The 72,089-nt window shown below is 39.5% G+C and overlaps 2 protein-coding genes across 2 annotated transcripts in view; both read right to left on the bottom strand.

Moving 5' to 3' along the window:
* Positions 1–71,159: 71,159 nt before the first annotated feature.
* LOC105533071 (retinol dehydrogenase 14) overlaps positions 71,160–72,089 on the bottom strand; it is a 1,183-nt gene continuing 253 nt past the window's right edge. Inside the window, exon 1 of the mRNA XM_011971424.1 lies at positions 71,160–72,089. This exon is cut by the window's right edge and continues 253 nt beyond it. Coding sequence (XP_011826814.1) covers positions 71,628–72,089 — 462 coding nt within the window. The 3' untranslated portion in view covers positions 71,160–71,627.
* Positions 71,166–72,089, bottom strand: part of LOC105533091 (cytosolic 5'-nucleotidase 1B-like) — a 46,734-nt gene continuing 45,810 nt past the window's right edge. Inside the window, exon 10 of the mRNA XM_011971449.1 lies at positions 71,166–72,089. This exon is cut by the window's right edge and continues 156 nt beyond it. The gene's annotated coding sequence lies outside the window, so the exon portion shown is untranslated.

Raw genomic sequence — 72,089 nt, 5'->3', positions numbered from 1 at the left:
AATAGCCGCTAGGGTGTTGATGGTGGTACTTGCTAAAGTGATAGAATAGTAATGATTCCATTTGCTTATTTTGACAGCTTCACTGACTGGGAAACCTGCTATTCTCCACACACCTCCATATTCCCATGATGAAGCTATGTCTCTGTCTTTTTTTTATCGTACCTGGAATAATGTTGCCCATGCTATGCCTCCAGGCAGACAAAATCTTCCTTGCCCTTTCTACCATCCCATCCAAGGCCCATGAAGCCTTTCTAGATGCTCCCTGTCTGGATTTATCAGCCACCTGCATTGTTCCTGTGGTTCTTTGTCAAGCCACTTTCTGCATCTATTTTACTCTCCCTAAGGTTATACTACGTTGCTTACGGAACTGTGATGTGGCAGAGAGAAAATGTGTTTGAATCAGGACTCCCAGATTTAAAGTCCAAACTGTACCCTCTCTTAACTGTTGAATTTTAGGGAAGTTACAGAGTCCTTATAGGCTCCATGTATTTCAGACACTTGTAATAATACCAATTCAGATGAGTTTATGGAGTTGCTGTAAGAAAATATGTATGAAAAATGCTTTCAGACAGTAATGCTGACATGTGTGCATGTATGAGACAGTCACTGCAAAATGTGAAACAAGAGCTGAAGTTTTATTCATAGACTTATTGGATGACCTTGAAGTTTTATTCACAGACTTATTGGATGACTTTGAACAAGCCTTCCCCTCTCTGGGCCTTGGTTTCTGAACCTAGACCAAGGGTTCCTAGCCTGGGATCCTCAGAAGGGCTTCGGGAGAGTCACAAAACCCCTGAGATTGCATCCACCGTTATGCCTGCTGGTGCCTTTTTCTAGGTTCAGCAGTCACCGCTTTCATCCAATTCTCAAAGAGATCTGAAATTCAAGCGAAGTTAGGAAACTTGAGCCAGATGCTCATGAGGTCCCCCACCCCATCCAGGTCTGACAGTTTATGTCTCTGGAAACTTTAGTCCAACATGTTCTTGCAACAGGCACAGAAACACATTTTGCAAGACCAGAAAGGGACTATCACAGATGAGGAAACTGAATCCTGGAAGAGTGAGGTCAGGTGCCAGATGTTAGGAGTTGGCAGAGACTCTGCAAACCTACCAGAGCTCCAGTGAGAGGGGTAATCACAGAGTCACGGGTCATTTCCTCCTTAGATTTTAAAATCAGGGTGGGGTGGTCAATAGAAAACCCAGAAAAAAAGTCCTGTTTTGTAAATAGAAATCATTTAATTTAAAAAAAAACTGGATTTGGTTTATAATTTTGTAATGTCCTGCCTACAGGCACTGTGCTAGAAGCCAAGGGCTCAGAGACACAAAGGCTGTAAAGGGCCCCCATGCTTCACTAATAAGGGAGACACCCTTGCTGTCAACTGACTATAAAATCAGTGGGAATTTAGAGGACCAAGAGTCAGATTTGGCTGGATATTCTATTTGATTATTAAGTGTTGAACTTAATGGATTGAGGAAGGCCTGCAGATGTCTTTTGCATATCATCATGGCATGCAGGTAGGGTCCATGATAGCAGACCCCATGCTAGGTTGTATATATGATTCTATTTAATTCTTATAATATTCTTGCAAAGTAGGTTTGTAATCCCTATTTAAAGTTGAGGAACTGGTGGCTCAGAGTAGAGTAACCTGCTTTCCATTACACAGAGAGGGAAATATATCTCAGTGGTTTTGCTTCTCCTCACTGGCCTGATGCCTCAAGGGCCTCCTTCCTTATCCATCCTGCTCTCTTCCTGTTGCCCAACACAACTTCCCTGTGATTCCATCCTGGGACAGCCATTGGGGCTCAAGTCTCTCCAGCTCCTGATAACATTGAACACTGATACTACTCTAGAAATAGACTTCAGGAAAAAGAAAAAAAAAAAAGTGCCAGCCTATTCTGGGCGTGAGCCAGCCTGATAATGTCTGTACCTGGGTTCACATTTGCAGCTGATTTTTAGATGAGGAAAGAAAAATACCTGCAGAGTTACAGAAGCAAATGAAGGCAGGGATGTCCCCTGGTCATCTCACCTGCTTCTTGGCCGGAGTAGCCATCTTGGTGCAAGTCCTTGCTCCCTAATGAAACCATGGAGCTCAGCTTACACTGCAGCACAGGCCTGGGGCTGGGCTGTCCTACAGCAGCCCTATCTGAAAGCAAAAGAGTGGATTCTCCACCCCATGTCCACCTCAGCCTTGTCTGAGGCCTGGAGATGGGGGGGAAAGAACAGGCCTCTGACTTCAAAGATCCCACTCTCTAGATGAAGAGACAGAGATGTCAACATGTAAATGTGAAGTCATATAAATGCCTTGACTGCCCAGTGAAGACAATGGAAAACCCAAACTCCCTCACTGGGCATTCAACACTTTCTACAATCTGGCTTCCCAGATTTTTCAACCCACTTTTTTAACCCAGTCACTTGTTCTTTCCTTCACATACAACCTGCTATACCTGGCTGAACTGCTTGCCATCCCTGAGCAAACTGCGCCTTTGCTCATGTGCCATTCTCTCCTCTGTCGTAGCTCTGTTCCCATTCCCTTCCATCTCTCATTTGTAAATCACCGCACAGAATCAGCTTTTTACAAGGGGTTGCCAGAGCCACACAGAGAACCTCACACTGAGCCCTTCTTCCTTAGGTTTCCCTGAGACAGACCAAGAGACAGCCCAAGGCTGCAGACCCATGTCCTCTTGCTGCCTTATGGATTGGCTGAGCATGAAGGCTGAGGCTCAGTGTCACCTACAAAGTCTGCTCGCTGAACCATGACAGAACTGCCTGGAGCAGATAGGAGAGGGATCCAGGTCAGCAGTAGAGCTGGGAAGAGGTGCCAACTGCCAGTGCGGGGCTCTATCCCCTTCCGTTGATGCTCTGATTTTGGGAATTAGATTAGTTTCTCTTGCTAATCAGTGATCTTCTTTGCCAGAACTGACAGAACATTCCATTTGGGTTGACTCAAATTGTTGTTAAAAGCTCTATGGAATGCTTCAAATGCTCTTTAGGTCTCTGGATAGAAGTAATGCTAGGCCTGGCTGGAACTAGAGCACAGCTTCCCAGCTCTCTCGCAGAGTCTGTCTTGAAGCAGCAGACAAAGCAGTATAGAGGCTGTCAAAGGGTGTAGCTAAGAAGGTACCATCTTTCTACCCCTCACATTTACCCTTTGTTCTGCTGCTTTTGAGTAATTTTGCCTCAGTATCCCCAAATCTCTGAATCAGGGTACAGAATTGCATTAGACACGTTGTAAATCCTTAAATACCCTTGTAACCTGAAATGGAAACTATGAGAAGTAATTAGTTCTTCTGACATCAATATTCCAATGTCTAATTTTCTCATTAAAACCAGAGAATGGACAATTTTAAAGAGAGTATTTCCCCCAAAAGATAGTAATCTGCAGTTTAATGTTACACTATCATTTCTTGAAGTCAGTGGTTACAGCAGCTGCTCAGAGAAGTTATTAATTTCCTGCAGTAGGCTATGATTGGGAACTCACTGGCCCAAATGTAATTTTTTTTTTTAAAGTGTACATTCTGCACAGACCTATTGCCTAGAAATTCAAGCACGTTGTAAATGGTAGTGCTTTGTGACAGGCGATGTTGAAGAGGAGTGATTTAGTAGAGCTAGATTTTCTTGTGTTGCAGAAACACAGGGAAATTGATCAGAGGTCAAGTTGAGGTGCACACAGTAAAATGCATAATGCATTCTAGGTTCAGTATGAGCCTGGTCTCCTTCTTTGCTAACTTTGTTCTATTACACCTGGAAGGTGATAGACATGAGAGTTAGGGGCACATTGAGTCTGCATCCTACTAATCTACTCCAAGGGTAGCCCCTATGTTTTGGTCTCAGTGAGGCAGGATAATTTAGCCTTGGCAATATTGATATTTGGGGACAGACTATATTTTGTTATGGAGGGCTGTTCTGTGCGGTCACATGCTTAGCAGCATCCCTGGCCTCTATTTGCTAAATGACACTAGCATATTCTGATTGTGACAACCAAAAATATCCCCAGACTTTACTGAATATTCCCTGGGGGCTGGGGGGTAGGGTCAAAATTGCCCCTCTCTGAGAACAGCTGCAGTACGGCAGACCTGTATCCATTTAACCAGAGCTCCTTCCAGGGACAGGGGATGGCCCAGTGACTTCCCACCTGTGTTCCAGCTCTAACATCCAAAGTGACTAAAGTACATGCATTTCACTGTTTATTCATTATAGTTCCAAGTTGATTTCCAAATAAAAAAATGAAAAATTGCCTATGCTTTTCCTTTTGGCAATTTACACTGAGTAATGGACAATTTGTAAACTTCCTAATAACTTATGGGAATAAGAGTATGTACAAAACTTCATTCCTACAGAGTGACTCTTTGGCCTTAATAGGATAATGTTTAATAATCTCCCTGACAATGTGCTGTTAAGTAGTGAAACAGATACTGGTACACAATTACCTTTGACATGGCTATAAAATAAGCCATTGAAGCCATTTTCTCTGGATACCTTTACCCTGATATTTAATTCTTCCATCCCTTCCAACTCCACACAGTACCCCCCAAGCCTGGAAAATAAAAAAAGTTCAATCCAAAGCCATTCCCTCAACAGAAAAGCATCTAGGTATTCCCTCACCATGACCTTAACCATGATTCTCTTTTGCCTCCCACTGAGCTCCAAATGAACTGTCTGAATATGAGCTTCAGATTTGGACAGACCCAGTTTCTAGTATAACAACTCTGCCATTCACAAGGTGTGTGTCTTTCAGCAAGACACTGCTAGGTCTCAGTTTCCTTCTCCCTAAATTGAGTTGGCAATGCCTACTTCCCAGAGGAATTAATAAAATGATAAATGAAGGAACACCAAACATGTGCCTGGTACATACACACACTCTCAATGTTTGTCTTATTCAAGGGGTGGTCAGACCAGTATAGTATAGACCATGTCTATGGGGCCTTTCCTTCAGTGTGTCTAGCCAAGTTTTTTGGAATGCTAGTGCCCACCTTTTTACCACACTACTTTACTTAGTCTATGCTTAGACACTTTCACCCCAAGGCTTCATTTAGAAGAACAAGATTGTCTACTTGGGTCCCCCTTGAGGTAACCCCAAATAGGTGGAGGAAGTGTTCTGGGCCATGTGGGGCCTTACCTGCCCGGTGACCGGAGATTTAGAGGCGAGTGTTTATTTTGTGGACAATGTTAGTGCTTAGGAAGCTAAGGCCAAAAGCTTCCCTATGTGAAAATGGCCAAAATGTTGCTCACTTTTAGCCTCCTTTGCCATATAATGGCCTTTAACATCTCCATAAATATTTTCACAAGGTGATGCAGTTTAGGAGAAAGCCTACTGTGTTAGGAGCCTAAAGATTCATTCCAGTCCCTTACCAGCTATGTGTTCCTGAGCGAGTGACTTAATCTCAATGATTCTAAGCTTCTCTATCATTCTGTTCTGATGAAAGACAAATTATTTTCTTTCCTGCTCACCCTGTGGGTATCATTAGAACAGAAATAGCTACTGCACAAAGAAAGTGCTTTAAAAATTACAAATTAATAGATATAAGTATAGTTGTTTTTATGAACATAGCACATAGATAAACTGAATAAATTCAGTGGTTAAATGTGTTCAAAGTTATATCGAATTTGAATTTTATAAATCTCCCAGAAAAGGAAAAAGAGGTTTTAAATACCAATCTTCCAAGAATTCACAAAACAAAATATCCTATGCTTTTTCCAAAAATAGAAAAAATAAACTTCCCTCCCTGTTTAATCTGTTTTTAAAAGCAGATTCAAAAGAAAATGAAAAAAAAAAAAAAATCCATACATGCTGCCCTAGAGGCAGAACAAGACTGCAGGTTCAAGGAGAAAATTTAAGTCTTTTTCTCTATAGAGATGAAACTTCACCATACCAATAGAATATCCAGTTTTACTCCATCTGTTCCTTCAAGGACCAAAATAATAATCTATCAGCATAGGAAGTTAAGGATTCTTCATAGAAATCTTTGTGCTCATTCCTGGGCTAGGCTATGCTGTAAGCCACACTCTGGATGAGACAACCAAGAGCCCATAATCTATGGGTTGATGGAGAGCAGGGACTATTTCAAGTGCATCCCAAGATGCAACAAGAGATGGCTACTTAGGCCAAATAAACCCTAACCAGAGGAAGAAAAAAAACTGGGGAGACAAGTAACAAGCCGAAAATGAAAACGTTTAATAGATGACGAAGGTGTTCAGGTCTGGGGGTTGCAGGACCTATAAAAGGTCCTTCCCCACATTCTAGTTGCTGGGAAAGGCTCAGGACGCATCTGTCTTACAGCCTTTAGGAGATTCAAGAGAGACCACATTCATAATGGCACTCCGTAAGCTTCTTTAAAAATGTCATTTGTTATTTTATTTTTCATATAAACTGCATTTTAAATGATTAATTAGGCAAAGTATAGTTAGGCTTGAAAGTCATTCTCAAGCACATAAGCATTTTTCAGGTATTCTCCGTGCAGTATGTGGAGTATACCCAGGAAGGCCACGCCACACGCTTCCTGTGCTCACTCCCATCTTAGCCTGTAGTGACCCCGTACATGAGGATGCACTCGGAAATCCACTGTTAGATCGAAGTAAATGGCCCAGTTGATCGGTTTATGGGCTGCCAACCCTTGCTACCAGAACCTAACTGAATAGTTAACTAGCTTCCCTTGGCCTAGTATTCATCTAGAGGAGAATCAGAAGAGCCTTTTTTTTTTTTTTTTTTTTTTGAGATGTGAGTCTCCGGGCTGGAGTGCAGTGGCGCGATCTCGGCTCACTGCAAGCTCCGCCTCCCGGGTTCACACCATTCTCCTGCCTCAGCCTCCCGAGTAGCTGGGACTACAGGGGCCGCCACCACGCCCGGCTATATTTTTTTGTATTTTTAGTAGAGAGGGGGTTTCACCGTGTTAGCCAGGATGGTCTCCATCTCCTGACCTCGTGATCCACCTGCCTCGGCCTCCCAAAGTGCTGGGATTACAGGCGTGAGCCACGGCGCCCAGCCACCAGCAGAGACTTTCAACTTGGGACACTATAAAGACGACAAAAGCACTGAGAAGAACTGAACCCTCGTCCTACGTGAGACTGGGCATAACTCAGAAATTTGAATGATCATGATACACGCACTCGATTTCAAGTAAAACACGAGGAATTTTAATACAAGGTTTGAAATCCTGCTTATTTTAATTCTTGAGGGAGTCCCTAGCTAGAGTCAGAGGTACTAGAACTTGTCTGTTTTGGATTTCCCTTACTTATCTAGGTTCTGTTCTCCGTCCGTCATCTTACTTTATTATTTCCTTGTTATTATACGCAGAGAATCTTAAACTGTTACCCATGGAATTACCTTTCTCCCCTGAGAACTGTCTTTATTGATTGATTTACGTTAGAGATGTGCTTCTTTCAAATAGTTCTATACAAAGTCACCATTCTTTTTTTCCAGTTAGCCTCAGAATGGCTTATTTTTATTTACATAGTTCTGCAACTTCCCCTCAAAGCTCAGCAGTTCGCCCCATAACGTGGGACTTTCTCTCTGTCTCTCTCTTCTACTCCTTACTCTTTCTTTATTAAATGTGGTGAACAGTTTTAAGATGCAGAAAATATCATCCAAGTATTCAGGAATCAGACTTAATCAGTGTTAATCCTATAATTGCTTTTGAGATTTTTTTAATAAAAGAAAAATAGTAAGTTACATGAAAACTTAAATTTATACTTTTCTAACCAACTCTAAAATTAATATCTCATTGTCTTCCCAAATAAGACAAGAACCCTAGAAAGCTTTAATTTCCCTCTCAATTTCCTCCTTTCGTCCTCTGTGTTTTGATTGCCTTGTAATTAAATCACACTCTGACGTTAACTTCCCCAAATATTTTTGATATTTGTGGTTGATATGATTTTGACATATCACCATATTTTACCGTCATCTTCTATCATATTACTTCTTGTTGGATCTCATTCCTTCTGGGTTTATTTTTCTTCTTGTGTTAAGTACATGATTTAGTATTCCTTTCAGAAAAAAATCGTTAGTAGTAAACTTGGTCTTTATTTCAGGGGTTCCTGTTTAACCATTTAACTCCTTTTCACTTTCATGTGTGTGAGGTCAGCTCACAGGCCTGGCCCCAGCACAGTCTGGGCACATTTCTGAGTGCTTTTTTGTGAGTCCCAAAGTTGGAATAGTACTCATTGAAGATCATTAATGACTAACTATCCCTCTGGCTACTTTAAATTTTGTCTTAAGGATTTATTGCTTAGTTAGAATTAGATCTTCTTTGATTCCAATAACAGGTTAGGCAATATATTTAAAAAGGAATAAAATCACATTATATTATAGAAAGAGCCCCAATAAGTGTCGAAGTATCTCAGTGAGGTTCTCAAATCTCTCCTGAGTTTCTGCCCCTGAAAGGCTAGCCCAGGACATTCTGCTCCTCCTGCATGTCCACTGCCCTCCTCTCTCTCACTCCTGTTACCGCTCGCTTCTGGACAACTCCCTGTCCCGAGGGATGCTGATCATTTGGGTTAGTTTGTCTCTTCCTTCTGCTGTCCTTGGAAAGCCTCTTCCCTCTGCTAGAAGTTGCAGGGATCAATTGTTCTTTGGCAGAGAAAGAGACTTGATGACAATGAAGAGAGTTTCCATTTCTTCTTCCTGCAGCTGTTGACCTGGGTGAGCAAGCCAGACTGTGCACTGCCTTACAGGAGAGGAAGGAGCCTGTAAGCCCTGGAAACTCAACAGAATAACTCCCCCAATCACCTGAGCCAAAAAAGACAGAGACCAGGGATGCCTTCTTCTGAGAGGGTCCACCTGATGGGAAAAGACAAAGTGTCTTCCCACATGTATGGATGTTATACAGCACAATTCTATATGTCTAGACATGAGTGTGGAGATGTTAGCCCATTTACTAATAAGCCAATCAATCTGTAAATGTTCCAGGGAGAACTGATGGCATGTAGAGGAAAAAGTAACTCTTAATTAAAACTTCAGTAAATTTGAAAGGAAGAAAATATAAGCTGTTTATTAATTTTATTGCCAACAATTTTGTTTTCCTATTTATCAATATATTTCACATGTTTCCCCCAAGAATTTAATAAGAAATTGAAGAGTGTTGCAAGATGTCTTCTTTCTTAGGTACTTTGTTGATTGTTCTTTCTTTCAAACAGTAACGATAGTCTCAGCTGAGGCAAATTAAAATGACATTTTCAGGACATGTGCTGTGACAGACAAGAAATTCAGTTAGAGTGAGCCTCCTGTGAAGGGAGAGGTTGTCACGTCACCTCTTTCTTGATTCCCAAGTACTTCTGCCTCTTCTCTTCTCACTGTGTTTTTTTCCAGAACATTCTGGATAAAAGGTGTGGGAGAGTATGTGACCCAGTGTACTTTCAACTAAGTGGTGAAGTACAAACAATGAGAGGGGCCTCCAAGAGCTCCCTGGACTCCTTCTCCCCAAGGGGAAAAGGCGGATAAGACTAATCCTGAAAACTGGAAAGGAAAGAAAATCTTAAACAAAAATATCACTTCTCAGTTGCAGTTAATTTACCTTTTCCCACTTCTCTCTCATAAACACATGCATATTCACTTAAAGCCGTCTTAGATTTCAGAAGCGAAGATTTTTTTTTAAGAAGCAAAAGCTTAAAAAATGTAAAATTCAGTTACCTCTGTCCTCACTTCTGTGCAGCTATGGGTGAGTCATTGTTCTAAAAAATAAAAAAAAAAGAGGGTACGAATCTCAATGATTAATGAAATATTTCAAGACTGGCAGGTGGCCTTACCCAGATGCTAATAAAATTTTCCACCTACGTCTTCGTTTTAGAATGAAAACAGTAGACAAAGATGAAAAAATGCAAGTGCATGCAGATTTTTTAAAGCTCACTGCTTTTGAACATATTAGGAGTCTATGTAGTCATTATGCTGATTGCCATTGTTTATTTTACTGTTTTTCAATTACTAAATCAAACTTTTCTTTGTGAACTTGGATTTGACTTCTTTACTCACTGACTCACTTACTCCTAAATCACAAACCACCACTGCCCTTGGAAATATCCTGCTTCTGCAACTGGACCTCTCTCATGGGCTCCAGGCATGGCAAGGTTCTCTAGATCATAGTTACAACTTCAATTTCTTATTGTGAGGGAGATACCAAATTACATAGACCTTATAGAGGAGGAGTTGCCTTCACTCTGTGGCAATAAGAATCCTAGAGACTATGCTTACCTCCCAGCTGGTGATCAGACGTTTGAACAAGGTGGCAGAGATGGACTTTCCAACCATCTCACTTTCTCTTTTGGTCCCCTACTCCTATCTTCCTACTATACCCATCCTAACCCCCAGACAACATGTTCCTGTTTCTTATTTTCCTGGGGAAACCAATGCTTATCTACCAATCAACCAATTCACTTTTGCCTTTAACAGAAATGTGCTTATTGTGATAAAGACAACTATCTGTACAATAAAAATCTACTCTTCCATTTTTCCTGAGCAGGGAACTAGTTCAGTTACATCTCTCATGTTCCCTTGTGTTAGATGTGACCATGTGATTAAGCCCCAGCCAATAAAATTATGAGTACCACTTCCAGCTGTGGCCCATTAAAACCTCTCATTTTTCTTCCTCCATGCCTTTTAATCTTTAAAGCTAACTGGAGTCACGACACCCGCCCCACCATGGTAACTTTGTAAGCACCACATTGACGGTTGCAGAGCTGCTATCATCCTAAAGTTTTTGAATGACCCCATGGAGCAGAGTCACTTTCCTCACCACTCACATACCTGGAACCATCCTGGCCATTAACTTACTTAGAAATAAACTCCTATCATATTTAATGTTACATATATAAACTTTCTTGTTACTTTAGCCTAGTCTACATAAAAAGATTTATATATGCTTTAGAGCTTCCTTCAGATAAATGTGTTTATTATTATTATTTCATCTGAAAGCCTTTCAGATACCCTAAAGCTAATACTAGTTGTCTAGTGGTAGGCTCTGATAATTGGTTTAAAGGAGACCCTGGGCTTGACAGCTTGTGCCCATCAAGAAACAAGTAAAATACCGACCACACAGATAGCACATCTACTGTTCAATTCACAGCAACTCATAACTTCCCTTCATGATTGAATCAGCTGAAAATTAGGAGAGTTCGCTAATTTGCTTCAACTGAGCCATCAGTATGGCATATGGCAGTGGTTTTTCAATGGCTAGTTATTGAATTCTAAAGGAATATTCCAGAGGAAGTATTAACTGAAAACCCAATATCCAAATCATTTATCGTGGATCAGTTCTTGCTGAAGCATTGAGAGGAATTCTGCAGCTTTTCTAGGGCAAGTGTCCCTGAAAACCCACCAAAACACCCCCAGAGAGACCTGGGGGTGGAACCTTTTGGGAACAGCCTTGTCATAGAGAAGGAATCTAAGTTTTAAAACCAGACAAATGTTGCTTCACTCGTGCTATCAGTCAGTTAGTGAAAGGCGTCATGATTAACCTTGACATAAGCAGAAGGAGAATTCACTGACTTCTGCAAATGCTGTTGGCTTCAGGTGCGGCTTGATACAGCAATGTACTGCCAGCGTTTTGTAGGTCTTACCTGGTGAGGAGCCTTATTTGAAAACATCATTCTCTAATTCCCTTTCTGAGGGGCAGGGTTCATGGTTCTGGTGTCCAAGAACCTGGGCACAGCACCAGTGTGTGCCCTTATGCCCAGAGATATAAGAGAGGCACCTGTGATGGTGTTTTCTGCCAGATTACAGACACAGTATCCAGAACTGGATCACCACATTCAAATGGGGACGATGAAATATAAGTGCCAATACAGCTGGGCAAATAAGCAAGGAATTGAGGGGAGCTCATGAGGAGACCAAGAGAGCTGGGTGGGAAGGTAAAGTCAAGAAGGATGAGGTTCCTGAGGGTGCAAAGCCAGGTCCTGGGAAATTGCTGCAGAACTAGAGTTTGTTTTATGCTTTCTCATAGAGAGATAACTTTTTAAAAGTAGTAAACACTTGCCTGACAAACTTCATTGGATTGAAGAATTTCATTTTATTGTTAGTCCAGGATCAAATTTGATCAAGTCACCTCTTCCTTCCTCCCTTTCCCCTTTCTCTTTCTCTCCTTCCCTCCTTTCCTTTCTTTTTGCCCCTCTTTTATTTCCTTCTTTCCTTCCTTCCTTCCTTCCACCCTCCCTCCTTTATTCCTTTCTTTCATTTTTAACCCCTTCCTTCCTTCCATTCTCCTTCCCTCCCCCTCCCTTTTTTCTTTCCCCTCTTTTCTCCTTCTTTCCCTCCTTCCCTCCCTCCCTCCTTCTTTCTTTCCTTCCTTCCTTCCTTCCTTCCTTCTTTCCTTCCTTCCTTCCTTCTTTCCTTCCTTCCTTCCTTCTTTCCTTCCTTCCTTCCACCCCTCCCCTTGCCTCCTTTATTGAGCTCAAACTATATAATAGGCATTACATGCAATGTGCTGTGGTTAAAAAATAAATAAGACTCACTCCCTGTCCCCAAGGGGTTCACAATATCATGGCGAAGAGGACATGAAAGTAGACAGACAATAATACAGTGTGGTAAGTTGTGAAGAACAGGGTGGGCAGGAAGGAAAGAGAAAAGATATCTAAATCCAACTTCAGGCAAGTCTTTCTAGATTCTTTACTCATGTCTCTCCATTTTCAACATCAGCCCCCCTCTGGCTCTGTGTGTTCTGTAACTCCGACATGGATCAGAAAAAAAAAAAAAAACTTTAAAGAATCCAGCCCCTGAAATGTTTTGCCCTAGAACCCGAACCCCTGCTCAGCTTCTTGGAGGAGGGTGGCTCTCCCACTTAGAATCGTGTCTGTTTGAGTTTGGTAACACAGAGCCAAGGTCAGTCTGGTGTTTCTCACTTTACAAATTCTCATCTGTCAAGAGATGCTGAAGGCACCACTCAAACTCAATTGTACCCTAAGGCCATCAACATTTAAAAGCTAGCCATTGTTTACCAAGTTCTGTCAACCAGAATGGGGTATTTCTTGCATTTATTTGTTTGAAGAAAAAGTTATTTTGCTCTCTCTAGCCACCTACCCAGGAAAAAAAGGAGAAAGTGTTTAAACAAACACATTTAGCAAAATAGTCCTGTTCCTTTGGTTGAAGGAGGGCATACTCTCTACATCATGGTACATAAAATTGAGTTTGTCAATAGAATGAATAAACTATAAACATGGATAGCTGCTTTAGCCTAACATATATGCTTTAAAACCGTCTTTGCAAATAGTCTATAAGGACTTTAACCTGTTTGAGTAATGCTTTGTAAATTATAAGATAATTTCTGTAAGATATTTTATCTTCCATAATCCTTACCACAACCCTGTGAGGTGAATATAATTATTTGCATTTTACTGGTAATAAGTATGGTGTTCAGAGGTTTTTAAAAACTGTCCATGGTTACATACTGAGAAAATCAATTGAATGAGATTGAATTTAAGGTAGTTTAACTCCATGCATTTTATATTAATCCAGTCCTTTAGCTACAATCTCTTTTTCCCCGACATTTAGACAGACAGGGACATCTGGAGAGGCAGTAAGAGTGTAAGGACAGAAGGGTCAAATGCAGATGGGGGACACATGGAGTCTCAGCTTTCCTCCATGCTCACTCACATGTGGCCTTTGGAACTGAGTTGTCCAAAAAAAAGATACGCTTTGATTACAATTGCAGTGCGCAGCATAGTCTGCATATAACTGTATTAGTCCCCTTTCACACTACTATAAAGAATTACCTGAGACTAGGTAATTTAGGAAGAAAAGAGGTTTAATTGACTCATAGTTCCCTAAGGCTGGGAGGCCTCAGGAAACTTACAATCATGGCGGAAGGTGATGGGGAAGCAAGGCTCGTCTTTTGTGACAGCAGGAGAGAGAGACAGAGCCTGAGGGGGGAACTGCCAAACACTTTTAAACCATCAAATCTTGTGAGAACTCATTGTCATGAGAACAGCAAGGGGGAAACTCCCCCCATGATCCATTCACCTCTCACCAGGTCTCTCCTTCAACATGTGGGGATTACAATTCAATATGAAATTTGGGTGGGGACACAGAGAGAAATCTTATCAATAACCAGTGCAAGTATCACCACAAAGAAGAAAACCGAACCATCAGAAACACAGGAAGGACAGCACAGCAAAGACCAGCTTTGATTTCTAAAGATGTTGAGGGCACACTGTTAGGTGCCAGCTTCCAAAGGGCTCCAGCCAGTTTCTCCTGCATATTCCATAGAACCTAGGAAGATTTTTTTTTTTTTTTTTTTTGCTATTTGGAATACAGACACCCTTCATGGAAGCCCCCAAACCTCCACCCTCCAACTCTCTGCATGCAGTTCTGTGTTTTAAAATAAAAACAAAATGTTAAAACCTCAACAGATGATTTTAATTTGGGTTTCTGAAACTCATCACTATTGACATTTGGGGACTGGATAATTCTTTGTTGTGGAGCCTGACCTGCTGACCTGTGCATTGTAGGATGTTTGGCATCCCTGGCTTCTACCCTCTAGATTCCAGTAGTACCTCCAATTGTGATAATCGAACATGTCTCCAGACATCACCAAATGTTCCCCTGGGTGAAAATCTCCCCCTGTTGAGATCTACAGCTTTAATGATTCTCAAAAAGAGGACATATCTTTGCTTCTTTTAATGATCTGGAGATATTAAAAGTATCACATACTTCAGCTTTTGTTCAGGAGGCAGATTTTTTTATTCTTTATAGTTTTCATGGGCTCCCTCTCCTCTTTTAGAATAATCAGTAAATAGTTAAATGATTTAATTGTTAGAGAATGTCAAGGTTGTTTTCATCTGCAACCCTTGGGAAAATACGTTATGACCGTAGACTATGAGGCAGACATATATGAATGTGAATCCTCATATTGTAATTGCTTGACCTTCAAATTAACCTCCCTAGATATCCATAACCTTATCTAACCCTATCAAGAGTTGTTGCAAGAATTAAATGAAGCCACATGCATATAGGTACACATAGGTTTGCTAGATTTAGCAAATGAAAATATAGGAACTCCATTACATTTGAGTCTAAGATAAACAACATGTATATGTATGTGTGTATATATATAATTATATCTCATGCAATATTGAGTAACCTTATTTATTAGTGTTCAATATTAGCTATTATTACTGTGAACTTTAAAAAATGTCAATTGAGAAAACCATAGGCCGCTCCTCTTTAAAACAAATGTATGTTTAAACCACCTGGAACAAAGGGCCATTTGAGATCTTCCTAAAGAGGCAGTAATAAATACTTCAGATCTTTTACAGGCTCTTATTCTTTGTTTGATTTTCTTCTCATTATTCAGAAGTTCAACTAACATAGCTTTTACTTTATTTTGTCTCTTTATTATTACATCCCTTCATATGGATAAATAATCAGGAAACAACCTTTCAAATAATTTGAGATATTAATAAATCAAAGTTCAGGTAGGGAGTCAAAAAGAGTGGTGCTAAAATCCTCATCTGTCACTTACTGACAGGATGAGCTTACGAAAGTTTCCTCACCTCTCTGATCTCAGTTTCCTCATCAGTGGAATAATATTACCTACTCAACACAGCTGCTGGAAGGGTAGAATAAGGTCATGCATTTAAAAAGAAGTTAGTAAATAATACATGTGAGCTAGCTTCCTTTCCTTTTTTGCTTTCCTTTCCTTCCTTTCTCCACCCTAGGTTAAATAATTTTGACTTTGTTAACCTTTTTTTAAAAAGAGATAGTTGGCTACAAATAAAGAATAGAATAAGTGGAAAATCATAACTTCCTAGTTAAAAAATAATTAGGGGAACTTGACAGCTTGTTAATCAATTTTCCAGCAAAAGAATGTGGGCTTTGGAGTCTGTCAGATCTGGTTTAAATCTTGTTTCATCCACTTACTAACTGGTTAGCCTTTGGCAATTTTTTAAGCTTGTCTAAGCTTATTTTATTCTTTGATGATATCCACAAAATATTTCCTTTTTTAACTTTTATTTTAAGTTCAGGGGTACATATGCAGGTTTGTTACATAGGTAAACTTGTGACATGTGGGCTTTTTGTACAGGTAATTTCAACACCCAGGTATTACGCCTAGTACCCAGTAGTTATTTTCCTGATCCTTTCCCTCTCCCTACCCTCCACCCTCTGATAGGCCCCATTTTGTGTTGTTCTCCTCTATGTGTCCATGTGTTCTCATCATTTACCTCCCACTTATAAATGAGAACACGTGGTATTTTGTTTTCTGTTCCTGCGTTAGTTTGCTAAGGATAATGGACTCCAGCTCCATTCATATCCCTGCAGAAGACATGATCTTATTCTTTTTTATGTCTGCATGGTATTCAATGGTGTATGTGTATTACATTTTCTTTATCCAGTCCATGATTGCTGTGAGAATCAAATAGCTCATATGTATGAAGATTCTTTGCAAACTGTAAATCGGTATTAAATGTTTGTCAGAAATACAAATTTTTTTTGTTAAAGAGATTTTGTCTCTGACTTCATTAAATCACACCAACCAGTAAAGTTCCAGTTTGAATGTTAGCTAGGAAGCACAATTGTAGAAGAGACTTTGTTGCCTACGTAATACCCATTCTCCTCTTCTGTTTTAGTAACACCCCCTGACTTTATTCAGTGCAGCAAAGGGCAGAGATAAAATGTGAAATTTCTCAGCCTCCTTTGCAGCTATTAGGGGTCAATGATCTATAAAATGCAAGTCAAGGCAGTAGAGGTGTGGGTAGAGCTTCCCCAAAAGCTCTAAGACTGACTCCGTTGAACTCCTTCTTCTTCCTTCCTGCTACCTGAAATGTGTATGGGGTGGTGAGGCCCCAACTCATATCTTATGACTTGAAGTAAACTTGAGGATGGAAGAAGCTATGTGTGAAAGAAGTAGAAAATTTAAAAAGAGTTAGACGAAATTTCTGATAACCTCAGAGCTATCATATCCACCCCACACTAATTACTTTTTCTGTGCAATAGATAAACAAAATATGTGTATCCTTAGAGCTTCTGAAACTTTGTTGTTAAGTACAGCCAAACATATTTTTAAACAATCCACTAAGAAAAGTATTGTTACATGCAATGTCAATCAAAGACCCTAGAAAGAAATACTTCTTCAGAGCAGATGCTACAAACCAAAGCTTATACCTGACTTTGTATGTCTCATATAGCAACTATTTTCCATCTTTCTGTTCATATTTGTTTCTCATCTCTGAATAATAGCTGTTCTTCATGTAAGTGCCAGGCCATACCTGAATCTGTTGCTTGTATCTAAAGAATGCATGAGGTAGATGAAACGTTCTCCCTCATGGGCTATACATGACATGCCACTTGGAACACATACCCAGTGAGTGTGTAGCAATGCTTCACTGTGACGTTGTGAACTCCCAGATAGATTGTGGTTCACCACGCTTTCTGGGAACAACTTAAGTAATCCTTCCCCTTCATCTTTGGGTAGTTTGTCCAAAAGTGATCATCATAAATTTGTGTCTATTAAATTTCTTGTGTTGTATGCATGTGGAATATTAATTCATACAGTCAAATTTTTAAATTTTTCTGAGTTTTGTAGAAAACCATTACCATAGTAGTGTTATCATCTATAAATCTTGTTTCATATTTCTAGCTTGTTAACAAGCATTTATTAATCCAAAGTGCTCTTTCTGTGCTTTTGTATAATCATAAAAGCATTTAGTGGTCAGTCTTAAAAAAAACCTAATTTTAGAAACTAGCCAAAATTAGATGAAATTGCTTATATAAATCTAATAGTCTCCTTTTGTTTTTCTCCCTATTCTAGGAAATATTTGACTATTCCACTATTAGATAAAGCAGAGAACCACAGACTATAGCATAAAACTCTTTAATCATACTATTATAAGAAAATAGCCATCTCCAGTGACTATCTGTGAACCAAGCACCATGTTACGTGCTTTGCAAATGTGAGCTCAATTAACTATCCACAGCACAACTCTTGATTTCTATCAATTTCCTCCATCTACAAAAGAAACTAAAACTTACAAAATTTAAATAACTTTCCCATGATTTCAGAGTAAGTTGTATGTGCTTAGGGGGTTGGGCATGGGATCGGGGTAAAAGTTAGAATTCAAACCCAGGCTTGATTCCAAAACCTATCATCTTTCTGTTAGATTCTACAACATCTCAACCTCTATTACCCTAATTTCATGGTGCATGCTGTAAAAACAAGCAAGAACATTGTTTGGCCTCAACTTCCTCCCCACAAAACCCTCAGCCATACTTTTTGTTCACATAGGAAGCTGAATAAAGGAAAACATGGACAACCTCAAATGCAGAAACATGACGTATTTTCTCATGAGGACAATGTGGCCCAGGAGAAAGAAGTGAGTTAGGATTCAGGGCATGTTCAGATTCCCCTATGAGGGATCCCGTTCTCTAAACTTGGAGAAGCCACTTTCCTTTACTGAGGCTTTGTTTCCTCATCAGAGAGAAGTCAGAGGTTAGACAAAGTAACCTCTTTTGTTTCAGAAATTCATTGACTTTGCAGCCAGGATACGGGGGAATGTTCTGGATGAAACCATCTGGAGAGGAGAGGTGACCATGAAGGCATGGATTCTTTTGCCTTCAATCTGTAGGATATTTTCAATCTGTAGGATATTCCTTTTTCTTTCCATTCAATGCTTTGCAGAGTGTTAAAAAGCAAGGAATTCTAAATTGGAGGCAAACACAGTATTTTTCTCTTATATTTTTATAATGCTTAACAATTAACAGAGTATTGTCATGTGTATTATCCTCATAGCAACTGCTGTAAATAGTGATATCATTATGTTCTAGTTTTGCAGAGGAGAAATTCATCCTCCAAGAGAATACTCACTTTAAAATTACAAAAGCAACCTTTGGGGGTGCTGGATTTGGACCCAGTTGTGTTCTTTGAAACTTCTCCTTCCACACAACACTAACCTTATTATTTCTGTAATCTGAGAACAAGAAACACAAACCCACTACTGCTATTAGGACCAAAGGTTCATTTTTATGCTCAGGTGGGTATTTGGAAACAGTGGTTCACAATAACAATTTCTGCAATGTGAAGAAACCAGCATTACTGCTTATTTGTAAAAATTTTAAAAAGTATCTCTCTTCTGGAAATTAAACACTTTTTTTTCCTCTCTCTCAATGTATGCATATATGTATGTAGATATGGGGTGTGCATTTTTGTTTTCTTTATTTATTCATATGATTTTTTCCCATTTATTCCTCTCACTGAGCACCTCCCAATGGCTAGACCCTGTGCTAGGTATGGGGGATATGGAGATAGATGAGCTATCTCTGACACCACTGCCTTGCCCACATGTGAGCAACGTGGGGTATTCATGTGTGCACTGAATGCTAACACGAGGAAGGAGGTATCCATTACAGAATAATAGAAGCAAAATGTGGTGGGAGCTTAGAATACAGATTGATTTTTTAAGTCTTTCCTTGGAAGATAAAAGACCTACTGACAGAAAAGAAGATAGTCTTACCAGTAGATATTTCCCTTCCCTCAACATCGATTCCCACTTTGACATTATGGTAACTGAAATGATAGCATCCATCGTACACCATGAAGAAAGGATTTCTGAAGACATTCTGGAAAAGAATAAAGAAGCATTTAGTTTGGGCCCTCAATGTCTTCTTGCTTTAGCTGTGGGGTTGCAAGAAGTCCCTCATCAGCTTCTTTGATGCTGGCCCGTTACTGGCTGCTCTCTTAAGTGCTGTTAGTGCTCTTGACTCTGTAGGTGCACAGAGAAAATTTTAGCTATTAAATGTTACATAACTAACACTCACATAATTAAATATTACGAATCTTACCAGTAAAAGCTCCTTCCCAGCATCCTCTGTGAATGTGCACAGCCAAGTTCACTAAAGATATCGAGGCTGTGGCCCCTGTCTCAACACCCTCCCTCTGCTTGCCCCATCATTCCCTCAATTCTAGCACATACTCCTCCTCCTTTACCCACATCTTCAGCCCTACTCTGAGACCTAACTCAGGACCCAACTTCTTCATGTGGTCTTTCCTATGGCAGTTTCAGAATCGCCTTTTCCTCTCTCCCTTGTTTATATTGTCATTTGCTAATTATCTTTTTAAAATTATACCATAATTTATCTCGTTTTAAAATGACTGGCTTCCTCGACTTTTTTTGTGTGTTCTTTGAAGGAAGGTATATACTTTCAGGAACCTTGCATAATAGCAGTTTTATTTGGCTTTCCTTAAGTGACACATACTTAGCAAGTTTATCCATCTGAATGAAGGAATAACAAATTGCAATGTTTGCAAGTTGAGCAGGGCTTTTCAAAGACCATATATTAAGAGGCCCATGCCACCCTATATCAAACATACTAAAATGTATTCACATCTCAATTAAATATTTTGCACATATGCATATTTGTTTGTGGATTTCTCTACATATACACATACATATGCATATAGGTATACAAATATATGTGTGTGTGTATATATCTCTATATGAAGTGAATTCTAATTTGCTAGTTAAAATAATGTTCTGTTTCATACCTGTTTGACCATATTGATGTCAATTTTCCAAATTTCTTTTTTACGTTAGAGCCGATGCTTCTTTTGGGGCATCATTTTTATAGAGTCTTGCCCATATGATAGGCTGTAGGCACTGGGCCTGGCTTGTCTACTGGACAATGCAGAGACGTGTTGGGTTGTTGATGGGTGCAGGTGCTTCCTGATCATCACCATGAAACAGAAATAAGCCATGGCTTTGACCTAGCAGCCCAGACTCACTGCAGAGCGGACGTCTTTGAGCAACACTGGTTGTGTTGACACAGACATTAGGTTACATCCCTCACTGCTGTTTCCACTTGTCCTGATTTTTCCTAGCGTCCTCTTTTGCTCTGAGATTTTCCAGGATTTTTCACACCACTTAGGGGATTTGCAGATGGAAATTTTGAGTAAAATGTGTTCACTCGTTTTCATGTTATGCAAGAGTGAAAACAAAAAAGCCTCAAACTCAATTTAGGATGCAGTGGGATGGGGTGGAGTGGCGCCCATGCACGAAAAACTCAAAACTGCTAAATTGTGAGAAGCAAAACTTTCCTTGAGCTTAATTTTTGGTATGGGAGATTCTCTGTAGGGATTTTGGGGAAAAAATGACAGAATTTTTAAGCACCATTGACACGAATATTTGCTACATAGACTTTGAATGATGTACCTATTTCCATGTTGTAAACTGATAAGCAAAGGGAGTTGCTGGAAGTTACTGTTAGTGGTTTCTGAAGGTATCATGCAATGATTTTAGGAATTTTATCTCCACACTTCCTACTCCTACCACCCCATCCTCTTTGATGCCCCTGTGACTTATGCAATCTTATCTCCATTTTACACTTTCATTTTTGTTTAATGTTTCAGACTTAGTTAAAACTCTAAGACACAATTGTAAAATTTCCTGTTTGAGGGAAAAGAATCTTTTAATGTTCACCTCATGGAGAAGTGTTCAGAATGCTTTTCTGACAGTTGCTAAGCATCAATGCATAAATTAGATGCAGACTGAACTATACAGAAACTTTTCCCATATGCACTATAAACTCAGTTCACTTCAGTCTGCAACGAAACAATATATACATGTAGAACTGTTGGAAGATTAAATGAAATAGTGTATAGCAAGCAACTAGGATAATGCCTTATACATAACAATGGCTTAATAATTAGTGGGTATATTATCATTTTTATTTTAGCTAGAGCAGATCCTAAGAACGAAATCTATCTATGTATAGATTATAGTATTCTTTTTTTTTGTTTTTTGTTTTTTTTTTTTGAGGCGGAGTCTCGCTCTGTCGCCCAGGCTGGAGTGCAGTGGCCGGATCTCGGCTCACTGCAAGCTCCGCCTCCCGGGTTTACGCCATTCTCCTGCCTCAGCCTCCCAAGTAGCTGGGACTACAGGCGCCCGCCACCTCGCCCGGCTAGTTTTTTGTAGTTTTTAGTAGAGACGGGGTTTCACCATGTTAGCCAGGATGGTCTCGATCTCCTGACCTCGTGATCCGCCCGTCTCGGCCTCCCACAGTGCTGGGATTACAGGCTTGAGCCACCGCGCCAGATTATAGTATTCTTAAATTCTTTTTATATTTTCTGTGTGTTAGGAACATGAACACTTACCCACTCACTCTATTCATATGGCCAATTGAGAGTTGCATATGAGTGGTTGGTTCACTAACTGTTGTCCCCTAATGCTTGGAAGCTCCAGAAGAGCAAGAAACTATACCCACTTCAGTTTATTTCCAAATTATATCAGTGAGAAAGTGGTTGATTGTGAAGTTATGTTAATATATAGAATTGTTTCAGTTCTCTACAGCCTACTAAAAATACATCCGTCCCACAAAGTAAAGTTGTGAAAGATAATGGCATTTTTCTCCCTAACTTGATAATAAAGAAGTGATTGAAGCAATAGAAAGACTGACAGTTCCTCTCTGTGTCAAACCTCCCTGACCTGTATCACAAAGCAGGAGAATCAGAAATGATGCAATGTTATGAAAGGGAGGAAGAGTGGGAGGGAAAAATTAAGAAAGGAGGTGGAGAGAGGGGAAAAGAGGGAGAGGGAAAAGGAGAGGAAGACGAAGAGGGAGAAGGAGAGAGGTGACGGAATATGTTCTTAATTAGCAGATTGCAGCAGGGGAGAGATCTTAACGGCTGGAAGTGGACATTCTGAGACATGGTCGGGGGAAAGAAATCAGGTTTCCCCTTTGCCTGAGGGCAAAACATTGGCAGTTCCTCATAGAAGCAAAGTGCAGGCTTAAGTTCTTGAAATCCAAGGCATTGTCGACTTGAAGTTTATCTAGATCACAGGTGAAAAGTTAAAGTCAGTATGAAATTCAACATGTGATAATTTCATTGCACTGGCAACTTGGAGTGGTGGCTCCGTCAGGTTCAAAGGAAAGTATCCAGACTGGGTTTAGATGTGTTCATCCAAACAATAAGCAAAGCCCAACGGCTTGGATACCAACTCTGGGGGAGGATGGATCTGGCATTTGCGTCAGTTAAGTCTGCCCAACTCCCTTCCCTCTTCCCTTCCTCTTTTCCCCTCTTTTTCCTTTTTCCCTCCCTTTCTTCCTTATTCAAAATATTTGCAGATAGCAAAAATGTATATTTAAACATATAAAAAATATACGTATATTAATGATTATAAAGAACCATCCTTGTGAAAACAGCACCCAGGTCAAGAAATGGGGCACCTACAGAACCCCAGAAACCCTGTGTCTGCCTCTATATAATTGTAACCCTCTTCTCATCCAAGAAGGGTAACCACTGTACTAATTATCATCATAATCATTTATTTGTTTTCTTGAGCTTTAATGCTGTTATAATTTTTCCTCAAAAGTATTAGTTAGTTTAGGCTATTTTTTCAACTTCTTACAAAAAGAATCACTGTATACACACACACACACACACAGATGTATGTATACACATATGCATATATATTTTAATATATATGTATAGTACCATGATTTGTTCATTACTGAACATTACGTTTAGAGATTTTTCTTATGTTGTATGTAACTGCTATTCATTTATCTTATTTTCTGTATAGAGTACCCTGGTATAAGAAGCTATCATGAAGGTAGCCATTCTACAGCTGGTGAACAGCTGGGTTACTTCCAGTTTGGGTTATTGTGAATATGCTCATATGTGTCCTCTGGTGCGCATATACAAAGGCTTCTATAGTATATACAGCAAGTCTAGAAAGACTGGTGATAAAGTACATAAATCTCCATCTTCAAGAGATCATGCCAACTGTTTCCTTAAGTGATTGTACCAATTTACCCTCCAACCAGCAATGAATGAAACATCTTACCAAAGTTAATATTATGCAACTTTAAAATTTTTTGACATTCAACTTCACATTGTGGTTTCAGTATTTATGTCTCTAATTGCCACTGAAGTTGAACCACTTTTCATAATAAGCTTATGGCCAGTTTAGAAAGACCAGTTCATATCTTTTCTTTTTTTTTTTTGTATTCATTTTTTTCTTTTTTTCTTCAGGATGTATGTAGCTCTTCAAATATTCCAGATGGCTGATATTTGTCAGTTGTATGTGCTGCAGATACTTTTCAATTCAGTGGCTTGTAGTTTTACTTTTAGTGTTATCTTTTTAACCATGATATCTTTGATACATAGAAGTTCTCTTTTTTTGAGACAGAGTCTTGCTCTGTCACCTAGGCTGGAGTGCAGTGGTGCGATCTCGGCTCACTGAAAGCTCTGCCTCCCGGGTTCAGGCCATTCTCCTGCCTTAGCCTCCCAAGTAGCTGGGACTACAGGCACCCACCACCACACCCAACTAATTTCTTTTTGTATTTTTAGTAGAGACAGGGTTTCACCGTGTTAGCCAGGATGGTCTTGATCTCCTGACCTCGTGGTCTGCCCGCCTCGGCCTCCCAAAGTGCTGGGATTACAGGCGTGAGCCACTGCACCCGGCCTGAAGCTCTTATTTTTAATAAAGTTAAATTACTAGTTGTTTCTTTTATGACTCATAAAGTTTGGTCTTCTTTATTCCAAGACCATGAAGATATGCTCTTATATTATTATATAAAACATTTATATAATTTTATTTCATTTATATAGTTTTATCTCTCTTATTTAGGTGTTTAAATGACATGCAATAATTTTTGCATATAAAGTGAGGTAACAGTTTGATTTCACTTTTCCATATTGTTAGTCAATATACTTATGCATCATTTATTGAAAATATGTTTCATTTAATGAAATAAAATGCAACTTCTATCACAGTTCAAGGGTTCATATATACATAATTTTGTTTGAGTTATACTGTTCGCTACGTCCTTACCCTGACCAATACCACAGTCTTAATTATTATAGCTTCACAGAAAGTATTTATGTCCTTTAAAGCAAAGGGGTACTCTTCATTTGTTATTTTTCTAGAATGTCTTTGTCACTCTTCTCCTTTTGCTTTTCCATATACATTTAAAAACGACTTGTCAGACTGGGCACCGTGGTTCACCTCTGTAATCCCAGTACATTGGGAGGCTAAGGTGGAAGGATCACATGAGGCCAGGAGTTTGAGGCCATAGCGAGTTATGACTGTGCCACTGCACTCCAGCCTGGGAGAGGGAGCGAGATCCTGTCTCTGAAGAAAAAAATTATAAACAACTTTTCAAGTTCCATGCACACACATCCCTCTTTTAGAATTTTGATTGACATTGCACTGAACCTATAAGCCAATTTGGGAAGAATTAACATCTTTAAAATATGAAGTCTTCCGGATATCATAAACACAGTATATTCTTCCAATTACTTAAGTCTTCTGCAATAACTCTTATCTAAGTTTCACAATATTTTCTGTAAAAGTTTTGCATAACTTTTGCAAGATTTATGTTTAGATATTTTCTATTTCTTGATGTTATTATAAATTGTGTAATTTAAAGTTTCATTTTCTAGTGATTTAGTGGAAATATATATACATATATAATGTATAAATATGGTAATATATAATGTATATATGCAATATATATTTTGTAAAAATCATATATGTGTTGACTAGTTAAATATATATATATATATGATCCCAGAAACTTTTCTTTCTTATAATTTGTGTATAGAGTCTTTTGAATTTCCACATATGCAGCTGCTTCATTAGCAAGTAATGACAATTTTGTTTCCAATTCTTAACATTTGTAGGATGTCTTTCTGTTGCTTTATCCCACTGTTTATGACATTCAGTGTAATCATTTTTGAAAGGAGAGCAATAGCCCTCCTTGTCTCAGTACAAAACTCAGAAGGAAAACTTTCAACCATTAATCATATTTGTAGCAGGCTTTTTATTAATATAAACCGTCTTTTAATGATATTTTACTTTCAACTTTTGTTGCCAAGATCTTTTAAATAATAAAATATTCTTTTAAAAATTGCGCTGAATAAATTCTAACATAATAGTATTTAAACTTAAAAAAGATACAGTAAAAATACAATATTAAAAAAATTGTGTCCAATATTTATTTTTTGATTTTTTAGGGTTTTTATTTTTTTTAGAGAGAGGAGACTGAACTTTTATCAGCTACTGAGAGAAGTGTGTTAAAATTTCTTCATCTGATTCTGAATTTACTTATTTCCTCTGGTAATTTTGTCAACTTTGGCAAACTATATTTGAAGCTATTTTAATGAATATTTACAAATTTAGAGTTGTTATCTTTTCTCAGTAAATAAAAATATGTATTATTATAAAGTGATGCTATTTATATTTTATGCATATTGCCTTATAATCTATTTTGTTCAGTATTAGTATAGCTATAGTAGTTCCAGTGGGTGATCAGTATTTATTTTTCATCTTTTGACTTTGAATTATCTGTATCTTTATGATTTGTATATGTCTCTTATAAAAAGTTTCCACATGAATATTTTTACACTGTCTAATAATCTTTATTTTTTAATTAGAACATTTATTCTATATTGTATGTTATCTATGGATTTATCTTTTATATAATTTTGTCCTTTCTATTTGTTCTCCTATACTGTTTTCTTTTTCTGTCTTAATTTTGATAGGAAGTTTTTTTATCATCCTATTTTTTTAACTTCTAGTAAATATGCACTCTGTTTCTGTTATTTTAGCAATTACCATAGAAATGAAGGTATAAATGCTAAACTCATAAAAGTCTGAAAGTAATCAACATTTTTACCCTTTCTGCACAATGTAAGAATTTTAGATAACACTGACTCTAGTTACCCGCTTTCTAACTTATGTTTAGTTTTGTCTTGTATCCCCATAGACATTATCTTAATGTTTATATAGGCAGTACTTGCTATGGACTGAATGTTTGTGTCCCTCCCAAAATTAATATGTTGAAATCGAATCCCCAATGTGATAGCATTAGAAGGAGGTATTAGAAGTTCCTGGGAGGTGATTAGCTCATGCCTTCATGAATGGGATTACTGCCCTTGTAAAAAGATACCCCAGAAAGCTAGCTAGCCCCTTCTGCTATGTAAGGATACAGCAGGAAGGCACCACATATGAAATACAGAGTGAGCCCTCCCCAGACGCCAAATTTGGTGCTGCCTTGATTTTGCACTTCCCACCCTCTAGAACTGTGAGAAATGAATTTCTATTGTTTACAAGTCACCTACTTTATGGTAATTTGTGACAGCAATCTGAATAGAGTAAAATGTTGTTAGATATTCACATATTTCCACTTTCTCTGTTTTTATTCCATCCTATGGCTCAGACCTTCAATCTGGCATCAGTTTTCTTCTGCCGGAATTTTTTTTTCCCAGAATTTCTTTTAGTGAGAGTCAGCTGGTAAGAAATACATAGTTTAATTTGCCTGAAAATGTTTTAGTTTTGCCCCCGTTCCTGAGAGATGTGTTTTCTGGATAGAGGATTTGAGGACAGCAGTACTCCTCACAGCACCCATCACATGCAAACACACAAAATAAAGATACCATTCCACTTCTTTGGATTCAATTGCTGCTGTTCAAAAGTCAGCTGTCTGTCTGTCACTGCCTTAAAGATAATGCTTCCCTTCAGTGCCCTGCCATCACCACCACCAGCACCAGCAAGCTTGAGCTTTTTATCTCTGGGATGTTCACCAGTTTTTCTATAATGTGTTTAACTTGGCTTTTCTTTAATTTTTTTCTGTTTCTGATTCATTGAATTCCTTGGATCTCTAAATTAATGTCTTTTGCCATTTCTGGAAATTTCTAAACTATTATAGCTTCAGATATTTCTTTTTAAACCTGTTATCTGTGCCCTCCTTCTGGGAGTCTGAAAATATGCTGAGACCATTTCATTTAATGTTTTATGTCTCATAACTTCTCTATCACATTTTAGGTTTCTTTGTTTATGTTATAATCTGGACAGTTTATTCTGAATCTGTTTTACAATTTACCAATTATTTTTTAACTGTCTCTAATCTGTGGTTAAAACTGATCATTGAATTTTTAATTTTAATCATTGTCTCTTCATTTGAAAAATTTCTAATATTTGTCAAATCCTCCGTGATTTTTTGTGGATTTCCATTCCACAGATTTTTAAAGCTTTCCTTTTAATGTATTTAAACACAATATAGTTAATTATTTATTAAACTGTGTCTGGCAATTCTAGTATCTTAGGTTTATGCAAGACTTTACCTATAGACTTTGTTCATTTGCTGCTTCTTACTTATGGTTTATTGTCTCCTTGTTCTTTTTGGACTGTGAGCTGTTGTGTTAATTTGGAAAATTATTTCTGGGCCTTCTTCAAGGATAGAATGATAGTGTATTTCTCCATAGAGTACTGATATTTGCCTCTGCAATTTTAATCTATGCAGTTTGAAGATTTTTTTTTTTTTTTTCCCAAGACAGAGTCTTGTTCTATTGCCCATGCTGGAGTGCAGTGGCATGATCTCAGCTCACTGCAACCTCTGCCTGCCAAGTTCAAGCAATTCTGCCTCAGCCTCCTGAGTAGCTGGGATTACAGGCGCCTACCACCACGCCTGCCTATTTTTTTGTATTTTCAGTAGAGACAGGGTTTCACCATGTTGGCCAGGCTGGTCTTGAACTCCTGACCTCCTATCCGCCCACCTCGGCCTCCCAAAGTGCTGGGATTACAGGCATGAGCCACTGTGCCCGGCCTGAAGATTATTTTTAACAGTTATTGTGAATTTGGACTCTCAGTATGTGCTAGGGATAATTTGTGGTGACAACTTCTCAGAGACTTTATTTTCTCAGTACCAAGGCAGATTTCTATGCGGCTCCCTTCAGGAAAGGAAAGACACAGGTTTTTTGTGGTGGATTAGGCAAAGCAGATTTATTTTTGGTTGGATCCCAGCTTTACAGGCTTGTGTTGTTTAGTGGATTCTCCTCCAGGGAAAGTGTGGCCTTTGGTGTGTGGCTTCCACACTCCATATTTTAATCCGATTTGCCCAGTACTCTCAGGAAAATGCAGCCATGAGTGTCCTCTTACATCTCTGGTTTCCTGCCTTTACATAGATTTTTGACCAGACAATTTCTTACTATATTATAAGCTCTTCTGTGTTTATTCTATAAAAATATATTTTGGATAGCATTTCAGATATTTTCAGGAGGAGAATTTACTCAAATAACCTAACCAGCCACACTACTTAAGCTGAAATTGTCTTCTTTCCTGACATCTTAGATATGTTAGAGTAAGCTCAATATTGTGGCTCCAGTGACACATGGGGTCTTGGAGGAAAGGATGGCTGTTTTACATAGATTTCAGGATTTCTAACAATCAGTATCAGAAAGAAGCCTATGTCATTCATTCGTAAGATAAGTTTTATTTATTGTTATTATTATTGTTATTATTTTTAGACAGAGCCTCACTCTGTTGCCAGGCTGGAGTGCAGTGGAGTGATCTCAGCTCACTACAACCTCTGCCTCCTGGGTTCAAGCGATTCTCCTGCCTCAGCCTCTTGAGCAGCTGGTACTACAGGCGCATGCCACCACACCCAGCTAATTTTTGTATTTTTAGCAGAGACGGGGTTTCACCATGTTGGCCAAGATGGTCTCCATCTCTTGACCTCATGGTTGGCCCGCCTTGGCCTCCCAAAGTGATGGGATTACATGCTTTATAAGTTTTTATGGTAATAAAAACTATAAATTTATTTGTGAATTTATAAAATTAAATAAATGAGAAGATTATTAAACATCCAATCATTGTTTTATTGGTGGTGTTTTGGTATTTTATAGATACATGTGTGAATATGTATGTGGGTTATATACATATACACACATATGTATTCATATATACGTATATATACACAAATGTGTTTATGATATTAGATTGTATTAACTATGTGCCCTGGATCTATTTTCCTCCTGATATATACATATTATGCACCATTAATGGACCATGACCATCAGTTGACCAATAATGCATTTTATTAACTATAGTCACCATGCTGTAAAATAGATCTGTAAAACTTATTCTTCCTGTCTAACTGAAACTTGTACCCTTTGACCAATATCTCTGTTTTCCCAACTCACCCCTCACCACATTCTGCTAGCCACCTTTCTAGTCTCTACATCTGTGAATTTGATTTTTTTTTAGACTTCACATATAAGTGAGGTCATGTGGTATTTGTCTTGCTGTGTCTGATTGTTGTTATATTTTAGATATTCAGAGGGCTCTTGATACATTCTGGCCTATTAAAATGGATTCCACAACTAAATGGCAATTATTTGTTATGTGGGAATAAAAATAAATACCTCCCTCACACACAGATGTGAGGCTATAAAAATTAAATGCGACGACCTAGATCAAATCCCAGGATCTGGTTCTTGCTAGGTACTAAAAACTGTGTCCCCATAGTATTGCTATTACTCCAATTTGTGTTAACGTGGCTATGCAATTGCAATCCAAAAAGTTCAAAGTGATGAGATTCCAGTGTCAAAATCACCTGCTTTTCCAGCCCCACCTTTTCCTACTCCACTACCACCACCACTAGTCATTCTCATCCTCTCTAATCATTTACACTATTACTACAATTTTCAAAATAATTAATTTGGAAATGTCTCCTTCCTTAGCCTTTGCTTGAAATTAAATAGCGTTACTTGATTTATTTGGGGTTCTTAATATGTCAAATATTGTATTGCAGAAGGCAAAGAATAATGGAGGAAACCAGACAAAAGGATTCTTGGTCCCAGCCCCACCGCTAACCTGAGGGATGATTCTGAACAAGTCATCCCATCTTGTTCTGTGAACTGTGGGAAACTCATCACACTTGTCCTTGTGGTTACTTGGGGTTGTTGTGAGAATCAGACTTGATCTTGAGAACGGGTTCTGAATGCACACAGACAAACGGTGTGCATGTGTGAGGTGCAATCTACGGGAGCCAGAGTCTCAACTCCTGGGAACACATCTCCGGGCTGCATGTCCAGCTGCTTTTTCCTTCGTTTGGTGATTGTGAGCAGAGCCCTTGGGGTTTGAGAAGCTCTTAGCCCATGAGTGCAAAAAGATGAGAGAGAAATAATAATATTTTTTTTCTCCATAGGGAACTTCCAGCATCTATGAGGAAACAGAATTTCTTTTGATCACAGAAGAAAAGAAAAGAATATTAACCATGGACTGTCCACCAGTGAGAGGGTTTCTATGCATTAGCTCTTGGAAGGGACAGGGAACCTTGGTCAGAGAGAACAGACTGGAAGTAACTGGGTGTGGTTTCCCTGCTGCCCCAGCCTTGGGCTTAGCACCAGATCTCCTATCTGGTGGCTGCCCCATGAGTCCCAGTCTTCTCAGAGGTAAAGAAAGAACAGACAGTTCTAGACCCTATAAAACAAAGCAGATATCAGGGTGCTTACAAAGTCCTGTGCCCACAGGGCCAGGCAGGTCAATGTGTGTGAGTATGGCACACTGAAAGCATAGGTTATAGCAAAGGAGCGTGCTCACACTCAGCTGCAACTCCTTGTTGCCATATCGAATAGTGAGAAAGTGTGTGTATGCGGGTGTGATGTGTGCATGTGTGTGATACATGTTGGGAGTTGCTGGCAATGGGGCAATCAGGGCGTGTGTGGAGGCAGGAGCAGAGGGAGCAGTGATAAATAACCCCCTGCCCTCAATTAAAGGTGACTGTCTGCACTGGATCTTTCCCAGGCCTGCTTCTGTCTAGACAGTGCCACCACAGTGCCACCAAGAGTTAACATCCTTCCCAGGCTTCAGTGTGTCTCCCTCTGGGTGTTAGAGGGCAAATCTGTAGAAATAATAAGTTTCTCAGAGCCAAATGCATGCCTCTGTTTCAAAGGGACTCCCCAGGCCAACCCTGATGGGGCCAAACAAAATACTTCCGAGCTGGATGTGCTCTGTAGCTGCCAGTTTGAGTCTTCGCCTCTTAAGGAAAGGAAATCTGTTCAAAATCAGTTTCTAAGGCAATGCTTTACCCTTATTTCAAACAGTTGTTCTTGCTTCCTTATTTTCTTTCTTCTTCTTCTGAGAAAATAGGTTTTCCTTTCTTCTAATGTCTCCTAATCCTGAATCAGTAACTGTAGTCCCACTGAACTGGGTAGAAGAAACAGAAGCCAACGTTGTTCTTACAGCAAGTGGGACAGGCTAATTTTTGGCATACGTAGGAAAAGATGAAGCTGGCAATTATTAGTTCTGAGTGACTCAAGCTGTCAGTCTCTCACATACTTTGATACTTTAGAAATGATCACTAAACTCTTTTCAAATTTGCTTTTGGATCCTACACCCTGAAGTGATGGCTGCTGACAGCAGAGTTTAGAATCCTGGGACTACAGAGGATGCCTTTGTCTCTGTACCCTTGTCATGTCCTGGAAGAAGGGGAGAGAGTCATCCCCATGAGTCTCCTGCGGAGGTGGCCAGAGATAAACACAAGCCAAACACAACTGCCCTGTCCCTGGCATTTGGGGCCTCTCAGAATGAAGTTTGTTGGCAATTGGGAGAGCCCTGGGACTCCATTCCCAGGACCAGCCATCAGGGTGCAGACATTGCAGGTTAAAACGTCATCTTAGACTTTACCCTCCAACCATTGAGAAAACATCTCTGCTTAGTGCCAGAGATAGCCCCACCTAACTTGGTGGAAGTAGCAGTAACGAAGTATAAACACACCTCCTTCTCCCAGACGCTCGGGGCTCTGTTTACAGATTAAATCTCAGGATGTGTATATTCGACGTTCTTATTCCAGGATATTAATGGCAAAATGAACTTGTCTGGTGATGGCTCCGCCACATTAATGTCTGATGGACGGTTCGGATGTGAAAGGTACATTAAGGCCTGCTGAGGGCCCTGCGTGTGCGAGTCAGGAATGTGACTGCAAGGCTGGAATGTGAGCTTGTTTAGAGTGAACCCAAATGGAGTCGATTTAACCCTGCAGGAGTCGAGTCATCTGAAATACCACAGCCCCAGAAGGCAGAGTCTTGATAAATAGAAGGAAATGTGCAAAATATTTATCTTGCGATTCTTAATCTGCCTAATGTAGTCTAGCGGCATTTCTAGGAAGCTTTGTGGGTTTTAACCATTATCTCAAAATTTATAGTAAGCTCAGAGGTCAACTAGAAACATGGTTCTGCAGGTTCCTAAAGTCTGTTTAAATCTCCCAGAGGTATCCGGGTTGTCTCCTGCCTGGAGAAATCTGGAGAGAATTCTTACAGAAGGTGATAGGCGTGGCTGGGCTATAGAGCCATCTCTTGGATTTAGTGAACATTTAGCAAGCATCCACACTGTGCCCGTCACTGAGCTAGGCAGAGAATGGGAGAAACACATATTTTGGTTCTGGAGCTTGTGTGTAGTCTGATTGGGAGATGAGATAGACCCCAGGAAACAAGTACAGAACGAAATAGAGCAATTAAGCCTAAGGTCTTGGGGTATGGGACAAGGCAGCCAGACATGGAAAGAACCATGAAGATTGATCAATATTCTTTCTCCCCCATCACAGGGTGTGTTGGCAGCTTCAAAATATGAGCCTTGAATGACTCCAGTTGAGAACATAGTGAAAGCCATTGTATAACATGCAAAAGCAAAAGTGTTTTGTGTCTCTTCACATGCCATGTTGAGCGTGTATGTGTTGGTACCCAGGGTGGCTGGGAAAAGAGAGTGAAATTGGGTGGATTCCCTTCTCTCTTCCACTCTGTCTCTTCTTTCACCTGTCAACCTTGCCTCACATCCTACCCATAGTCCTTTGTAGATGACAGAAGCCACAGAGCTGAGGTAGGAAGGACAGCTGGGGGTGCCACTATGATTTCTGCTACCTGATTCATCCTTAAATATCAGGAAGCTGACTTTCCTAGTGCCTTGGTGGAGGACATGGTAGCTCCTCCAGGTCCTACTGAGAATACTACAGAGTCCAAAAATCAACCAATCCTGATTCCTAAAACAGATAAAAAAGAACAGTTCTGATGAAAAGGGTTTGGGGTATTTTCTTTTTCTTTGTCAACTTTGATTTTAGAATCGGGGGTACATGTGCAGGTTTGTTACAAAGATCTGTTGTGTAATGCTGAGGTCTGGAGCATAATTAATCCTGTCACTTAGTACTGAGCACAGTACCCAACAGTTAGTTTTTCCACCCTTCCCCGCCGCTCCCCACTGTTGTATTCTCCAGTGTCTGTTGTTCCTGTCTTTATGTCCATGTGTGCCCAATGTTCAGCTTCCATTTATAAGTGAGCATATGTGGTATTTGGTTTTCTGTTTCTGCGTTAGTTTGATTAGAATAATGGCTTCCAGCTGTGCCCATGTTGCTGCAAAGCAAATGACTTCATTCTTTTTTATGGCTGTGTAGTATTCCATGGTGTATATGGACCACATTGACTTAACTGAATCCACCATTGATGGGCACCTGGATTGATTCCATGTCTGAAAAAATTTAAGTTTTAAAAAATTGTTATAAAAAGCAACCTTCTTTTTTTGAATCTTGCTTTATAACTAGTACAAAGCAAACATCAGATACCTGTGTATATTTATACAATTTTAGTCATTTTCAGAGTATTTAACTGAATATAGAACTGTTTTTAAAAGAACATTTTATTTTTTGAAAGTTAGCTTTTTTGTATCATGGACATATAAAAAATAACAAAACTATTTCAGCTCCTTAAGAGCTCATTTCAATAAAAACAAAAAAGGAGGCGCCAGCTTCATATTCATTTCAGTGGCCACTAATCTAGCCAACACGTACTGAATACCCCTGAGTGCCTAACACAGTGTTCGATACTAATGACAGGGGGCTGAATCAGATGTGGTCCCTGCCCTTTGAAACTAACTTGTTTTTCAAGAGGCTGTAACTGAGGGACACTCTCTGTGGGCAGTTCTCTGGTACCACAGAGTTCCCCAGGAAACACTATATAACATCTCCCATCCCTGCTCCTTCATGACTCATACTAAAAACTTCTAGGCTGAATTCTGTCAGGAAAAAAAAAAAAAAAAAAGAAAAGAAAAATGAGAAGTAAATACATTTGACAATAAATTTGAGATCATAAACCTTGGGATCCTTTTTATAATACCACGCACTTCAAAATCAGGCAGTATTTTTCATTTGACATGGATTTAAAGGTAGCTCAAAGAAAACACAGGATTAACTGTAAGTAGTGGGATAGTAAGCGTGAGCCAAGCTTCCAAATAAACACATCAGAGACTTGGGCTAAAAAAAGACAGAACACAAATAACCTCCTCTTGATGTGCCTACAGTTTCATTTAACTGTTCCCAGGTCATGAACTAATTTGCCAAAAAGAGGTTAACTCCAGTGCAACCAAACGGCATTTCAAGAAGCAGGTTTTGTGCGTATCGCCTGTGGAAGCGGGGCCACTTGAACTCTGCCTGTGAAATGGCTCTCGGATGAGCACTTTTAAAAACTCTTTAGTGTATTCTTTTTCAGTGAATGGACAGTGCTTTAGGACATTGGAGAATACATGCCTTAAGAAACATGAGCTTGGCTTCTTTCCAAGTACTGATGTCTCCAAACCAAAGAATTAGCCTAAATAAATTTGTTTTGAGTGACTGTGTGACCTCAGACAGCCTCCTTCCCCTTGGTCAGCTAGATGTATTTCCTATACAACGAAGAGCTTAGATGAGCTGCTCTTTCAAATCCCTTCCAGGACACAGAGGCCATTCCCAAGAACTCAACACAGGAAAGCTGGCCTCTGCCCCCAGAAGCTTCCAGGCGAAGGAGAACAGTCAAGGAGCCAAAGTCCTAGGTACTCAGCTGGAGGGTGATTTCCACTCACACCAATCTTCCAAAACCCTGGGACTTGGGACCGAGCAGCAGCATTATGTCATTTCCAGGCAAAGCCCTAAGTTCTGTCTTTGCTTCATGTGGTCTCTTTTCGCATTTTGCACTTCGTCATTTGCTGCTTCATCTGACCTAACTCAATGAGTTTCTTGATTTTAATGTGTGTAGAAGTTACTTATTGGAGAATTTTATTAAACATGCACATTCTTAAGCCTGGCTTCCAGTGATTCTCTTTTGGGAGGCCTGGGCAGGGGCCAGGACATAGGCACACTTCACAGGCACCCAAAAGATTCCCATGCAGCAGTGACCCATGAACCATGCTTTAAGGAACACTCATCTAATGGTTCTGGAGTGGGGTTAGTCTCCCTCAGAGACTCAGGCTCCTGGGAGCCAGGGACCCATTTGACATTGCAATGAAACAGAGAACATGGAAAGGGACATGCCGTGTAGTCAATCCAAACTGGATGAGTAAGTGAATCAATTAGTGACTAAGGCACATGCAATAGGGAAGGTCATTGTCACCATGAACTGAAACTTTTCTGGCAATGTTGGAGAAGGTAAGGTGAGTGGGAGAGGTGGTACAAGACAGGCTTCAAAGCTGGGTCTCTGATGGGTCACCAGAAACAGTCGGGTCCTTGTAAGGCAATGCTTGTTCTCTAGCAGAGATGTTTGTCCAGAGGGAGTCTGTCAGCCTCCAAGATATTTTAAGCTTCATCCCTCAAAATGTCATAAAGGAGGATTAAAGTATAAATGATTGTCAGTTCACTCCTGTCCTCCTGGTACTGCGCTGAGCATCTCAGGCTGTTTGGAAGGCAGAGGCAACAAGGGACGGGGGGAGCAGGGGAGGGTCTTAAAATGTAACTGAAAAGAGCCTGCAGAGAATGAGGAGCTCCGGTGTGTCTTGGGGGGCTAAAGCAGTTCACAGGCTGCTACTTTTTTGTGACATAGCTTTTATTGGGGGGAGAGCCAGAATATTAAGCTCATTGCTTCCAGATGGGAAGGTTGGACAAGACAGAGAGGCTTTGGCTCTGAAAGCTTGGACGCTATGGTGCGATATGGATGTGACATATTGAAGTAATCGAGATAGAAGATCTGGTTTTAGCCAAGGCTGTCAGATAGATACTTTTTAAAACATTACATGGTTTGTAACAAGGTATTGTGTATCCTCCCAGAAACCCTGCCGCCTAGGTCTCTAGGAAGGCAGTGGGGGGAAAAGTGTGCTTATTTTGCTTGAATTACTAAAGCTCCTTTTATATATGAGGAATTTGGCATCTCCTGGCTGGGAACGGCTGAGCCAACAGTGTCCGATGCACTTGTAATGTAGATCATGCTAGTGACTTGCTAAGTGAGTCCAGGTGTTTGCATAAGAGGCAGGGTCCTAAGCACCTCCTTATTTGAGCCCCGAAGCAATCATGGCCCAGTGCCTCAAATGAGCCTCAAATCTGTTTAATAAATCATCCTTCTATTTATAGAGTTAATCCAGGGAGAAAGCCTCCGTTTTGTCTGGTGGGGCACGTGCCACCAGAGGGCGCCCAATGCCTGCCTCATTCCATCCGAGTGGTTCTTGCTGTATTAGGGGTTTTGCCTCCCCTGCAGGCTCCTTTATTCAGTCCTTTCCTTCCTAAGCTTTCAGGCCCCAGATGGCATACCTATGGATCAAAGCCAGGTGGGACAGGGGAGAACCACCAGACCCTTTCATGAGGGACCCTTTCTCCTCCAGTGTCCTCAGTGACAACTTCCCTCTGGGCCAGCCTGCCCATGCACACAATGGAAAGGGAGAGAAGGCCCTGCCTCATTTGGAAATCCTGAGTTTCAATGTGCTGGTTTACTTGTAATTCTCATGTTCAGAGAGTGGGCCCCTTCCTTGGCTAACTTCACACCTGAGAACATGTCGGGGCATCCCTGCGGACCCAGTGTCTGCTTCGCATTTCAAAGGCTGGGAACTGTTAAGCTTGTATTTTGATTAAAATTTTGTATTAGCCGCCCCCCCCTTTCAATGTAATTTCAGGATATTTAATTTCAACCAATCATCTGAAGGAAAGTGGGGGGAGGAGGTATTTGATGTGAAACAGCACACGGAAAAGCCAGCCAAGTTAGAAAATAGAGCAGCTCAGCGCTGTGTGGATGTGACAACTGAAGTCTCTTTTGTTCTCTCAGGCAGGGTCTGAAACCAAAGCCCCTCAAGGACAGGAGATCTACCTCTGGGCTTGGAATCAAGAGGACCAGTCCTTTTGGGAGGCCTCCCTGCTACCTTTGGGGCCTTGGGCAAGTCCCTGAAAGTTTCTGGGTGTCAGCCACCTAGTTGGGCTCTGGGGAGAGGAATGCCTACCATTTGCTTCTGGCTCTGGGATTTTAAAAGGAAAAGCAGCAGAGTCTTTGGAAAAACCAATCTCTGAAGACCCAGGGTGAACATTAGTTACAACACCTTAGCTTCAAGGTGATGTAAACTTCACGTACGGAGGTTACACTCAGAGGAATAAAGGAGCATTCGTCAAACATGAGCCCCCCTCAATTGTGGTCTAGGGTGGAGACGGGTTATTCAAATGTCTGTGGGCCCAGGCAGGTAACGAAAATGTAATTATGGGGGCACACCCGGCTCAGAACAGGCGTAGAGTAAATAGTTGTTGTTGACTGACTGAATGAATAAAAGTGGATCTAAGATAATAGGGAATGGTGCGAACCTTGTCGAACTGGAAGGTGCCTGCCCTGAATTTGGTGTTCAAACTATTGCTTTTTAAAACACTAGTTTAAACATCTTCTGGCCCTAGAGCTACCAATTTGTATCTCTGTATCCACTTATATATATTTCAGGCCCATTTAAAAGATCAGGAAAGCAGGAAAATAAATCTAGCAGTATAGGAAGTTCTTAATCTTGTCAGTTAACCCTAATTTTAACACCCCATCTCTGTTTGTCATTCTACTTAACCACTTTGGATTAAGCAAATCCAGTCACTTTGGAAACAGTACATGTGGATGGTACCTTATAGGATGAAGAACCCTAACAATATTCTCCAGCGCAGGCCTCTACCTCTACAGGGGAGGCAGACTGATGAGTCAGATCAACTCCAGCATCCTCTTCCTCAAGCAAAAACCCCATCAATAAAACCACAAGGTTACAATGGAGCCAGAGGGAGAGCTGGCCTGAGTTGAGACCTCCTCATGGAACTCATAGCTTCAGTTTCCTAAAATGGGGATTGTACTCCCCTGGCTCTCCTTGCTTCACAGAGCTGTTTGTGACAACTCGTGAGTAATGTCATGTGAAAGGGCTTTGCACATTGCAGTGTGCTGAATAAATATAAAGAGTCCATGCTATCCAATTTGGGGACAGAAATTAGAGGGCTCATCCTCATACTAGTTAATTGCATCTCTTAAATTGCTTGGACTGTTGGTGTGGTTCTCACCAGAGTTGAATATAATTCCTCTGTTGATGGGTCAGCCTTTATTTCCCCAGTGCTGTGTCTTACTTGAGTTAATGAGTCCAAAGCTCATGTTTGCATACTACCTCTGACCCTCACTAAGTAGTCACCTGCAGCTCTGCTCTGTCCTCAGAATGATGTGACCCTCGGGGCCAAACACTCCACAGGCTGCACTCTGCCACCTCCAAATCCCCACCAGTGAGTCCAGTTCTCAGTCATCTGCTTGTTGTATTTCTGTTGTTTCTGTATTCATGTCAAGGATATTTGGCTGCAGAATTCCTACAATATATTTTAGGTGAATGTGCAGCATGATCTTATTCTGGAGTCCAGGGGACTCTACCTAGGATTGCTCACAAATAGGTCAAGTGGAGGGGGTGGCTAAGGCCAGTTTTTCTGCCATGACAAGAACTGCTTGCTATGCCGGTGCAGGCAGATGCTTTAGAGTTATGTTTCCAATAAGAGGCATAGATTTTCACTGCCTGATGATCAAAGTCAAACTCCTAAGCCTGGAATCTGAGGCTCTCCAAATCTGGCAATGCCATTTTTTCCTTCTTCTCCTCTAGTTTCTTCTGTGCACCACAGGCTTCATGCACAAGGGTGCACCCCCTTCCATGTACAGGTTCCACATTTTCACACATCAAGCACACATATGTACAATTTATATATACTGTTTCCTCTGATTCTTTTTTGTCCTTAAATGTCTGCCTGCTATCATCATGAGCGTTTTTAGGTAGAAATACTCATCCATACCTCTTTTTCCACAGAGAGGAGAGGCAAAGTGGAGTATTTCACCACTCTCTTTAGGAGGAGAAAAGATGGAGGAACATTCCCAGCCCTGGCTCCATCTTTGACTCACTCTTCCTAGGGGATCAGGACCTGAGCATACCCGGCTCAGCTCCACCATCCCTCCGTCTGCGGGGCTCCTCCTGCCTGCCAATCAAGGGCTTTTTGCCTGGCTTCCACTTACTTTCTCCCTGTGGTTGCCTTCTAGAGACAGTCCTGAAGCCCCATGCTCAGGGCAAGTCCCTCCATGGGGACAGGACTGGCATGAAGGAGTAATGCCCTCTGCAGTGGGCAGGGTGAAAATGTCTGCCTGGGACTGGCCCTGCCCTCATAAGCGTTTATACTGCAAAGGCAGGTGAAAGAGGCCTGTTCTCCAATCCAGACTTACCAACTGATAGTTTGAGCTTCTTCCTTCTGACCCTAGTGCCCATACTGAATTGACTCTGAATACTCAGAGGAAGAGCAAAATTATGTCCTAAAACCTCAACAGCTACATATCACATCTTCAAAGAAGTTTCAGACTCCCCTTGTCAGATGTGATCATTCCTTCTCTTTTTCCTCTTTGCATGTTTCCTGTAGAATTTCAGTTGTGCTTCATTTGCTCATTCTTTAGTTCAACACATATTTACAGGTGAAGACCTGAGATTTCCTTGCATTTAGGATGTGATGAAAAAATGCATTTTTTACTTGTGATTTTTTTCAGAAAATCCAAGTCTTCACATTCGTATGGTGTAGTTAGAACAAAATTGGACAGAAGGCTTGGATTTAGGTCTCAGATTGAGACCTGCAAGATTTTGAGAGCTTCTGAGATTACAGTAATGCTGCCAGGTGCTTTTTGATACAGAATCTTGAAATCATTGGTTTCCTACATTGTTTTCTTTTTGGAATGAAGACCACTGAAGCTCTAAGACAAAATGAACAAGCAATAGTGAAAATAACGTAAGGAAACCATGATCAGCTCAGGGTCAGGTCACCAATAGTTGTTTGGGTCAGGGGTCAGACCCAGGACTCTTGACTTTGAATCCTCTATTCATTCTTTCTGCCTTCTCTCACACTCTCTGTGACTTTTGCCGTCCCTCCGCAGAGTTAAGAGTAACCCATGAAGCAGATCTGTAGCAACATAAGGCAATAAATGATAAATGCCAAAATAATTCCTCCTGGCTGTGAGTAAACTAAGGATTCCACGAAAGGCGAATCCCCATGGCCTTGGAGATTCATGGCAGCCTTCCTGGAAAAGGCAGGATTGAATTGAACCCTGGCAGAAGAATTCTTGGGTATGGATAGAGGACTGGGAAGAACATTCTAGGCAGAGGATCTCATAGAAACAAAGGAGCAGAGGCCAGATAGAGCAAGAGAAATCCAGGACACAATGAATTTACCAGCCTGGCCTGACCCAAGGTTGTTATCTGGATAACATGGGAGGTAAGGCTAGAAAAGATGATTAGGTCTTTACTTGAGAGGATAGTGGTTTTCAATTCAGGAAGAACCAGTCTCACCATTTTGAAAATGCCTATACCGGTCCCCAGACCTGCTGAATCAGACAGGATTTGGGGGAATTAGTTGGAACAATTATTATTTTTCAATCCTCTATATGTGATTCTAATGCTCAGTGAAGGCCGAAAATCACTGAGAAAGGCAGAAAACCCATCAAGCATACACAGAGCCCTATATTTCGATCCAGTCATCCTGGGGTTCCTCTCTGGCTTTCCATCTCTAATACTGAGTTGGGGCACACTACTCTCTATACCCCACTTTTCTAATTTTTAAGATTGAAACAAAGATAAGACTGCCTACTGCTCTCAAAAGCTCATCATGATGAAAAAGCAAAGTGTTGTATTTGAAAATCCCAGACAGATGTGGCATAGGTAGCTGTGAGTTGATTCTTTGAGTGGGGAGGTGCTGAAGCCTGCTGATAAAAGTATTGGGGCCGGAAGGCCACCCCAGAGGGATGGATGAAGCACCGAGAGATTGGTGGGTACTGGGTAGCAGCTAAGGCAATGATTCAGGTGTGAGCTGACGCAGCCCAGCCATGGTGAGGCCTTGAGGACAAGTGTGTGGCCACAGGCCAAAAAGATTCAGATTTTCTGTGGGGAACAGCAAGGCACTATCCACGCCTAAAAATAAAACTGGCCTGTCTCAACCCTGGATTGGGTACCTCAAATTGCTGAAGGGCAGCAGGACCAAATTCTAATTTTAAGAAAGTCTGCTCTTTGAATGCAGACTCAGAAACAGCTTTGCTGGGGAAAAATGTCAAGTGGTTTGCCAGGATATTGACAGTGTTCCCAAAGACATGTCAGGAATAGAAGTACTGAAAAAGGCAATGTCAAGGCAGGAATTCCTGGGGTCTCTGACTCCGGAATCTTCCAGCAGGAGGAAAGGCAAGGAACCAAAACCCAGGAAGTTAAAAAATAATAATAATAACAATAATAATAATAAGACCAAGCTGCAAACCCACACTCCTGACACTCCCATCTTGCTCCCACCTGGACCCCTGGAGCGATTCCCTATAACCCCTTAAGAGCTACCACCCCTTGGGGCGGGTGTCAGGGGCTCCTGCTTGCCTTCCTCCTCTTCTGGCAGCTACAAGCGCTATTATCTCATGAACTTTCCCCATATCCCTTGGAGATAAGTATTTCCTTATGGTAATGATTGTTATTCTCATTTCACAGCTGGAGAGGTGGAGACAGAAGGATAGTCCCGAGAAGAGGGAGACATTTTCTTCTTTTTCTCTGGACTCTGTCATATTCAAATCATAAAACAGAAAGCACAGGAAAGGTCTCTGAGCATTGTTAAACTCAAGGTAGCAGGGATCAGCACCGAGGGAAGGAAACGTTATTGTGGGGTTGGTGTGTTGTAAAATGTATGTTCAAATTTTGGGGGGGAAGATGGTGGCTAGTCAATTTCTTTTTTATTTTCATACCCCCTTAAAAAAAAGATGGAATTTCAGAAATAATCTAACGCAAGGTTCATTTTGCATGTAAGGAAATTGAGGCCTAAAGTGAGAACTTGTTAAACAGGCTGTAACGGGGATGCTGAAGCCCCCTGCTCCTAGTTGCTTTTAGGCCATGCTGCCTGCCACCCCTCAGCCTGCTTCACATGTTCTGGGGACTGAGACTCCAGGCAAAGGCACAACCAAGGGTAAGGCTGCCTTGGTTTATCGTGAGAGTTTGGCCAGAGGCCGGACTTCTCTGCAAAGTTTGAGAAACATATTGAAATTATCAAGACTTGGAAGGCGGCCGTCATTTGCACTGAGCTTTCACCGCCTTATCGAGTTCCTAGACTTTAACTATTCAGGGTTTAGCCAGCCCATTGTATTAGCCTCATCAGAAGCCCTGCAATCTTAGGCCGGTCCCCTAGGCCCAGGGTGAGGTTTCTGGGAGGTATGGGAGCAATCCCAGCCCCACAGACCCCCAACAACTGCCTTAGGGGAGAGAGGGTTGTGGGAAACTTCCCTGGCCCCTGCGCTGGGAGGGCACAGACGGACGGAGTTGGATGCTGCTCTCAGGATGTCTTTAGGTAAGAAGACAGGCTCTCCACAGATAACTATGGCCTACGAGAGCCTCCGTGGAGGTCAGTGCAAGGCAGTCCCTTTCTACACGAATAATTCATTGCTGGAAACTTCACATAATTACACATTTGAATAATTCAAAGCTAATTTTCTTCCAGGCACAAATATAAAGAAGGATAGATTTCACTTTTGAGACTTGTAAATCTGTAAGTACCGTTAGAAAGTGTAACTTTTTTGTTTTTGCTTTTGAACTTAATTTTATAACAATAAATAGAGGATATGTCACTAAGGATTTTTTGAAAATTTAGATATGTCTGTTTAATAGTGCTTTTCATTTTCAATGAGGTTATCTGTAGTGTTTTCCTAAATCAACTGCTTGAGTTATCCTGGCAGATATTTGGTCCTCATCATAGTATTTTATCACATCTAATCCTGTTTCCTAATGTTTTTATTCTCAGAAATGTTTTTCAGCAAAAGCACTATTTCCACTACTTAATGTACCCTTGGGTGACATTGATATAAGATACAGAAAAAAATTTAATTATAAGAACACTGAGTAGTGACAAAAATGACCCCCTGCCAACTCCTTTTGGTAAACAATAGAATGGGCTGGTGACAGATTTGTGCGTGCTAACAAAGAGACCGTTGCCATGGGGCAGTAATGAAAACAAAGCTTAAAATGAATTCAGCACTATTGATTATTATGCAATTCTCATTAATTTTATGCATTTTGAAAACTTAAGTAATTTCCAATTTTGAGCACTTTGCAGACTCTTTTTAAATTCCTCTAACTTTCTACCATACGGTACAATATACAAAGTAACATAGAAGTTGTGAGGAGGAAATGGAACAAAAAAAGAAAGATTAGAATTGGGATTTAAACTCACAACTTTTACTTCTAGACAATTTCACATAGGATTTACCCAGCAATGCATCTCTTAAAGATGCACCATCCTGACATCCTTGGCTCGTTCGTCATGCCACCTTGCCTCCTGCAGGGAAAGTCACTGCCAAGAAGACATCACATTGGCACATTCATTTTATTTGGTTCTCCCAATAATGCCATGCCGCAGATATCTCTATAATTAAGTGCCCGTCAACTATTGCATCATTTCCCTGAGTCTACAGTCACCCTGACACTGTGGCCCCTGGAGTCCTAGCTGCCTTGGCAGTTGCAGACTCCATTGTTTCTCTGCTCAGTGCCTTCAGATTTCTCAGCAACTGTCCTCTGCCAGGCTTCCCAGGCCCCTGCACAGAGAATTAGCCAATGCAGACGTCAAAGTGGAGTTCAGAAAATTGTGCACGCAGCTTAACCTCCTGGCTGCTTCAGCAGCTCTCTGCTGCCTTCAAGACAATTAATTTTCTAAAATGTTTTTCTTACTGTTCTCAGCTAGAACAGTGATTTGCTACAGCTACTGCATCAGAACCAGAAGTGGACGTCAACATGTTTTTGAGATTTGTATATAGATATGGGTCATTATTTTTAACAGCTGAATGTAATTTTTATATATATATATACACACACACACACACACATATATAGAGTATATTGTATTTATTTATAGGTAGACATTTGAATGTTTTCCAACTTTTCACTGTTAAAAATAATGCTGTAATGAATATTCTTGTACATGTCTTCTTGTACATATCTTTGAGAATTCCTCTAAAATATACATCTGAAAGTGGAATTGCAGACCATAGAGGCTGCTAATTTTTAATGTAACTACATATTGCCGAATTGCTTTCTCAAGTAGATGAACCACTTTACGTTGTCACCAGTAGTATGTGAGTGTTTGTGTTTATCACTAGCTTTGATAATGTTTGATTGTGAAACCATTTAATATTTGCTAGTCAGTTGGAAATAAATTTATATCTTCTTTTTCTGATTACTAATGGGGCACTCCAGCTCATTGCATTTCAGGATTCCTTTTCTGGAAATGCCTGTTCACATCTCTGGTTGATTTTCCATTGGATATTTGTCTCTTCCTTATGAATGTATTCTTTACACAACCTAAATACCAATTAACCCTTAGTCTGCTATATATGTGGCAAATCAATCCACAAGTGTCCATTGAGAGCCTTCTGCATGTAGTTCCAGGGGTATAAGCGTAAATAAGACAGACTAGGTCTGATTTCCATGAGGCTTATGTTCCAGTGCAAGAAGACAGATCATCATCAATTTCACACAAAATTAGTAAAATAATATCAAATCAGAAGAAATCCTATAAAAACAAAACAAAAAAATAGAATAGAGAGGGATAGGTATGTCAGATGTTTTAGGTTGTAGAGGTTACAGAAAACCTCAAGCAGACGCTTGGATGAGAAGAGAGAGCCCCACGAAAATGAGGGGATAACGCTTCCCCACATGGATGAAAGTCCAAGGCCCTGAGGTGGTGCCAGCTAGGCACTCAAGTGTTTTTATCTATGTCTCTATCCTCCAAAGGCCAAGACTTTCTCTAATGAGTGCTTTACTCTGTGCTCCAGCAGGACCACAATTATCGCTATCTGAATCTGAGTTGTGGCGAGCAAGATGTACAGATTATTCTCTGGCACAGTGAGTTGGGTTTAACTCCAGCCCCCCAGCAGCGCTAATAGCTGAAGAAAAAAGCCTGTCTTCTGCACAGCACGGTTCGTGCTATTTGGAGGGCATCCTGGTGAAAGGCATTGGCACTCTGGATTCAGATTACCCACATTCATAACCTCCTTCCAATTTATTAGCTATGAGGCCCTAAAGCAAGTTCTCCAAACTCTCTGAGCTTCCATTTCTTCTTGTATAAAATGGAGATCATATTTATAGTAGAAAGGCCTCTAAGATGTCCCCCAAAGATCCCAGTCTCTTGGTATTCATACCCTTGTGCAATTCCCTTCATGGAGTGGACCTAGTAACTTCCTTGTAATTAATGAAAATATCACATAAGTGACATGATGTCGTTTCTGAGATAAAGTTTTAAAAGGCCTCTAAGATGTGCCCCCCAAAGATCCCAGCCTCTTGGTATTCCTACTCCTGTGCAATTCCCTTCATGGAGTGGATCCAGTAACTTCCTTGTAATTAATGAGACTATCACATAAGTGACAGGATGTCACTTGTGAGATAAGGTTTTAAAAGACTCTTAAATCAATTTAAATCCATCTTGCTGTCTCCCTCACTCCGCCTTCCTTGCTCTTTATGAGGAAGCAAGCTACCATATTGAGAGGTCTAGATGGTAAGAAACAAGGACACCCTCTGCCCAACAGCCAGCAAAGAACTAAGACCAACCAAAGGCCACTGAGTGTGCTTGGAAATGAACCCTGCCCTAGTTGAATAAAGATGAGTGTGAGCTGGCTGATATCTTGATTACAGCCGTGTGAGAGACCTGGAGCTGAAGGAACCAGGCAAGACATACCTGGATTCCTGACTCACAGAAACTGTGAGATAATAGACGTGTGTTATTTTAAATCACTAAAATTTGTGGTAATTCACTAGCAGTACATAATTAATACAATAATAGGACCTTATCATGTCATTCCTGTAAAGTTGAAATTACAGATGATTCCTGACTTAGCAGTAATTCTACTTACTGGTTTTTTGTTTGTTTGTTTGTTTGTTTTTTTAGTTTTACTGTGGTGCGAAAGTGATACACATGATAAATTTATGTCCTGACAAAACCATTGTACAGTGAAAATATTTGGTGGAAAATAAGCATTTTTGACTTGGGATGTTTTCAATTTATGATGGTTTTTTCCGAGTATAACCCCATTGTAAATGAAGGAGCACCTGTATCTAACACAGTGTTAAGGGCACATGGTAAGGGCTCATAAATGTTAGGGGCTGTTCTCCTACTCATTGCCGAAGAGTTGGGCAGTGGGTGTATTTACCAAAATCAAGGCTGAAAACAAGTCCTGCCTCCTACAGATTCCCCCTGAAGTCCACTGGATCACAGGTCTGACCAAAGCATTCTTGCAGTTTTAAATATCAGGAGTGGCTCCTTCAGACGGGCTATCTTGAAAGCACAGAGTAGTCTCACCCCTTAGTTCTAAACAACCAAAGGATAGAGATGGCATCAGATTTTAGTAACTTCCTGCTGTTCTCTTCTATTTTCCCAGTACTCCAGCTACTCTCAGTTCTGATTTTCTCCAGGAAGGCTTTTCATACAGACCCCAGTGAGTTCTCCTTCCTCTGAAAACCTTAGCTATTTTCGTTATTGTTATGGTTTTGTATTTCCTTCCACTCTTGTGCAACACTAGTTACCTGAAGGGGATTTTAAACATGCTTGTCTGACATCGACTCCCTTGGAGGTCTCTTTGGTACCAATGTTCACTTTCACTCTATTGCCTCCTGACCATTTGCTATTCAATTCTTCCTGCCCTTGCCCCTGAACTACATGGCTATGAGTAAGCGTATCTAAAAGTTGGCAGTGTAGTGAAAGTAGATGGCAAGGATGTTTCAGGTGGTGCTTACAGGTCTCAGGTAACACATGAAACCCGTTTCATTAATAAAACCAAAACAAGGGGTCCTGTTGCATGCTCCCCCATAGGAAATACTTTACAGCTTATGGGATCCAGGCTATAAATAACTATGCCAAGTCTGTGAAGCATATTTTTTTCGTCAGTTTATCCAGATCAGAAGCTTCTGAAAGTCCAAAGCCCTTCAGATTATTTGCTTTGTAATGATAAGAATGTGCAAGGTACTTCCACATTTATGATGTCATACAGACTCCAAAATAATGCTGGAAGATAGTCAGGAATCATTAACTCCATTTCATAAGTGACTCAGAAAAGGGAGTAACTTGCCCAGGTTTATAAAGGACAGGGGTGGGCTTTACAAGGACAGGAGTGGGCTTGAGTTCTGGTCTTTTGCATCTGAATAAATATTGACATCGTGAATATTCAGAGTTCTTACTCTGTGCTGGGTCCCACATCGAGTGTTTATACATGTTATCCCGTATATAGTCATACTGCACACTGACGAGTTTAGTTTAGAGAGATTAAGTCACTTGGCCTGATGACCCACAGCTAGTGAAGGAAGAATGGAGACCAGAACCCAGGTCTCTGGCTCTAGAGCCTTTGCTATTATGCACAGACCAAGTATCTCCCAACTCCAAAGGTCCTGAGCTTCCCTCACAGGGTGCTCGTGATGTGGTGTCAGAAGAGAGGAAGACACTCTGGTTAGCCCCACTCAGCCAAGGTAACGCTAATGGTCGGTCAGTCCTCAAAGAGCTAGGATGCCCTTCTTCTCCCTGCTTACCTCTGCCTGGCCCACCTCTCCTCCCTCAGATCCAGGCCTCTGCAGAGGGCTGGCCCGACTCTGGGAGCATGCTGCCTGTTAAGGTTAGAGAGCTAGGCCTGAGGAAAAGGGATACATTTTTAGTAATAATAATTATGCAAACCTGGACATAGAAATATAATCCAGAAGGAGGCTTCATTTGCACACAAAAGAGCTCTACTTTGAAGGAGAGGCTTGGAGAATCTTTGCATATATAATTTATATAAGCAAGCTTCATAACAATATCCTTTTCGGTGAAATTAATTTAAAAATATCACTTGGGTATAAAAGAGACTAGGAAAAAAAATCTGTATAAAAAGCAAATGGGGTTCTTAAACAAGCCCATAAAATCTCTTCATTGACACAGAGATTTGGGTCAGCAAGGAGACTTTTCGAAAGATTCTTTAGGTATGAAATACTGGTTAGGAAATGCCCTCTACTGGTTGGAGGTACGAAGATGGGGGTTATCAGGACAGGGGCCTTGCTAAGTCCTGAGGATCTCGCTGTCTAAAAGTTTCCACACTCAAGGGCTCCAGGCCCTCCATATACATCACAGGATAAGTGCTGTGATTCTGGAGTCAGAGAAAGCCAGAACTGGATTTAAGCTGTGCGCTTTCTTCTCCTACTGAAAATATAGAGAAATCTATTCTCACCCCTGCAGTCAGAGTGATCCTTCTGAATCAGATCAAAGTACTGATCTGCTCAAAATCCTGTGATGGCTCCCCACTTCCCTTAATGGCAGCCTACATCCTTACAGGAAGCACTGGCCTGAGGTCCTTTTAAGTTCTTAGTAGAAACCCAAGCCACCTAAGGTGACACCTGTTAATCTCCAATCACCCTGACTCATATGCTAAACTTGTTCACTTTTCTCCAGCCACACTGTCCTCCTGGCTATTTGTCCTCCAACAATGCAAGACGCAGCTCCCACTTGATGGCCCTTGCATTGCTGCTTCCTTGGCCTAATCAACGGGTTCACCTCCTTTATGTCTCTGCCTACATATAAACTTCTTAATGAGACTTACCCTGTGAAATTATTACTATCTCTGCCTGCACCCCTTTACCTTCCCCTATTTTTTTCCCTGATCACCTTCTTAGTATACAATTAATTTATAAATTTTATTCTTTTTTGATGTCACTTTCCCCTGTAGTTCAATCTACGTAAAACTAGAAGTGTTTGTTTCAGTCATTAATAGATTCCAAGGACTTAGCATGGTGCTTGACATATAGTACGTGCTTAATAACTTATGGCTGAATGAATGAATGAATGTTTAATGCTCACAAGCCACTTCCTCTCTAAGCCTCCGTTTTCTCTTCTCTAAATGAGAGTAAAAATAATACTGCAATGAGCAGCTGCTGCTTTTGTCTACCTGGTATTCCTTCTACATAGATAAGAGAGCTCCTCCTTCCTAAACCCATTTCATGTGGTCCTGATAGCAGCAATCACAGGGTTGCTATTGTCACCCGGCTGCCCTGGCAATCAGGGAATAACACCATTTCCCTGGTCATGGTGGTGCACAAAAACGCATGCGTTTTAAGCAGGGCCAATCCATGAGACTAGGTCAATGCTCTCTGGATGAAAGGCCATTTGGAGGAGCCTCTGCTGGCAGGGCCATGTGGGCTGTGGCTGTCAGCAGTGATTTTACAGACTCTTGAAGGCAGCTTGCTTGGGATGTACCCAAGCAGAGTCAGGCAAAGCAGAGCAGTTGCCTCGAGAAAGAACAGACCTCGTGCTCTTTTTGAAAATAGGGTCTAGCTGGAAGACAGCTGAGGCAAACAGACCCTGGGAATGGACAGACAAACTGAGGAGCCAAAAAGCAGAAATTCCTCTGCCTAGGATGGCATCCTTCAATTTTTGCTTGGCAAATTCCTGCTTATCCTTCAGAACCTCATTTGAGGACTTCTTGCTCCTCTAGATCTCATGGGCTGAATTGATCACGATTCCCCTTGTGCCCCAGGGTACCAGGTTTCAACTGTATCAAATTCATCACTACAAATTGTAGTCATCCATTGTGTTCATTTGCTAGAAATGCCATAACAAAATAGCTCAGTCTGGGGGGCTTAACAGAAATGTATTTTCTTATGGTTCCAGAGGCTGGATGTCCAAGATCAAGGTGTCGGCAGCGATGGTTCCTTCTGAGGCTTCTCTCCAAGGCTTCTCCCTGTCTTCACTTGGTCTTTCCTCTTTGTGTACATCCCTGGTATCTCTTTGTGTGTCTAAATGTCCTTTTCTTAGAAAGACATGAGTCAGATTACATGAGGGCCCACCCTAATGGCTTCATTTTAACTTACTTACCTCTTTAAAGGCTTTATTTCCAAATGCAGTCACATTCTAAGGTGAGAGTTAGGGATTCAACATAAGAATTTACGGGGACAAAATTCATCCCATAAAATCTACTTTCCTACTTTCTCCACCAAGTTATGTGAGGTCAGATGGAAGCTGCTTAATAAATGATTAAGAAAGGATTAAAGAGATGAGTGAATGAAGAGAAATCATTGTGCTGCCTCAGGGCTAGACAGATCCTTCCTTTGGCCCTAGTGGTCTCTTTCTAATCTCTCCTCGGACTGGTCTGGGAAGATTAAGTCTTCCAGAGAAGGCTGAGGTTATTGGAGTTTCTTCTGCCCTGTTTCAGGGTGGGCCAGGTGCCGAGGGGATGCCTAAGTGCCAAAGGCCAAGAATCAGTTTTGTTGTTTTAATCCCATTTAAAATCTTTCTATCCTCTACTCTCTTACTGACTTCTCACATCTGGCAAATTTCCTGAGCTGTCAATTCTCCTAAAGTAGCTGTCACTTCTCTCAATTCTTGTGAGACTGGCAGAAACCCTGACTAGCTCTTTCTTAGATCAGAGTACCAATCTCCTAACTAGCTGGTCTGTCACCACCGTCCCCACTTTAATATACCTTGTCCTTGTAATCTATCTGAAATCAACGCTAATTGTGCCATTCATGTACTACGAAAGTTCTGATCTTCCCTACTGTCTAAAAGTCTAGACCCCCTTTACATTCCTCCACATGCCCTTCAGACCTTTTGTGATATTCATTTCATCCATCCAGGGTCCTCTGTGGTCTTCACTCTCCTGCCACAACAAGGCCACGTCTGTGTGCCTCCTCATGTGTTTTTCCACAGTCTGCAACACATCTCTTCCCCTTCTCCACAAGGATCCCATGCTTCACAGGCCAACTCAACATTACATGCTTATCCAAAGCTTCCCAAGAACCAAGTTTAGTTAACTTTGAGCTGTTTACCATAGACTCTACCATTTTGCATTATAGCTTTTTTGTGCACGTGCATTTATCTACATCTGCTAGACTGTGAGTGCTTTGATGGTGAAAAGAAAATCGGTCTTTTTTTTTTTTTTTTTTTTTTTTTTGAGACAGAGTCTTGCTCTGTTGCCCAGGCTGGAGTGCAGTGGTGCAATCTCAGTTCACTGCAACCTCCGCATCCTGGGTTCAAGTGATCCTCCTGCCTCAGCCTCCCGAGTAGCTGGAAATACAGGTGCCCACCACCACGCCTGGCTATTTTGTACTTTTAGTAGAGATGAGGTTTCACTATGTTAGCCAGGCTGGTCTCAAACTCCTGACCTCAAAAGATCCACCCACCTCGGCCTCCCAATGTGCTGGGATTACAGGTGAGAGCCACCACACCTGGCCAATCAGTCTTATTAATCTATGTATCAATAGCACTCAGTATATATTTAGAATATAAAAAATACTTATACTCACAGATAATTTCATAATAGTTAGTTGACTTCTTCTGGTTGCCTAAATGCGCCAGGCATAGAGACACATATGGATCTGACCCAGATATAGACACACTATAGCCATGACTTGCGGTAGTATGCTAAGGGATCAATAGAGGTGGAAATGAGAAAGGCTTCCTGTGGTGGTGGTTTGTGACCTGAAGCTCATCACTTGGGTAGCAATTTTGTAAGTAAAGTGAAAAATAATTATTGTTCACACAGGGTAAGGGTAAGGGAAAGCATTCCCAGTGGAAGTAAATGACCCAATTGGAGAAAAATAAGAAGCAGGTAGAAAAAAGGTTAAAAGGCTTCAAGAATACTGAGTGGCTGCAGTTAGCTGAGAAGTAAGAATCTTTTGCTGAAAGTCTTCATATTGAAGTAAAGGTCCCTGGCTTGCAACACAGGTCACCTGTTTCCATGAACTTCCAGATAGCAGCATAAAAGACGAGAGCCCACATATGGGATGACTTAAATTGGTGCGAGGAAATGTGTGTGTCACTCTGATCGGGGGTGGTACGTGCTGCGTTATTAGGCCCAGCCTGAGGCCACAGTATAGTCATAAATCAAGAAGCGGGTGTTTAAACAACAGTGGAAGTGTTAAAGAAACATGAAGTGGCTGACCTGTGGGGCTGGGCTGTTCCTCCCTACGAGAACTTCTATGACTAATGATGTGGGTAAATAAGTGCTTAACTTTCTTATAACCACACGTGTAATTTATTTAATTCTGGGGTACTATGCAGTTCTGTTGAAGCCCCTTCAGATGATGGTGATCAGTTGAAAAAGGTTTCCCTCCACTCAGAAGAGGTTGGAGCCTTGTTCTCACAAAGAAGATTCTTTTTTTCTGATAACTGGGATTAATGTATAGAAAGGTGAGATTTAGGAGTAGTCACCCACTTTTCTAGTTTAATTTATAGCTCTTGAAAGTCTACCAGTAGATAATCATTCCATTGGATATTTAACAGCCTTTAAAATGAAAATGAAAATAAAAATATCTGGGAAGAAGGTGGGTCTTACTTTAGGATTTTTTGGATCACATTCATCGGGATTCATGAAAGTTGAGTGAGGAAAAGGCCTAAAAGCTTATGGGATTGCAGGATGACAAGTAAATGAGTAGAAGCCTAAGACTGGCCACCTGCCCTACTCATTAACAGCTGCCACTTTCCCCCTCTAAGCCTCAGTTTTCTCATCTGTAGAAGGGGCTAATAATACCTACCTCATAGTGTTATAAAGATCAAAGTACAAAGTCAGACACCTATTCCTAGACATGATATATTTCTTAGATGTATATAAAAGTCAAATATATTTAAGTTGAACAAGCATATAGATATATTGTAAGAAAGAGCTGGTCCCAGATAAATACAAATTGCAAAATTTCTAATTACACCTTACAATTTCTGTATAAAAATCTTTATTCCTAGAAATATTTTTAGCATTTTATTTCTATTCTTTAATAATTGTTTTAAATTGGATTTTATAATTGAACAGAACGACAATGAGTGTAAGCCCAACGAATATTGAGGTTCATCAAGGTCATCAATTGTTTGCTTTCAGTACACACATTTCATTTCATTCATTCATTATTCAATCATTCAACTGGAACAACAAAATGAGTATCAACTACTTGGCAATTTAGTCTCAAACATGTAAGAATTATGAAACTTAGATTGATTTATCACTTTCTTTTTAAAAATTTTAACCGTTTTTAAAAAAAGTATAAAATTCAGTCAATATTCATGTAAGTCCACAAACACTGAAGAACATACATGTCAAACAGAACTTTTGGCCTCCAAAAATGTCCTGGGGATAATTCAAACAGTTTTTTTTTTAATTAATGATCATGAAAGTCTAAATTCAACATACACATAAGTTTCAGGGGTGTCAATGTAACATATAGATAGTAGAACAGTTGAAAACCATTACTAATATATCTAAAATGTTTTGGTTAAGGCATCTTCCAAATCTAAAGAAATATTAGGAATAGGATATCATAGGGTGATGCCAGAGTGAGAGAAGAAAGCAAGAAAGCATGCAGGCAAAGGGTAAGTCCTGTTCAAAGACATCATGCATTTCTTGAGAGCTGGCGTAGATCAAGCTCATTTTTTTCTCTGTGTTATTCAGGATATCTTCTTAATGTAGTCATTCTCAATCCTGGCTGCTTATTCAAAACATTTGTTATTCCTGTAAAAATAAGTCAATGCCTGGGACCCACCCAAGGTCGATTAAATTAGAATTTCTGGGGTGGCATGTAGACATGGGTTTGCACTTACACTGCTTCAGTTACAAACAGCATGGTAGTGGGCAAATAACTTGACTTTTGCATAACAACTTTCTCATTAAAATGGTTACTGATCTATATCACAGATAACTGTCCAGGTTTACACCTGATACATGAAAAACTGCTCAAAATACACTACTTTCCTCTGTATTAGTAGACCATGCTAAAATAGGCAGACGCGAACAGCATGTCTGAGAGATCTTATAATATTATCAAATAAAGCAGGCTGATGAGAGGATGCAGATGCCAGAGGGAGCCAGGGAAAATAACAACATGCTCCTCAGGAAGTAAGCCACTTGCAAAGCATCTGCCAATTTTCTCAGTCTGAGATGGGGCACCATCCATAAGTCAGTAGGTATGACTGTTTCTGACCTGGTCAATGGAAAGTGGAAAGAGAGCTTGCTGGTAGATGTGATGGAAGAGGCTCAGCACCCCAGAGAGCTCTCTAAGGAACAGGGCATGTTAACCAACCTACTTCTTGCAACTTTTCTTAAGCCGCTGAATATTTGATTGGATTAACTCTTCATAATGAAAGGTTACATCACAGGATCAGAGGGTTGGAATTTATAGTTCCACCCCCCAGCCTCTGGGGAGGGTAGAGGAACTGGAGATTAACTTTAATCACCAACGGACAACGATTTAATCAATCATGCCTATATAATGGGGCCTCCATAAAACCCCCTAACAATGGGGTTCAAAGAGCTTCTGGGTTGCTGAAGGCATCCATGTGCTGGAATGATGATCCACTTTCTGTGAGCAAATTATTGAACCTGAGGATAGGTTGTTGAGAACGTCTGATTTGTGGCCAAGTTGGACAAAATGTAGGTAACCTGTGGACCCACTACTTGCAATCAGTGCCTTAAGTTGTAGGGGAGAGTGGTCTTGTGGGACTGCGCCTTTCACTCTTGGAGTCTGACATTAATTATTCGTAGATCATGTCAGAATATAATTGAATAATTGGACACCCAGCTGGTAATTGCAGAGAATTGAAAAACTGGTACCCCACACATTTGGTGTCAGAAGGGTTAGCAATAGAGGAACCATTTCATTTGCTTTTAATTTTTTTTAAACCTTCCTTTAGTTTTTGCTGTACTTTCTTTAACTTCTGGAGATAACCACATAAATGATTGATTTCCACTTATGCTCTATTTTTATATATTTATTCAAGACTATAATTTCATTATCTTTTTTTTTTTTTCAAAATATTTTAAAACTTCCACCTGAGGTTGGGAGTTTGAGACCAGCCTGACCAACATGCAGAAACCTTGTCTCTACTAAAAATACAAAAATTGACTGGATGTGGTGGCGCATGCCTCTCCTGAGGCAGGAGAATCGCTTGAATCTAGGAGGCGGAGGTCGCAGGGAACCGAGATCGCACCACCACACTCCAGCCTGGGCAACAAGAGTGAAACTCAGTCTCAAAAACAAACAAAAACAATAACAACTTCCATTTTGGTTTCTTACATGATCCATGGATAATTTAGAAGTATATTTCCCTCCTTTCAAACTTATGAGAGTTTCAAATTATCATTTACTGATGTTTATTTTAGCTGAATTGTGATTAGAGAATACATTCCATGTAATCTCAAATCCATAATATATGTTGAACCTTGCTTTATACTCCAATAGAAAGTCACATTTTGAAATTCTGCATGTGCTTGAAACTTGATGTATCCTGGAGTTGTTGAGTGCGGTGTTCCGTATCTATACATTGCATCAACTTTATTAATAAAATCGTTCAAAACATTTGTAGGCTCACTGATATTTGGTCCACTTTCTCAATTACTGAGAGAGATGCATTTTAAAAATCCACTATGACAGTAGATATACCTATTTCCCTTGAAGATACACAGTTTTGCTTTTAGTTTTGTACGTTTGAGACTCCACAATTTTAAATTTTCATGCAGTTAAATTCTTGCAATTTTTTTTAAAACTGTTATATTTCTCTGGTGAATTGAAACTTTTCTTATAAGTGACCTTGTTTTTCTATGCTAATGGCTTTTGTCTTAAGTTCTAGTTTGTCTTAATATAGTTGAATAAGTTAAATAACTTAACTGAATAACTGGTTATTCAATTGGTTACTGTTTTCCTGAAGCATCTTTTTTCTTTCTTTTATTTTCAATCGATCTTCATACTTACATTTAAGATGCATCTCTTGAAACAGCATGGAATTAGACTTTTTTAAAAAGTCTAAAATCTCTTCTTTTTACAGAAGTATTTAATCAGTTACATTTATTGTAACTGTACAGTTTTGGTTAAATCTCTCATATTATATTGTGACTCACACTATCTTTTTTTTCAGAAAGATTATTTTTATCTCTCTGGTTATTTTCTGCTTTCTTAGTTTGGAGATTATACCATCTTAATATTATTTCAGTGGCTACTCTCATGTATCATGTAATTGTATCATGTAACCTTGACTTACATTTTAATACCAATCTTTACTTTTATATTATTTCTAGATGATAGAAAACATTAAAATACTTTAACTCAATTTACTCCTTCCTGATTTATACCTAAATATTGTTAGATATAAGTCATCATTTTACTTTATTATTTTATATTATTATTTTCTAATATAATTTTCAGTTTTATTTTTACTTAATTTTTTTTTGTTTTGCTTATTTCACAAGTCTCAGAACCTCCATCTGGAATCATTTTCCTTAAAACTGAAGTGAATCATTTAGAATGTCTTTTGTTATGGTTCAGCTGTGGCCAGTTCTGTCAGTTTGGGTACGTTTGTTAACATTTTTGTTTCATATCCATTCTTGATAGATAGTTTGATGGAGTATAGAGTTCTAAGTTGGCAGTTATTTTTATTCATTAAATTAATTCCTCTGTCCTGGCTTACATAATTGCTGGTGAAAAGGTAGTTGTTCATCAACTGCCTCTCTTTTAATGATGATCTTTCTCTTTTTCTCTGTGGTTTTTAAGATCTTCTCTTTGCCTTCTGTTGTCTATAGTTTCTTTATGATGTATCTTGGTATGAATACTTTTTGTTTTCTAAATAGGATTCACTTTTGGAATAGTACTTTCTATGGGTTTTGATATGCACCTACCATTGTCATACCACAAAGAATAGTTTAGATGACCTAAACATCCTCTGTACTTTACCTATGCATTCTTCCCTCCCCTCAACCTCTGGCAACCATTAATCTTTTAACTGTCTCCACAGTTTTGCCTTTCCAGAATGTCATGTAGTTCAAATCACACAGTATGAAGCTTTTTGAGTTTGGCTTCTATCACTTAGTAACACTCATTTAAGGTTCCTTCTTGTATTTTTATAGCTTGATAGCACATTTTTCATGTGAGAAGGAATACTGTTTTATTGATTGAATGTATCACAGTTTATTATTGCTCACTTATTGAAGGGCAGGTTGCTTCCAAATTTTGGCAATTATTAATAAAGATTCTCTGAACATCTGTGGATCTTATGTCCACCCGTGTGTACACATAAGTTTTTAATATATGCCTTTTCAATGTTTCTATTTAAAATTAGGCTTCTTGGAGCTGTGAATTGTTGTTTTTCATCAATTCTAGAAAATTTTCATTATCTCTTCAAATATTGCCTCTGTTCCTATTCTCTCTTTATTTTCTTTCTATGTCTGATAATTCCCATATCTGAAATATTTGGATCAGTGCTGCTGATTCTCACTCATGGTATCTGTACCTGTATCCTCGGTGCTACTCACTGCCCTTAAAAAAATTATTTACAGGGGCTGCCCAAGCCTTTGTATGAAGTTATCTTCCTCAAGGAAGATATGGGTTTTTTCCTGCCAGTCATTTAGTATACTATCAGTCCCTAACAAGTTTAGACCAAATCGATGGTTTGAACTTCCTTGGATTGCCCTGGTAAAATCATTTGTACTTCTGTATGGAAGCCAGTGCTTAACTTGTAACCTTCCTGGGAAAGATTTTCCTTTTTTTCCCTTAATACATACCCTCTCTGTTCAGTGTTAAGGCAACGCTCCTGTTCCATGGGAGAATTAAGAGTATAATAGTGTTAATTCATGCATACCTTAAGATGAACATGTAGTTCTTCAGAATCCAGCTTCATGTGAATCTGTGTAGGTATCTATCAAACCCCAGATTTTTTACAGACTTTCACTTCTGTTGTCCTTGAGGTGCTAGGCAGTCAAAACAAACGTGCACATTCATTGTTGTTTCTTCTAGGAAGACAAATGCTCTCTGGGTAAAACTGATTTTGCATTCTCTCTTAACTTTTAGGGTTCTCACTTTCATGCTGGCTTGATTTTGACCTAAAAATTTTTCACCAGCTTGTAGCATTATGATGTTTTTAAGAAAAAAAAAAGTAGACATATGGATATCTATCTATCTATCTATTTAAATTTCATGCAGAATTTCTAGTAGTTCTGGAATAAAAATTGGTCAAAGTAATTTAGCCTATCATGTCTAGAAGCTGACATTCCTTTAAATAATATTTTTGAAAAGGAAAATACAGTGTTTTCTCCGTGAACTCTAATTTTATTCAGGCACTTTTTATGAAATAATATTGCTATGTCAAGTATGTTATCGGTTGCATAGTGGGAAAGCTATACTAAATATTTGGAGTCTTTAGTGGGTTTTCAGAGTTATGTCTAATCTCTTCTCAGCAGATGCTGAAGAGTTAAAACAGTTGCATTTCAAAAGAAATAGTTGCATTTACTATATAGTACTATACTATGGTTCTTTTGATCATTGTATTGTGATTTAACTCAGACATGTTCATTGTTTGTGCAATTTCTCCAAACCCCTGAAAGATGATATATATCCCTCTGGCAGGAAACCAACACTCTAGAGTGGCACTGGGTTATTTAACCACCCTGATAAATAATTTACACTTGGGGATATTATGCAGAAACCTTTTCAATTAACTTGTGTTGACAGAGAAACTAAATATAGTAGTCTGTGAAAATTTTTTTAACGCATTCCTGACCTATCAGGCACAAATAATCTTATTTGAAATAACATCTACTCTAGAAAATGAACATATGAAAGAGAAAGATTTTGAATAATAACTATATTTGAGAGCTAAATATCTATGATTTTTTTTATTTCGGAGGAAATTTTAACTTTTTCTAAGTACATCGTTTTAGTTCACTAAAAGAAGGATCTGCTGGTAGAGTAAAAAAAGTCAAAGGTTCTAAACCCTAAAGATTTGGGTCCAAATCGTGGCTTCAGATGAGTCACTTCAGTTTTCTAAAGCCTTGTTTCCTTATCTATAAAAGAGGAATAAGAATAGCTTACAATGCTGTTATAAGAATTAGAGATAATATATGTAAACTATCTCAAATAGTAGTTTTTATTCTGGAAATAATTTTCCCTAATGAGTTTAATCACATGTCCTATTTTATTCTATTAACTGATGAGCCATGGTCTTAGGGATTTGCAAGAATGTGGCGTTATTTTAAAGAGAAAATAAGTCTTCTTTAGTTTTTTTCCTACATGTAAACTTATTTGAAACTTAATTAAGAGCTGGAGTAAATTAATACTAAATATGGCAAAATTAATTGTGTTGGATTTAGCAAGTCACATCTGTCAACTGAAGACAGGCTGCTTACTAAAATACACAGGCATCTGCAGAAAGAACTAGAAGATGGTAGTCAATAATTTGACTGAACTATACAGAAGTTTCCAGGGGAATTTGTGGCAGGATGATGATGATGATGATGATGATGATGATGATGATGATTGTCTGTATGCTTTCTTTGTAGACATTCTAGTTTTCCTTATACTAATTCCTATCACTGTCAAAAATAATGCCGCATTTTCTTAATGGCATTTTCGTGCCTACGATTTTGACTGTTAAATACGAGTGTTAAAGAAGAATCCAGCATTGTCTTCACAAGCCAGAAGAGCTCTCTTTTCTTCAATAAAGATGGAACTCATTTCCTAGGGTATAATAAGAGACCATCTACCAGGACAGCCAAATCAGCTCCATCTACCTTGACTATCAGTAATGTGGTAGACACTTGAGCTTTCAGGTCATTAATTAACTAATTAATTTGTCAACCTAATATTTTGTGAGTGATTGATATATAATAGCCCCACACCAGATGTTAGCAGGATGCAGAAACGGTTCAAACAGATTCCTACTTTCAGTGTACTCACAGTTTAGTGCTTGACCACTCACAACTAACCTTTGAATCCCTTCCTATCTCTACTTCTCTGACTTGATTTGCAGCATAGACATATAAATAAATATTCCTAAGGTAACCAAGGATTCGGTCATGAATGTCTTTCTAATCCATTCACACTACCCAAAACACTTATGCAGGATGATCCATCACGAGTCATTCTACAGTCCTAATCATGCTGGTTGCTGAAGGAAGCCTCGTATTTATTACGTTTTTCCTAAATGGAACACAGCTGTGATAAATTAATCTGTTCACCAGAAATCTCATATTAGGAAATGAAGTATCATATTTCTCATATAGGAATATCTGTATCCTGATATAGATTTTTCTCAACTGTCAGTGTCTAAAACTGTGAATAATATCTTTCTATACCTTAGCTGTGTCTTTGAATGCGACTGGTTCACTCGGCCCCTTCTACTTCTCTGTCATACAGCAGAGACAAAATGTTTCCTCAGTCAGGCTAGAAACATTTAAATGATAAACACTTATTTAAAAAAAAAAAAGTCACTCAGATGCAGTAAAGTCGGCAAAACAGAATGCATAATTACAAGGCCCACTTAAAGAGACACATCCAGAGCATAAATCTCCTGCTTAAGGATGGGCCTAATGCAGATACTACTGCTAATGCCACTAAACATTCCGTCTCAGAAGTCACTTCCTGTGCTCTGATTCTAGAAGAGCTAATTAAGATTCTGAGTACAAGTTGCCTTCCCAAATGGATTTTCTTTATTGGGATACATTTTGCTACCCAAAGAAAATTTTCCTGTTCTTTTGTTGGTTTCTCATTATTGACAGATATTTTGACAAATTCAAATATCTGAGGCTACTAAGCTAAGGCTGAAACATTGTAAAATTGTGATTAAAGAAATGTCATACTGATTGCCTCTCTTCCCCCAACCCACCCCCAGTCCTTCAAGTGGTAATATTCAATTTCTTTGTGCCTTCTATATATGCTGTGGCTTGGTCATTTGGAAAGTGATTTTAATTACCAACTTATGTTTTTCCTCTCTGGTCAGTAATCCTGCTAGACTACATTCATTATATGAAACAGAACCCATCCCAGATATTTTAAGGAGAGAGGAACAGAAAACAGTAAAGTAAGTATATATAAAATAATGGGAAGGGCTGGAAGAATTGCTTAGGTTCTAGAAATAGAAATGACTCCAAGAATACACAAGAACTGACCTGCGAGGGGAAGGTACTACTTCTGCCCAAATCTGCAACTTCAGAAAGGTGTAAGACCTAAAGGCTGCCAATGGAAATACAAGTCAAAACACATGGATTCATATGTGTCATACTAGGATCAAAACATCAGGGAACTGGGATCAGGATACCACCGCCACTGCAACCTCCTCTCAACACCCATCAGGAGGTGAGTGGACATGGAATCATTGTAGAGTCTGCCCCAGTTGCCTCTTGTTATAAAAACAAAGAAAACAAAACTAAACAAAAATATGACTCTGTTTCTATGGCCTTTCTTGCTAGAAGAAAATAGCTAAAAACGGTAGGTAAAAAGGCCTGCTCAATTGTCCCCTCAACATCTAATTTCATGGGTATATGTTTGCTGGAAACTGGTTTTCATTCATGACATAGGCAACGTAGTTTTTGTTTTTGTTTTTGTTTTTAAATTGTCCAACTCATGCAAGATAAAAAAGGGCACTCTAGATGTAGGTAGGAAAGAAAACTGAATACCAGTCCACCATATCCAAGATATTTCATGTTCCATTTGTCTTATGTTCCTATGTTCCTACAAATATAAAATAAAAATTTATGCGAGATATCCTATCTTGCACATAGTCTACTCTTTGCATGCAATCTCTCAAGGCAGATGTATGTATGCATTTGAGAATATGGTTGAAATTGTACCCTGGAGTTGGTTGTAAATTATTATACTTAGTAGCCTACTGCATGAGATTCTGTGTCGTACTATACCTGAGGATGCTATAACTAATGATTAAGTATGTAATAAGTTCATCATTGAACATCCCTATGCCATATATAGGCTTAAGAAAAAGCCAGACAAACCTCCACTGAAAAAAGAGCACACTCATATGACTTTTTACATCCCACATTAACTTTAATGAAATATGGATCCCCCAATCTGCTGTTTCTTTCCTTTCTACTATGCTACAATACTTTTCTTATTTAAGAGTAATCACTTTTTGGTAGCTTCAGTTATTTGTTTCAAAATGTCCGGTACAGTTATCTTCCTCTTTTCCAGTTCATAAAGAGAAGATGCAAACTGTGTGTTCAGTGAAGAATGAAAAATACATATCCAAGCCTTCTCCAAAAAGGCCTCAGTGACTTTTGCAACATCCTCAACTTCATTTATCTATAGGATGGCTTTTGATAGCTTTATGTAAGCTTTTTAAAGTTCAGCCAAGCCAGCTGCATGATCAACACAAAGACAATAGCTCCCACACACAGGGTTACATGGATTAAAGAACCCGATCCATCAGTAAACCTGCCAGATGGCAGTGGAAGAAAGCTTGTAACTCTCTCACTTTCATTTCAACAGCAGCAAACAATGTTCAATGTTTAAAATAAACTCTTCCAGATGAGCTAAAGATAAACTCTGAGGTGGGTGGACTTGATCTTGCTAGGCTGCAGCTCTGAAGTGTTTGATTACATTAACACAAAACCCCTGGGTAGAACCCACTTCTGTCAACAGAATGCCTAGAGTCAAACACCTACTACACGAAGCCATTTCCTGTGCTTTCATGGGTTGGTGGCAGAAACTCGCTTTGCTTTTTTCACAAACTAATAATGATTATATATTTTTCTGTGCTCAATATTTCCTCAAACCGTGTGGATAACTTCAAGATATAACTAAAATGCCAACATATATGTATGTCTGCACAGATAAAATGTTTTGAATCTGTTTACCACTTAAAATTCTACTATTTATTCACCTTACTATTCTCATAGTAGCAAAAGGCGGGGTGGGGGGGGGGCGGCTATTAGGAAGATTTAGAACCAATTCCATTCTGTCAAAAGCTGGAGAACTATCTACATCTGTGGGTTATACCAAAAAGAAAAAAGAGGAAGGTACAAGTGCTTAAGTTCAACATTATAAAGGAAGGTAGAAACTTCTTTGTTTTTAATAGACTCTAAAACCCCCAACTCAGGACAAACTAGGCTGGAATAGTTCATATGTAACATGGCAACTTCCAAATATAAAATGACATACTGAAAAATAACTTTATTAAACATTCAGAAACTTATTTATCACAATTAAAAGGAGCTTTTTAAATGAGAGAGAGGGAAACAAAGCTGATGATGAAACTAAATTTTAAGAACTGGCTACAAAAACACTTTAGGACCAAATATATCAAGTTATCAATTCAATATATTGGTGCATTTAAAAAAATAAAACTATTCCCAAATTTCGATTAGAACTCCTTGGAAAAATATGCTTCACCACATAGAACACACTTATTGTCAATCCCACCAAACAAAAACTCTTCCGATATGAAGTGATACCCCTGCTGTACAATAGAAGCATTCTTATTTTCAATTGATTGGTTACATTTAAAAAGTTGATTAAAGCAGAAAATAAAAAAGATGAATGATATGTACCACAAAATGTTTGAACTTAAAACATATAACATGTTCATTTCTTTGTCTATCTTCTAATATAAGGCTAGGGGTTCAGCTGGTATCTTTGTTGTTTTTCTTTTTGAACATGGAATCACTTGGATTTCATTTTCTTACATTGTTCAAGAATACCTTGTTTTATTATGCTTCACTTGACTGTGCTTTGCAGATACTGCATTTTTTTTTTTTAAACAAACTGAAGGTTTGTGGCAACCCTGCAGGAAGCAAGTCCATTGGTGACATTTTTTCAATGGTTTGTGCTCACTTCATGCCTCTATGTCATATTTTGGTAATGCTCAGCAATATTTCAAACTTTATGGCCGGGGGCAGTGGCTCACGCCTGTAATCCCAGCACTTTGGGAGGCTGAGGCAGGCAGAATCACGAGGTCAGGAGATCAGGACCATTCTGGCTAATACGGTGAAACCCCGTCTCTACTAAAAATATGAAAAATTAGCTGGGCATGGTGGCAGGCGCCTGTAGTCCCAGCTACTCGGGAGGCTGAGGCGGGAGAATGGCGTGAACCCAGGAGGCGGAGCTTGCAGTGAGCAGAGATCACGCCACTGCACTCCAGCCTGGGCGACAGAGCAAGCCTCTGTCTCGAAAAAAAAAAAAAAGTATTTCAAACTTTATTATATTATCCGTAATGGTGATTTGTAATCAGTGGTCTTTGACGTTATCATAGTAATCGTTTTGGGGCACTAGGAGCCCCGCCCATATAAGATGGCAAATGTAATTGATAAATGTTGTGTGTGTTCGACTGCTCCAGTCATTCCCACATCTCTTTCCCTCTGTTGGGTCTTCCTATTCCCTGAGACACAACAATAGGCGTTCAAGTGAAAGAAAGAGTCTCACATCTTTCAATTTAAATAAAAAACTAGGAACTATTAAGCTTAGTGAGGAAGACATGTCGAAAGCCAAGAAAGGCCAAAAGTGAGGCCTCTTGTGCCAAACAGTTGACCAAGTTGTGAACGCAAAGGAAAAGTTGTTAAATAAATTAAACATGCGATTCCAGGAAACACATGAATTATAAGCAAGTGAAACAGCCTAACGTTGCTGATATGTAGAAAGTTTTAGTGGGCTGCCTAAACTGATCTTCTAAGATCAAACCAGCCACAATATTCCCTAAAACCAAAACCTGATTCAGAGCAAGGCCCTAATTCAACTCTATCTGGGTTGAGAGAGGTGAGAAAGCTGCAGAAGAAAAGTTTGAAGCTAACAGAGGTTGGTTCATGAGGTTTAGGGAAAGAAGCCATCTCTGCAACATTAAAGTGCAAGGTGAAGCAGCAAGTGCTAACGCAGAAGCTACAGCAAGTTATCCAGAAGAGCTAGCTAAGAACATTGATGAAGGCGGCCACACTAAGTGATATGGTTTGGCTGTGCCCCACTCAAATCTCATCTTGAATTGTAGCTTCCATAATTCCCACGTGTTGTGGGAGGGACCCATGGGATGTAATTGAATCATGCGGATGGGTCTTTCCTGTGCTGTTCTCGTGGTAGTGAGTAAGTCTCATGAAATCTGGTGGGTTTACAAGGGGAAACCCCTTTTGCGGGTCTCTCATTTTCTCTCTTCCCTGCAGCCATGTAAGACGTCCCTTTCACCTTCTGTTATGATTGTGAGGCCTCCCCAGCCATGTGGAACTGTGAGTCCATTAAACTTCTTTTTCTTTATAAATTGCCCAGCCTTGGGTATGTCTTTATCAGCAGCGTGAAAATGGACTAATACACTAAGCAACAGGTTTTTAATGCAGACAAAATAGCTTTCCATTGGAAGAAGATGCGGTCTGAGGCTTTTAGAGCTAGAGAGAAGTCAATGCATGGAAACAAAGCTTCAAAGGACAGTCTGACTCTCTTGTTTAGGGCTCATGCAGCTGATGACTTTAAGTTGAAGTCAATGCACATTTACCATACTAAAAATTCTAAGGCCTGTCAGAGTTATCTTTAATCTACTCTGCCTATGTGCTATAAGGGGAACAACAAGGTCTGGATGACAGCACATCTGTTTACAGCATGGTTTACTGAAATTTTAAGTCCACTGTTAAGACCTACTGCTTAGAAAAGATGCCTTTCAAAATATTACTGCTTACTGACAATGCACATAGCCACCCAAGAACTCTGATGAAGATGTATAAAATGATTAATGTTTTCATGTCTGCTGATACATCTAGTCTGCAGCCCATGGATCAAGGAGTAATTTTGACTTTAAAGTCTTATTATTTAAGAAAAACAACATTTCCTAAGGCTAAAGCTGCCACAGTTATTCCTCTGATGGATCTGGGCAAAATGAATTGAAAAATCTTCTGGGAAAGTATTAACCGTTCTAGATGCCATTAAGAACATTCATAATTCATATGAGTAGGTCAAAATATCAACAGAAGTTAGAAAAAATCTGAGTCCAGCCCTTCCTCATGGATGACTCTGAGGGTTCAAACTTTCTTTGGAGGAAGTAAACACAGATGAGGTAAAACATCACAAGAGAATTGGAAGTGGAGCCTAAAGGGTGAGTGAACTGCTGCAACCTCATGATAAAACTTGAAGAGAGGAGGAATTGTTTCTTAGGGATGAGCAAAGAAAGTGGTTTCTGGAGATGGAATCTACTCCTGGTGAAGAGGCTGTGAACATTTCTGAAATGACAGCAAAGGATTTGGAATATTACATAAACGTAGTTGATAATGCAGCAACAGGGTTTGATAGGATTGACTTCAATTTTGAAAGAAGTCCTACTGCGGGTAAATACCACCACATGCTACAGATACATATTTCGTGGAAGGAAGAGTTTATCAGTTTGGCAACTTGCATTGTTGTCGTATTTTCAGACATTGTTCCAGCCAACCCAGCCTTCAGCAACCACCACCCTGAAGTCAGCAGCCATCGGGGTGAGACCCTCCACCAGAAGAGAGAGAGTGACTCACTGAAGGCTCAGATAATTGTTAGAGGTTTTTTAGCAAAAACAAGTATTTTTAAATTAAGGTATGTACATTGTTTTTAGACATAAGGCTCTTATACACCTAACAGACAACAGTATAGTATAAATATAACTTTTACAAGCACGGAGAAACAAAAAAGCTTGTATAACTCACTTTATTGTAATAATTGCTTTATTGTGGTGATCTGGAACAAAATCAGAAGTATCTCTGAGGTAATCCTGTACTCACTTAAATAGTAATATCGGATTTCTAGCTTTTTTGTCCTTAAAATGGACTCACAGTTTAAAGTTACTTGCAAAGCACTAACTACAGACTCCTTTTATATTTTTGTATTTATTTTTAGTATTTGATAGTTGTTTGGAAACTTTAGTCAACAGTAAATTTTTAATGACTTGCTTTCATTTACTTTTCACAAAACTACTTTTCTACTTTTCATATAAATTCCCTTTGTACTCACATTTCATTGACTTGCAGTATGATTAATAATTTGTAATGTGATTATTAACCAGCACAGCTGACACATGCATGCACAAATTGGGTTGGGTTTTCTTTGTTGCCTTCTGCACGCGTGGAACTAGAATAATGCCTGGTTACATAATAGGTACTCAATAAATATTTGCTAAGTGAATAACAAATGGTACACAACTTACTCTTAAGTATATAATAGAACAAGAGGAAGCAGAAGGGCTGTCATGTGCTAGAAGAAAGTCTATCAGCCTGGAGTTTCACATGCTATTTGCATTCGCATTTTTTTTTTTTTAGAAAAAGATAATAGAGAATCAGTTATTATTGCAAATCTCTTAGATGGCAGTTGCTTAAAAGTGCTTCCACTGCACTTTGATTACACATCTGGCTTAGCAAAAGCTCTTCCTTACTGTCTGCATAAAACTAAGCATTCCGTCTTAGTTTCCTCTAGGAGTAAACTACCTTTCTCCATGTTAACCTGTAACTAATTTAACTCCCCATTGCCCAGAGAAGGTTTGTGGAACATCTGAAGCTGTCTGTGGGGGCCAAGCTCCTGAAGGGTGATTAGTAACATGTTCTCTCTTTAGTGTTCCACAGGACATTTGGAATCAATTAAATATTCAAATACAGAGTCCCTCAGATCTATGGCCAGGCCCAGCAAGTTTGTCAGGGGAGGGAGTTGAAGGCAGATAACTGCTCTTCCTCACACCAGAATCTATAGCTGGAGACAGACCTTTAAAATATACTCTCTAGGCTTCCTGGTCTGCAAGCAAATAGTTGTCCACAATTAGAAATAATATAGAAAATCAACAGCAGCCTTATAGAGTAATAGGAATCACAGCATATACGACGACTACTCCCAAACAAGGTGTTTTAAAGGTAAACAAGTAGGTGAGTACATTGGGGCTGGAAGACTGTACCAGTCATTTCAGTACAATACTATGGTATGTGCTGGCTACAAACAGTTTTTGCATTTTTAAAAGATTAGAAAAGGAAATCTGGCCTTTTAGATGAAGTCTGCTGAGCCTTGGTTTAGAGTTTTGTTTCCATCATATGTACTTGCTTAATCATTAGCATCGCTAATTACTATTACTGCTAATAGATAGTAATGATTATGTGCATTGTGGAAGGAGAAATGGATGTGTGCCCATATGTGCCAGGCACTTTGCTAAATGCTTTACCTACTCTGATGCTTTCATTTACTGAGCAATCCTTTAAAGCAGACACTTATATTTCAATATAGAGCAAAAAAAAAAAAAAAAAAGCTCATTAAGGTTAAGTAACTTGCCAAGGTTACAGGAAGCATTACACAGTAGAGTTGTTAGTCAAACCCAATGTGGTGGTGTGTTTACGCTGTGAAACCCCTTGTCCAATTAAATGCTACTGAGAACCCCACTATATAAAATAGTTACTCTGAGCGAAAGTTGAAACAGAAGGCCAGCAACCTTAACCCTTCTCAGAATAAGCTGCTTGAAACAGGAGTCAATTTTCCAAAAAAAAAAAAAAAAAAAAAAAAAAAAATGAAGCCGAGAACCAGCATGGAAAATGGGCTTTCAACTCAATTCTTCCATTATCTGGCACAATACAGTCTCCTCTCTAATACATTGCTGAGGATGAGAACAAGTATCAAAATAACAGGACTGCCTTTTACTTATTTCTTTGCCCAGTAAAATGGTTTAAAGTGAGTCAGCAAAAGGGAGAATGAAGGAGGGGAAGTTAAGGACTTCTTCAGAATCTAACTCATCATTTTGGAGCTCTTAGTCCTCAATTCCATCAAACAGTGATGGGAAGGACATCTTCCAAATGGCAGCTCATTTTACCTTAATAGTTGGTGTTTCCAGATAAGTTTCTAGTTTTCCGTCATAGTAAGTAAATATATTTTTTTATTATGGTGCCACAAACAAGAACTCTGAAAGGTTCAACTCTTACAAAAGGTCCAAATCCCCTGAAAAGCATCAAGTATCAAAATGCAGCCAGACAAAGATGGTATTAAATGAAAAAAAGGGGCTTCCTTTTAATGAAGTCGAGGTGTAGGACAGATTTATTAGCTTCCATTTTTCCAAGTTGCATTCTGGTATATTTCCTGCCCATATTTCTAAGTTCAGCAGGTCTCTTTGTAGGATTACTTTTTAAAAATACAATGTTTCAAAGAACATGATGCAGCTATATCCACTACACCTGCAGAGACACACCTGTGATGATACGCTGTTTCTCCAATTCACAAGGCAATGCTCTAACAGAAAACAGACCTTCTGCATGATATGCCAAGATCCTGCCATTCTTGAAAATAACTGATACTCATAAGCTGATATTATAAATGGTCTTAAAAATAATAACCAATCAAGAATTATCCCTGGACTAGTCATTAAATTCAGTGTAACTGTCTATACTTTAGTGTTATAATTCCTTTTTCCAATATGAGATAGTGAAACAAATAAATGAAATTAAGTAGATACTTTTGATGTTGTAACACAGATGCCTACAATATTACTATTTGGGCTCAATTATTCTTATGCATGCCATTATTTACTGATTTTTTACTATGTGGTGGTACTATACTTGATTCTTGAGGGAGAAAAGCTAATAATAAATCTCTTTTCCTTAGAGAATTTCTATTCTGATTATCTAACTGAACCTGTGAATGAACTCCTAAACTCCTAGTAAAAGTACCAAGATCAAGGGGGGAAAAAAGAGAGAATTGTCTCTGCCTACAAGGGTTGGAGAAAGGAACACATTTGAAAGGGACCTAAAGGCTAAGCTGTATTTCCAAGGAGAAAGGAGAGGGTATTCCAGACTGAAAGAACACTATAAAGAAAGGCCCAAAGCAAGTGACTAGGTGACTGTTCTAAAATCAGGACTGGGTTAGCTGATGGGATGAACAGAGATGTACTGTCCAAGATACCAGTTGTTAGACATATGCCTATTTAAATTAACATTACATATAATTAGAAATTCAGTTCTCAGTTGAATTTGAAGTACTTAATAACCCCATGTTTCTAGAGTCCACCACATCAGACAATGCAGAGTATTCCTCCCCTCACTGCAAAGTTCTACTGCACAGTGCTGAGTGTGAGAGTATCGGGTAAGCATGGTGCCGTCTCATGGAACCTCAACTCTATCTTCAACAGTTTAATCTTCAGTTGAAATAAAAGTGGTTTATAAACCACTATATTCTAAGAAATCCCTTTAGGAAGAGCCTTTGGGGACTCCACCTTGGCAGCACTGCAATAACCTGCTTTACCCCTCCAGCTTCTACATTTCAGTTAAACACTTCTTTTGAAGAAAGAATTCTGCAGATTTTTTTTTTTTAAGGCTCAAAACCCACTGTTTTTTAAGCAGGAATGTGATAGATTTGGGTTTTAGAAATATTATCTCTCAGAGCAGTATACAAGATATGTGGCAAGAAGAGACTGGGCAGACCAAGATCAGCAGAGGCTAATGGTGATATGATAAAGGACTGTATTCAGTGAAGCCTCCAAAGAAATACACAGCTAAGAATTTGTATCAGTAAATTTATTCCAAGTAAGACTTGTGTGCACATACCAGGCAGATTATTTCCACACAAACACCAAACATCATAGTAAAAATAGTTAACACTTTGGCCATGAAACTCAAAAATACTTGAAAAACCTCTTGATAGCACTTTAAGTCACTTAATCCTGACAAATATTAATATGTCATCCATTCTTGCCCAGTTATAATTTTACAATATAATTGTATTTTTCATTGTGCTTATTATTCATTATACTTACTATATATATTTAAAACATCTTTGCTGAAATTCTCTTATCCCAAAAATAATTTTTCAGTAACTCCAAAATATCCACATGTACCTCTTAGCAGTGCTACTGCAACATCAAAATTCTTTTTCTTCAAGTAACAAGTTCTCAAGCCACACCATTCCTGATCACAGATATAACTGATATGCAGTTTTATAAACAGCTCTTTTACTCCTTGTTCCTATTTTAGCAGGCCAACCATCACTTCACTGATATCCCAGAGTTTTCTTGCAACAGATTCATCCAAAGCTTTGGGCAATAATTCTTCCTCTTTACAATCCCCAAAGTATCTTCCTGACACTCCTTCTACTTCAGGTGAAGAGGCCAAATAAATGGAAGTCTGGGCACCTTCTACTGGAGTTTTGAAAAAAGCCCATGACACCAAATTGAAGAGTGGTCTGACCAACAGTGGAATGTGTATGTGCCTCCCCAGATTTGTCCGTACAATACCAGGATGCAACACATTGACGGTGACATTTGTGCCTTCTAAGCGGCGGGCTAGTTCCCTGGTAAAAAGAATGTTAGCCAGTTTGCTCCGGCTATAACAAAAGCTTTTATTATAGCTTTGTTCACTGTTCAAGTCATCAAAGTTGATGTCTCCATATTTATAAAGTTTGGAAGAAACTACCACAATCCTGCTGGG

This window comes from Mandrillus leucophaeus, unplaced genomic scaffold, assembly GCF_000951045.1.
Source record: "Mandrillus leucophaeus isolate KB7577 unplaced genomic scaffold, Mleu.le_1.0 Scaffold122, whole genome shotgun sequence".
Taxonomy (NCBI): Eukaryota; Metazoa; Chordata; class Mammalia; order Primates; family Cercopithecidae; genus Mandrillus; species Mandrillus leucophaeus.
Note: the sequence above shows the minus strand (reverse complement) of the source record. Positions and strands in the feature narration are given on the sequence as shown.